Consider the following 72089-nt stretch of genomic DNA (forward strand, 5'->3'; position numbering starts at 1 on the left):
TGGCCCAAAACAAAATAATACTTCAGAACCTAGAACGGACAAGATTGATGCTAACCTCACATAACACGTAACTTTCAACCTTGCCCTAAAATCGACACACAAAGTAGAACAACCCATTCCCATAACCACACCATTCGACCTAGTTAAGACCCACCCTGAATTTCATGAACTATTACCTACCCATGACCCTCCCATTAACCATTATGTTAACTCCACACCCCACCTGGATGAGAAAATTCTTGAAGATGACTCTTTAGGACTTGTTTTGGATGACCACTCAAATTTGATAGATGCCTTCGAGGAACCTCCCACTGATCCATCTGAATATGAATATAATAATGACACATTAGAAGATATTTATAAAGATGTGACGGAGGAAGAATTTGACAACTATTGGCATTCTCTTAATATGGACCCTCCTGTTGAGCATGTCTAGGCTTTTGAGTTTGCTAACCGCACTCGGCTGGATGATTCCTCAACACATTCGAATGATGCCATTGAGGATACTTATAGTGTTTTAGAAGAAGAGGGTAAGGATATAGAGATTAACAATTCTAATCTAAGGAATGAACAAGTTAATGTGCAAGAAAAAGAGGAAGTAACTTCTTTAGCGCAATGTGAATCTCAATTTAGTTTGCCAACGAAGGAAATAACAATGGAAGGAATAGATGACTTTCTTAAAGATAAAGCCACGAACCACAACCTTGTGGATTCAGCCAAGCCAAATGTAGAGTTCTTAAGAGCGTGTGAGGATCCAACAACTGATGAACCACCAACTGACCACCAACCACCTGAGTTACCACCTCCTAAAATCCAACCATCTACCAACACTAAACCATCCATTCACCCACCATTTCAGAGGAACCTCGAATTTGCACTTGAGCCTATTGCCTCAGAGACCGTCTATAATTTTTTCAACCCTCACAATGATGAGTGTTTGTATAGCACACACTCCTATGAGTACACCATTCCGGTAATTGAGAGCCAAACTTTGACCGAGTGTAGTGAGAAACCTAGTTTGTCTTATTTTTCCTTATATGAGCTTCATGAAAGACATCATGATCCACACTTCATTCCCTTCACACCTAAAGTATCGCTAATTCATCTTTTGGGTCATTCCAACTATTTAAAACAACTACAACATGATGGGTTGCATATGTTCTTTGATAGGATGCATAAATTTTCATTCCTTCGCTTACATGTTTGCTTCCAATTATACAACGTCATTCTGTTTGAGGGTGTTGTTAGTATCATGTTTTTATGGCTAGACCCCCAACTCTTTCGACTATTTGTTTATAGTTGACCACGCATCATCCATTTTGTGCCACCCCAGTTTCTTGTTTGTTGGCACAGTGTAGGGGAATCTGACTTAAAACGACCCCATATTAAGTCTTGGGAATTCGACTTTAAAAGACCCACATTTTAAAACAAATTTTCAAAAACCTGTTTTCAAAAATTTGTTTGGGGGTGGGGTGTTTGGTTTTTCCATTCTTGATCACTAAACTTCCTATTCTTATCCCTTCCCCATCTCGTAGCTAGATTTCTTGTTGTTTGTTGTTTTGATGTTGTTTTTATTGTTTTTAGTAGTTTGGATATTAAGTTGTTAAATTCAGTAGTTAAATTTGAATTCGTTAGTTAATTGTAATTGAATTTCATTTTTTTAAAGTTAAGTGGTTCTTTTCAAATTATGCATTGTTTTTATCGTTAATCCCACCTTCCCGAATTGTTTGGGGGTGGTATTATTTAGCCTAGCATAATTCGTTATATGATCATCTATTGTATACTTTGTTTTGGAGTGAGGATTGAGAATATTGCCGATATGGGCATCACTATGAATAGATATTGTGGAAGGATGAAATCTCAATGAGTTAGGTAGTTTCTATCCTAAATTCAACATAAAAGATATTAGGGTTGTTTTAGAATCAAGAATATGAGTTGTTTCCGATTTCGGTTTTGGAAATTTTATTATTTCCGGCAATTGCCTTAAAGCTTTTTGGCAACTTTCCGATTCGTCGTAGCAATTTACAACCTATAAAAACTGCATTCATTCTACACTCACAACCCCAACTACATCTCACATTCATCTCTCACGTTTCACTCCCACTTTACCTTATTTTTCCTACGCACTTCGGCCTATCAGGTCCCCGAGCGCACCTGCTCCCCCCGAGGAGCCACACCTGCATGCTAAGCAATCAATCAGAGAAATCCTACCCCGAAGCGACTGCGCCCTCTTCAAATTTTCAAACTTGAGCGCCACCTACGCCCAAAAAAACTGGAATTCCAGTTTTCATCCTGAGCGCACCTTGCGCCCATACCAAGCTAAAGGTGAGCGCACCCTACACCCAAGTGCCTGGAACTCGAAATTCACAGGAGCACTCCAAATTTCCAACCCAAGCATAGCCGAGCTTTTGATGCCCTCGCCCCCATCGGGCACCAAAAATTTCCAGTTTTCTAAGGGTTGTTCCAGGATAGTTGCAGCTGTTCTAGAGAGTAGTTTTGTGATGACATCCCCTCGTATCATACAGGAGCAGTCTTTTGAAAACTTGTTCCAAAGTCACACCTATGGTGCTTGGTTTCGCGAGGTGATCATATAAGCAGGTTGGGAACCACTAATGCTAAGTCCTGATGAACTTTATTCTCCTGCACTTACATCTTATTTTTATGATAATTGTAAGTTCTTTGATAGACTGGGCTCCATCACCGTTGAGGATGAAACGATGGAAATTACTAGGTTCTTCTTAGCCTTTGCTCTCGGACTTGCTATGCCCTCTGAAATACAAGACTCATTAGCCTATTTGGTAGATAATACGTACCTCTATAACTATGAGGATTTGCATGAGCATTATGGGGCAGGAATCTTTAGGATAGAGGACCAAAGGGAATATAACATCGCCCTTGGTAGCCTGTCCATGAACGTGGGCACAGTGATGTTCTTTATAATGCTAAACATATTAGGGGAGTGGCATTTTTCTTCTGTGAATGACGCCACTTGTGACATTTTCCTTGCTCTAGCTGAGGGACGTCTGCTATATGACATTCCCAAGACATTAATGTCTAGTTTAGCACGAGCCCAGAACATGACGCATAAGTATCTTCTTATGCCTGTTTTAGTTTGCCGTATTATGTTATGTTTCTTCCCTGTTTTTTGTGCCCGTTACACGGATCGGATTGGGGTCGACACTGTGAGACCCACCAACTCTATTATTCAATCCATCCGTGCAATGACTTGACCGGGATGGCAGGTGCAACCTTATTTGGTTGCCCCCTACACCTTATCCGACCAAGTGGCGCTAAACAGGTTAGTGATTGTAGATGATACATGGCGTGAAGCCTGGCAAGTTATCATGGCATGGCAGGATGCGAAAGAACCTCATCTTTTTAAAGATGAGTCTGATGAGGAGGAAGAGTAAGCGGGAGTGCATGTAAGTTTTTAGTTTCAGTTAGTGTATGCTTATGTCCCAAGCAAGTAATTTCTTATTACCCCATAACGGGTGGAACTCCTATAGAGTTATGTCAGTTTTTATTTTCTATATTAGTATGTTATAACTTTGTTTTACAGATGTTCTAGAATTTCACGCATTTCCATGGTATCTTTCTACCCTTTTTAATTAAATACTTTGAGGACAAAGCATACTTCTTGTTTGGGGGCATATAAACACGTGTAATTAAGACATCTGTTAGGATATAGATATGTATAATATGCACTTGTTTTCTAATAAAATTTCAAAAATTTTAAAAAAATAAAAATAAAAAGTTATGCTATACACTTAGGAATATTGGTATTGTTTTCTTTCTCTATGCTCTTAATAATCTAGAAGTCTCACGTAGCTTTTGCATTAGAATAATCTTTAGAAACTTAGGTTAATATGTAGGTAATAATCTTTGCATCTATCAATAAATATATTACATGAGTATCTATGATTGTTAGCGATGAAGTTTCAAACCTAGGCTAGAGTACTTATTCTACAAATCCTGTGAGAATATAGCTTAAAGTCTTATATGAGCGAAACATTTGAGAAATGACACAAGGGAGAAGTAAAATCCGGATAGAGGAATCACACGTCTACTTGCTTGATCACTATACCATATCCTAAGCGAGAATTTAGGCCCTCTTTGGATCGATATAGCCAGAAATTCAACCCTTATGAAATTATTTTTCGCTAGTCGCCCCTCTGAGCGTTTGCTTAGCCTTTCATAAACCGCAAATCCTTTAACCTGTTACAAAAACAAATAAAAAATAAAAATAAAAATCAACCTACCCATTCTTCAAATAAGTCTGAGAATAGAGATGAAGAATAGAAAAAAGAAAGACCGTTGAAATCGAGAATTTGTCAGTCGCTTCAAATAAGAAAAGGAAGTTTCCATCCAAAAAAAAAAAAAAAAAAAGAAAGAAAAGAAACAAATAAAAGAAAATAAAGAGTTAGAACTCCAAAAAAAAAAATAGAATCAAAGGAGTCAAAAGCCAAAGAAAAAGAAAAATATGGCTAAGGATGGAAACAAAGTGTAGAAGCGAAAGTAAGGAACAAAGTCTTATCTAGTTATACAATACGAAGACTATATTATCTCAGACTTGTTCTTTCTGAATATCCATTTCCTTCCTTCTTAAACCATCTCCTAATCCCCGCAACACCTAATAAAGACCTCTAGCTCAATTAGGAATAGGCTAGTGTGATAGTAAGTGGCAGATGTGTTTGATCGACTCCGGCTTTCTTGTGTGTCATTGAGATTGTAAGGTAAAGTGTGCCCACTGCACACTGGAGTAGAGAAACTTGAGCGGAAAAATTAGAGTGGTTTTTGTCTTGACATTTATGTGAGGACCTACTTAAGGACGCTATTCCGAGTTTTCAGAAACGGACCTGCTAGTGCATTTCTTAGTATTACTCATTGTATTTATGTTTATTATAGATGATTGATTATTATGCATATATTAGCTTAGGTTTTGACTTGATTATTCTGTATTCATTGCTAGTGAGATGTATAGTTAATTTAAAGCATGAATAAGGAAGCAATAGTTTTATTTCTTAGTCGTTGTAGTATAGATGAAGTTTGTGAGTACTTTCACTGGAAAACTCTCACGAGCCTATAACTCCTCCACTAGGGAATTCCTAGTGGTTTAAGGCCTTGTTGCATATGGTAAATGCAATCGCACTCAGTGAAACGAGAGTAGTTAGAACTCCATTTTTGGTCACTTATTCTAATTTCTCATATTTGCTTGAGGACAAGCAAAATGCTGTTTGGGGGTGGTTTGATAAGAGCCCAAAACTGTAGTTTTAACCCCTTAATAATCATACTTTTAGACCAATTATGTGAGTAATAAATAAGAGTTAATGCTGATTACGTGTTTTTATGTATTTCAGGCAGTAAAGTCAATTATGTGCATAAATGTGCCACTTTGGCGAGATAAAGGAGCAAGAGTTGGTTGCTAAGAAGTTCTGTGATAAAGGTCGAGATTCAAGGAGACAAAGCCTTTGTAAATCCTGGTCAAAAGCTGAAAAGTCAACACGGGCAGAAACAGTGCACAAGTTGGTAGAACTTCCAAAGACCATATCTTTGGACTCAAACCTCGAAATTGGGCTTACCTTATGTCAAAACGACCGGCTCAGAAAGAGCTTTCCAATAGTCCAAGACTTAGCCTAATCAGAGGAGCAGAAGTTGATGAATAGTCTATTGAAGCCATATGCAGCTGAAAAGCCCTTTTTAGACTGAAAGAATTGGGTTTTGGGCCCGATTTTCCGGCCCAAAACATGGCTCCAAGCCCATACACGATTTTTGGATCTGAAGCATATAAAAACAAAAGCTTAGCTCTTTGTTAATGGTAGATAGTTAGACCTAGATTAGAAATTAGATTAGTTAGCCTCCATTAATTAGTTTTAGAACTTAGTTTTAGAATTTCAATTAGTTAATTAATTAGTTTTTTCATATCTTGTTTTAGATCTAGTTTCATGTTTAATTAATTACTTTAGAACAAAGTAGATTATTAATTTAAATTCATTTTGAACCATTGTTCTTATTGTTATATTAGATTTGTAAAGTTAATTTCTTATTCAAATCATTACTCTCACCATTGTTCTTTGTGTTTGTTCAATTGAATTTGTTTAAGTCTTGAGAGTTAAGAGTGGAACGATTCCGTACTCGTTATATTGCATGAATATATAAGTGAGAGTAGGAAATAAATAGTTGATACTGTAAGAATAAGATTAGAGTAATCTAATTGAGTTTTTACGGGTTATCAATAGCTAAAGTTTATAAACATAACATAATTTCGGCAAAGTGCAAATATTATTGCCAAGTTCTTCATTTTTGAAGTATAGGACTCGCATTTTACCAGGTATTTCAAATTTTGCTTATACTATACTGCAGTGAGTTAATCATATTGCAGGAATTTATATACTGGTGTGTTGAATTAATACATCCAGTTGCAGAACACTACATATCATCGCTTTGTCAGTCTTCCGTTGGTTAATCCCAGATTATTCATGCATTTTTAGAAGTCTAGTGCTTTTGGAGTTCCCATTTCGCAAAGTATTACGATATCGATACCCCAATGGCATAATTATGGATTATGAACTTTTAACCTCTCAATGGCTTTCGAGCCACTTGTGCTCTTGAAGAAAATGATAGTAGACCTGGAAACCGAAGTGGCTTCACTTGAAGCCTGGAAGGCGAGCAACCATGATAAGTTATGAAGACAGTTATAAACATGTTAGTCGAAAGTTAGAAAACGCACTGGAACCGAGGTCAACTAAAGGAAAAAGCAAATACGGGTTACCCACCGTTACATCTTTCAGAAGTATGACATTCTGCAACATGTCATGTCAATCTTAAAATAAGACAACATGCATATCTGTTTTGTTTTGTTCTCTTTTGGTTTTTCTATATCATCATGACTTGGTGTATCCTTACCTCATCCTTGGTATGTCAAGAGTTCAAGACTTGATGTTTAGTTGCTCTTTCAAATAATATTACTACAGTTCACTCGATTTACAAAAAACATATTATCGCAAGTTTCATTATCACTAGTTAGAGTTTAGTGGGTGTATGGTGAAGGGCAAGAGAAAGTTGCAATAGGTTACTTTGATGTAGTTTTGGGGTCTGCCCAACACAAAACATGATTTTTAGGATAATGGCAAATTTGTAATTTTTTTAGGGTCTCCCAACACAAAATGGGTTGTGCCCATAGCGAGTACCCTATTTGATTGTTTTGGAATATTTATTTATAAAAAATATTAATTAGGTTAAATCTAGGATGTATGGGTGCATTTTGGTGACCGGGTGAGAAAGTTTTAGTAAAAGGAACAGTAAAGGGTAATAACGTAACAACACATCTCACATCTCTTTCGCTCTAGTCCATTTTCTCTACGGCCTTCTTCCCTATTTTCTCTCCTTCTCTCTCTCACTTCATTTGTCTTCTCTAATTTCTCATCTCATATTTGACTTCGCTTTCTCGTTTACAACCCACGTTCGGTGTTTTTTGTTTCATTACCCCATTCTTTATTTAGTTTTGGCTTGAACAAGTGTTGGTTATGGATTAAATATGAAATCAATAAAGACGACTAATGTTTGGATTGGAAATCATAAAAATCACTCAACCATGCTCTACTGTCCATGCCCATGTTTGCTCCATATGAAGGTTTTTTTACGGTGATTGGTAATGGGTGTCTTCATTTGCAAATTCGCCATATACTTTAGTCAATTTACTCAATGGGAAAAGACACATGTTAAAAACCATTCACAAAGTAGACAGTGATGTCTCCATGACTTCATTAGTCAGTGTGTTTGTATTGCTTCAAGTTCGATAAAGCCTTCCCCACCATGTTAAAAGTGGACAGTTGTGCGTAATTTTCTTGTTTTTTTTTCGGTTGGTAAGCGAGGTTGTTAACGAGGTCCCCTACCCCTCTTATTAAAAAAATAATAGATTGTTCTTTACATTCTCATATACTCTCTCCCTTGTGCAGTTTCATATGCAATCTTTTTAATATCCTCTGCAAAGGAACTAGATACAATTTCTATATAACTTACATTAGGGCACTTTGCCGCTAGTGCATCTGCTAACTTATTTACTTCTCTAAAAATAAACTTTAAAGAGAAAAAAATAAGGTCCGCCTTCATGTCTTGTATTCTTCCATACAATCTCTTTGCTCGTCATGGGTATTTCTTGTTTCTGATAAAGCCTACTACATTTTGAGAATCTGTTTGGGCTTCTATTCTTTTTATGTTGTGCTTTAGTGCAAGCCTAATCTCTTGCTCAAGTCCTTCTAGCTCGACCAAAGCTATTGTGTTGTACTGCGAGACTCCATGCGCTGCTGCCTTTACTTCTCCCATATTATCACGAATCACTGTTGCCCATTGCCCTCACTCTCCTTGTACACTTCCATCCGTGTTCAATGAATGGTTTCCTTGCGCTGCTTTTTCCCATTTGCACTTGATTTGCTTTTCGGCCTCTGATTGTGGGCTTTTATTCCACAGCTGCTGAAACCTCTCTTTATCTACTCATTCTTCCATCTTGACTGTAATTGCACTCATCTTTGTTTTCACATCCTTCACTATCAGTTCTTTTACTTGCTCTGCATCTGCATACTTATGATCGAAACATCTCGAGTTCCTCTCTTTCCATGTCCAGTAGAAGAACCCTGTAAACAATAACCTCAGTGCATCATGAAACCCTCCCTTTCCTGAAGATTTAGCTTGAATCCACTCTATTTCTTGCTGCCACGTCTGTTTCCTTGTTCTCCTGTAACCTCCTTTCTTTAGTAACCCTCTCCATATTTCTTGACTATATGTACAATGAAAGAATAAATTCTCTTTCGTTTCAACTCCACTGTTACATAACACACAAGTATCGATGGTGACCACATTCCACTCCTTTAATCTCTGTAAAGTTTTCTGTCCATCACTCAACACTAACCAAGCTATGAACGAGAATCTTGGTATTCTATTCGCAAACCAGACCATGCCATGCCAATTTGTCTTCTGTTTTGCTTGCCTCATGCTGTGGTAGGTTTCCTTCGGCTGGTACTCCCCTCCTAGTGTTACCGACCAAACCACTTCATCCTTTCCAGAATGCATCTTCACATCATTTTCCATTCCTTGAATCAATTCCGCACAATGAATTCAAAATTGATTAGGTATTTGCCATTGTCCATCCTCTATAATTCTGGCCACTCTTGCTTCTTTGTTGTACACTGAGTCATACTTGAACACTGATGGAAATTTCTCTCGAAGAATCCCTGTAGGATGCCAAGGATCATCCCATAAACTTGTATCCTCTCCATTCCCAATAAGATGAACATCAATACTCTTCACTTCCACTCTGTCTTTCAATATATTCCTCCAACTCCATGAGCAATCATTTGGGATTTTTAGACTCCAAAAATTCCTTCCTTTCATTAAGTTTGTTTCCACCCATTTAACCCACAGTGTATTCTTACCTCTTATGATGTTCCAGATATGTCTTAAATTTGCTGGATGATTTGTTGTTTCCAATCCTCTAATTCCAAGACCACTTTCATCAAATGGGTAGCATATGTTCTCCCAGCTTATAAGGTAATTTTCTTGTTAAGTGTACTTCGGATTCAATTTGGTTCATACTACTGCATTGTTGTTGTAGTTTGTTAATAATGGTAGTCGGGTAGGAAATTAGAAACAGGTCTTGTTAGCAGCTATTGATTTAATCCATAGTTTCAATTGAGGTTTACCATTGGTTATAAAAAAAAATAGTGTTATGTTTGAATTATTACATAATTTATCAACCTCACGATACTTGAACAAGTGGTGCCTGATCAAGTTGATACCTACTGACCTACATATCTTTCACACTGAAAAGTGTCTACTGAATACCAGATGGAAATGGTTCTCAACTACTCGCTAGCTAATTGGTTGAAGGAGAGATCATTTGGTTTTTAATTTGTCAAGGATAATACATTCCAGGTGATTTATAGACTACTTTTCAATTCCTTGTTCATGGTTTTAGTTATTGCACTATCTTGATTGATCATTTGGTACAGCCTGATTCTTTTCTTAGAAAAGGTAAGGCCAGGCCTTTAGGTATTCTGTTCATAGTAAAGATTTTAGGAGATTTTATCATTCTTGCTCATACAAAGCTTGCTTACTTAGGCGTACATTTGCATTTTAATTAAACTTCCTCGACTCCTTTGTTTGCATGGTCTACAGTCAAAGGACACTATTTCCGGACATGTATATCTATATTTTTTAACGTTCAAAAGAAACAACAAAAAAGGGAAAAAACTTGCTCACGCAGGAATAATTTTTGGGCAGATTTATATTGCTCCTCATTTCGTTTATTGTGTGTGGTACTTATGTGTATCTTATGTCCTTGATAAAACTGGGGTTGGTGTTTGTTGTCTTGTTTGGTGAAAGATTATTCAATATACCGAGCAAAAAAAAAAAAAGATTATCAATATTTCTTCTCATATGTAGTTATATATTTTTTTCTTGTTTATTATTGTCACTATAATAAGGATTATTTATGCAAGTGGAAATGCTGAGACGAGTTGAATTATGAAGTGCACAATAGTGTCATCAATTTTTGTTTATTTCTTTGTTCTATTTTCAGTTACTTGTTTGTTATTTTTTTTGGCTCTGATATATTTCTTTGTTCTATTTATGTTGACTTGTTGAGTTAATGCATTTCTAAAAGGCTTATATCTCTGTCAAGTTGTGTGATTCTGTGTAGTTGATTGAAAATATTTCAACATGTCGGGGTTCTATTTTGTGGGCAGTAGATGTTTGATAAATGCTCAGCTGGGGTTTTCATTGACCAATTTGGTTATATCAGAGGCTTACTAGATGAGTGAGTCTGTTGGACAATTCCCCTTGATGTGCATATGCTTAAGATGTTGTAAACCTTTAAGTCTGATGCAGAGAACACCTTTAGTCATGGCTTACTCTTGAAGTGTTTCTAGCATTAGTGTAAACTTGAGGCAGACTGGGTTAAACAACACAGAAATGTTACTAGATCCCAAAATACGTGGGTTGGACCTACTGTGGGTGTAACTAAGCTTAATAAATTAAATAGCCTGTTCATGGAAATTCTAGTATAGTTTGGCTTTTGATTGCCCTGTACATTGCGGTGGGGTATTAAGTTGGAAACCATTGCCCTTTTTTTTTGTAATTGCTATTTTGTTAATACAAGAACACCTCCAGTAACAACCTTAGCTTTGGAATCCGATACCCCTTTATATTGTCTATTGTTGACTCATTTATTGCTCAATTCCTCTAGGTAAAGTTCAATGTGGTGGATGTGCATAGCCATCGGTGTTTTTCATAGTTTTGTCAGATAAAGGATAGATGTTGTAACTTCTAGAGAGGATTAGTGGAGTAATTTTGTTTGTTGCATGCTAGCACACTGCCACATCATATCCCAGCCTCCTTCCATATTGTTATCCTAGTTATGGTTGGCTATATTCATTAACACCTAGTCTTGATTGTTGTAACTGGTTAACTACTTTAATGAAGTGATGTTACCACTTTGAATAAGTTTATAACCACACTTACAATTTTCTGGTATGTTGTGTACTAGCAATAATTATTCTTACAAATGTTGTGTTAGAAACCATCTATTACCTCTTATATATTGGCTGAAAATTTTATGCAAAAATCCCATGAAGAAAACCGAAAATTAAAGTGTCTTCTTTGGCTATTAGAACCATACGCAGCTACATGTTTTATTGGTATGTGTTTAAGGGATCTTTTGTGTGTAACAAAAATCTGGTATGCATTTGAATCCTCAAGTCTCTCTTCTTAATAAGGTTGTGCTCCTAGATAACTTGTGCTCATGCTCATATCTTTTTCAGCTTTCTCTGAATGGTGATTGGCATTCCGTATAAACTATAAAATTGCTCGTATCAAATTTTGGGACTCTGGAGTCTAACTGTTAATAACTTACTGATAAGATTTTGTATTAAACCAATAGAATTATAAAATGCAATATTTTCTACATTTGGAACATTTTTCTGGAAAATAAGTTACTCCACGAGTAGTATGTTTACTATATGTTCGTAGCTATGGTGACACCTGACTACTATAAGTTAATGTACATGTGACGTTAAATTATGTGGAAGGTTGAGTTTAAGAGCTACTAATGCTATTGAATTTTTTTATGATGTCAATAGACTCATTGGTGAGAGAACCTTTTTGATCAATTTCCTGGACTATGAGTTAGTTTTCAGCATATGGTGCTACTAGTTTGTGACTCAAATAAAATGTTAGTTTTCTTGCTAATCAAGAGGATAAATTGATATTCTTTGTTTTAGGTGTTATAGGTAAAGGCGTTTTTGTAGATTGTTACCAAAAAAACAAAGGCGTACTTGTAGATTCGTATACTTGAGGAGGACAATTATTGTACATAGCGACCCTGTTTGCATGTGAAAGGAACCTACCTCTTCTTATGGCGGTCATGGAAGTCCATGCTAACAATGGAAAATACTTGTTTTTCGTACAGGGTAAGGTATTACCAATATTTAACACATAGTGTTGCTATAAGTGCTTGGTGTTTCAATGCTTTAATGTTGTCATCACTTGTTACATTGTGGAGACATAAACTTGAAGGCGTAGTCCTCAAGTTTACACTAATCATTGTGAGACTTATGAATGAGTGAGAAGGTATATCAACAGATTCTCCATTCCGTTTTCAGTGTTGTTTAATCATTTTGTTTGCATATAGTGTTGTTATTTAATTAATCCATTTATTTTTTGTCATTCAATCAGCAAAAGATCCTTGTCTTATGATCAGTAACCAACTATGAATAGCTCTAGTACTCTGGTTTCTTTTCTACTAGATTGTATTCTTTAATTTCGAGTTGCGTTAGATGCCTCTAGTACTTCATTTATTCTTTAATTATGTTATTTCTGAAATTTTAAGTGTATAATGAACTGGTGAGGAAAGGGCTGGTGGTTCTACTTTTGGAGTGGGTGCCTTTTCACTAAGTTGGACATATGATACAGAAAGAAAAGGTGCACAATTGACGTCTAAAATAAAACTTTTTTATTATTAACATCAACTGTTGGATAAATGTGTTTAAGGAGGGGATGTCTGTCATTTTTATTGTCAAAAGGACGTTCGTGAAGCTTTGATCAGTAAAAGATTTGGTTGTTTCTATCGAGACTATATCCTTTGTTAAGATTTTTGAAAAATGAAATTACTTTATCTATTGGTTATTTGATTACTATTTCCGTTTGCTTAACTTGTTGATGCTTTTGTAATTCTAATATTTTATTTCGTTTCTTGTGGTATGAATCTCTGATTTTTAACTTTGTTTTTTGTAGGTAAGCTTAATTAGGTAAGGTTGGATTGAGGAATGAAAGGGTCGGGGATACATTTGCAATCTATGCACCAATCTAATATAATTGTCAGCTTTGAATTACAATTTCTAGCTACTCATTTGATGGGAGCTAAGGGATTTGATGCAGATCTTTTACCGTCCTCACATGTTATTTAGTTAAGTACGCAGGGAAATGCAGTTGTATATGATTTACATGAAGAAATGAAATATATCCATTTTAATCATGTTGTATGAATGAATTTTGGTACGTGATTTGACACACTTTGTTCTTCATATCATGTACATTAAGATTGGAACTTCTAAGCGAACCAAAATTGTATCCTTCGCATAGCATTCTTGTGGTTTCTATATGTAATAGTGCCTTGTGGGTGAACAATGTTATTTTATTAGTATATATTTTATGATGGTTGAGTTGTGTGAATGCATGGAGGTACCACACTTAGTGGATTGCATGGTAAACTCTTATGGTCACAAAAAATACTAGAGTCTCTTTAGTTGGATTGATTAGAAATATTGATTTAGATTTGATTTGAAAAGCATTATGATAGGTTTCACATTTTTTAAAATGCCAATATACATAGAGTCCTCTGTCAAAAATTCGGAAGAAAGGTCTATATAAATACTGCACCTTCTAAAGGGACTCCATTAATAGACTCCCAAACTAACCAAATGATTTGTATTGTGTAGAGATACTATAAGTATAAATACCCATTCTCGTCTCTAAGACTTGTAATCAATATTACACTAAAGAATGAGAATGTGGATTTTGAAAATAGGGTAGGGATGTTCTTCTTCAGTGGACAAGATGTCTATGTATAGTATCCAATTTTTTTGGGGGGAGTGGAATTAATCCAAGGTAGTTTTAGGTATCCTTTTATTGGTGAGATATTGCCTGAGATCCCGTTGTCATAAATGGAAGGCAATAACATGCCAACTCATATATGGAATGTATTTGAATACATTAATGAGTATATTTGTAACGGTTGCATATGATTTAAAGATCCATTGTGCTAGAGAAAGGAGTACAAAGCATGTGCTGGATCTTGTAACAGTTATCTTCTTGATATCGACAATGAACCGTTGTAGACAGTCTAGGATATGAGATGTCATATGATATTGTAGGACGTATATGTATATAAACCGAATGATCATATAGGACGTATGACGTTGAAGTTTTAGTAGTGGTTTGTATACTTCAAAAGAGTTTAGATTAGAAGTTGAGGTTCACCCTAAATTGTTTAGAGTTTGAGTGAGGGAGATGTGAAGAAGAAAGGTAGATTCTTGTAGGATTAGAATGGTTCTAAGCTAATAAAAACTTGAAAGCTTTGATTGTTGTATGGAAGCGAATTGAAAACATGAAGGGGAAGATTGATTAAAACATTGAAATGAAAGCAAACAAACAAGATTGAAGATTAAAACAAATAACAAGTAAATAAGATTGACTGAAATAAAATAAAACAACAAGAAAGTAAAAACATGAATTGAAAAACAAGACAAGAAATTAAACAAACCAAATGGTTTGGATCCTAAGACAATGGATGGTTTCTCTCTCCCTTGCTCTTTGCTTATATACCCCTACTTTTGTTTTTTTACAGATTTGCCCTTATCCATTACAAACTAGACACCTCACACACTTTTGCTTTTGCTTTTGCTTTTGCTTTTTGGTTTCTTCATGACCAAGGTAGGTTTAGGGAGAAAGTCCTCATAATTTGAGATAAGGGCCTCCATCTTTGGTCATCTGATTTGATGGCTTTGACCTCTGACTTTGACTGTTGACTTTGACCGGTTGACTTTGACTTTTTCAGCACTTTTCCATAGCAGCTACTGGTCTTCATAATACGTGTGATTAAGGCTCATTTTGGTACTAAGACACAACTTTTATGATAAGTGGTCTGAAATACTCCTTAACCTGAAAAAGACAATAAAAGCTATGAGTTGTCTTTTCATTAAGCGTAAGAGGGACTGTAATGTAGCAATATATGGGTAATAAAATGCACATTTGGGAGCTTATCACCACCCCCAAATAGCATCTTGCTTGTCCTCAAGCAAGGATGAGAGAAAAAACTAAGATCACAAATGAGTAATTTATTATCAGTTATACTAATCTCGTTGATAACCCGTAAAAGCTCAATTAGATTACTCTAACCTTATTCTTACGGTATCAATTATTTATTTCCTACTCTCACATATATATTCATTCAATATATAGAGTACGGAATCATTCCACTCTTAATCTATCAAGACTAAATAGAATTCAATTAATCAAACACAAGGAAATAATTGTGAGAGTAATGTGTGATGTGAAATTTCTATTCTACGATTATACTATAGATTCAAATAAATCTAAATTAACTAAAGTAATAGAAATAGGGTTTTGATAGAAGAGAAAGTATAGAGAAGAGTAATCAATCCACCTAATAACTAGTTTCATGCAAGAATCGAATTATTCATTGAAAAGAGATCATATTTAGGTTTTCACGCAAAGATTCAACCTAAAGCCTCAATCTTTATCATCCCTAGCAACAACCTACATCTCTATAGTCATTATTACTAGCATGTAAGATTATTACAACTAAGTCTCTCAACTTAATTACAACAATCCCTAGTTTAATTTATTATATGCTTATTTTGGAAGTCATACAATAAACTAAACTCATTGAAACACATATACAATGAAATAATTCTACTAAGCAATATATTCCTCATTCAGTTTCATAATCACTCCCTCTAATGGGGGGGTTAGCCTAATATCATTGGATTAATTAAACTAAAATAATAAAAGGAAAACATAATATAAATTAAACTAAACTTGATTAAACAAATAGAACAAGTCATTATTGAATAAGTATTAAACTCTATTAATCTATTTGAACAATAACAATAATGATTCAAAATGAATTAAAACTGAAATTAAAACTAATGTAGAACTAAGATTACCTTTTATACCTTAGGCTGCCCTATACCTCCTACCTGGATATAATAAGATTCCATAACATAGCTTGGGAAGATGAACTTAATTCACTCAATTTTTCGGGCTTTAATGATAGAGTGATTTATTTGTTAAAGTTTCTTGGTTATCCTTTTGAAAAGCATGTATACTGGGAAAGTGGTTCGGGAGTTTAAAGGTGGTATGTGTATATTAGTTCTTTAGGGAGTGTTTTGCATAGACTACCTGCTAAGTTCCAGAAAGAAGGAATAGTAAACATCAAAGCTTGATGTGTTGCAGCTAGATTGCTATTATCGTTTAGATTTTTCACTGAATTCAGACTAACGACACCATTGGGATTTATTGCATGCTTTCTTGCTGATATTTTTTTTTTTTTTTTTTTCTGAACTAGGGGACAAGACCCTTTTTATTGCAGTAAGGACATAGCTATTGATAGTTGATAAGCCATAGACAATTTTTAAGTTAAATGTGCGCTTCATAGGACAATAACCTATTATTACCTATCACCGTGTATATTTCTGCATGCATATATAGCAAGGTGAGATTTTGTAAGTACTTGTACAATACAAGCTATAATACTTTCAAGTTATTGTGACAAGTTCTTTCCAAGGATAGGCACTAGCAACGGGACATAGCAGGCTATGAGGACTAACATTTTAGCTAGAATCTTCCTCTGTGACATGCTTTTCTCAGTTTTGGGCATTCTCTTCAAGCTTCTACTTTAACTGTTTTTTATTTTATTTTTTCTTTCCAACCTTAACTAGTAACTTCGGTTTCTTATGGAAACCTGTTATGACTTTGGTAGTGTATGGAGGGGTGGAGAGTCTCATGTCCTTCAAGAACGAGATCTCACCACATCTCGGTCTTCTAGAAAGCTTGATCTTAAGGGATTATCTTGAGAAATGGTTCCCTAGCTTTCTCATATTAACTGTAGAACATGAACGTTTGAAAACCCAATATGGAACCGGAACTTCGATAATGAAATGGAAAATTCCTAACATAAAACTTTCAATGCAAAGCAAATAATTTCCTAAAAGTTCAATTTTTAACCTTCATGCTACTTTGATATGTCCATGTTTAGGATTTCGCAGAAGAAGAGTTGCGTCCATTTTTTTTTTTTTTTTGGGTACATATTTCTAGGCATCTTACCTGGTTAGCAAATCATAAAATCAGGTTTTCATCTAACTAATATACCTGGTGGCTTGTGCAGGCTCTTCTAACATCTAGGAATTCTGGGACAGTTATTTTCATTGGGACTTTTAGTGCACTTGCGTAAGTTTTTCAAAGGGAGTCATGAAGACTAGAAACAATTCAATGAAAAATGATGTAACTATAACCTAGCTTCCCATACCTTTTCCACCGCTAATATAACAAAAAAGGAAAAGATCCTCCAGAGGGAAGTAGGGCTCCTACTACAACTCCGATTCTGGAACCACCTGACTTGCCTAACCAGAGGTCAACACAGAGCCTGAAAGGGGGCCGATCAAAGAGTTTTCCTTCTGCGCCTGGTCACCATCACTGGTACTTTGACTAGACTGCTGAACCGAAGCCATCTTTTCTAGCATTGCCAGACCCAGGCGAAAAGGTCTACATCCCAGGAACAAAGGAATGAATCGAGTCAGATCTTTAACTCTCTTATCTGACTTCCTTTTCATAGTTAGCCCAGTAAACCAGACAACCTGGAAATCCTTCTTACTTATTTTCCAAAATCCTTCATGTTCCCTTACGGTGAAAGTTCTTCTCGAGCTCATTCGGAACATGGGTAGGTCAACCTAAACAACATGCCTTACACAAAACAGTGCTATTGAACTCCCTATCAATACTGAAAAAAATAATAGAGCTATTACTAAACAAAACAAAGCTGTTGAATTCATCTATTAAATTAAATGTACGAGACCACATTGACTTCTCGAAATAACGATTGTCGCAATCCTCAATTACAAATTGGTACCCAAAATAATATCTAAGCAAACTGCCTAATACAAAATGCCTAAGACAACTTGCTATCAAAAATTCTACACCAATGTCATTCTTCTAGAAATCTGCCACCAAAAAATCTACTGCCACAAAGTCACTCCTAAGAAATCTGCTCCAAAAGCTTGCCGACATAGTGACGCCATCTTAATTCAAAGCACCACTACCTGCTATTAAGCACATATTAAATAATAGTGATGACAAAAGGAACTTTAAAAAAAAATGAAAGAAAGAAAGGTTCTTACTTTGTTCTATAACTTCAGTTAAACATTTGTTTTTCTTATATGGATTCTGTGGACAATTCCTTTTGTCATGGGTTGTTTTCTGCTTGCATTGTCCACATGTCCTCAAACTTTTCTCCTGAGATATCTCGATTGGCTTTTTATGTCTACATGTATCTTTCTTCCTCCCTTTTCTTTGTGAAATATTTGGGTTTAAAAGCAATAGTTGGGAGACATCAATCGGAGGCTCTTGTTCTTCATTAGCTTCAATTGGTGAAGGCACTTGCACCTTTCTAGTTGCATCGAGCATAGCATAACTTTCAATCAGTGCGGTCATGGCATCAATGAACATTTTAAACTTTTCATTATCTCTCGCTACTTCATAAACTACTTGATTGGCCACAAAGAAACCGTGTGTAAGTCTTAACACCTCTGATTCTTGTGCACTACTCACTATTGCGCTCCCATTGAAGACTCTATAACAGTTTGCTCCTTTCATCCATCTTCTCAAAATAAAGTGTTCTGGTATTTCATCAACGTCGTAGTGGATAAGCAACTTCAAAAGATGTTGGCAGGGAATTCCCATGAATTCAAAAAACTTGCATTCACATGTGCCCATTTTAGTTTCTCGATTAAAGTTAACGTTCCAAACTCTCTGGCCTTTATACCTTCTTGACGTCATGGTGTAAGACTTGAAGTTGATATCGGGTTTTTCTGTTAGAAGTTTGTAGTCTTGGGCTTTAGACCATTCTTCTTTAAACTTCATATACACACTTCTTGTGAACACCTTTGCTACATTCTTTAGGAGATATTCCTGCCTGCCCACAATGCGGTCTTTATGTTCAATTTCATAGTCTTCTTCTCTTTCTCTTTGTGCAATTCTTCGCAGACACCTCTCATTCTGGTAAACAAATTTCTGGAGATTAGTGTCTACTGTAAAATATTCTTTGTAAAAAGAATTCATAGATTCGCTGCGCCCCGTGGTATTCATTCCTGCATAAAAAGTGTTTAAGTGATATACTGGAACCCATTTTGCTCGAATTGCATACATTGTTTGTAGCCACTTATTTTCCACCAAGTCATTCTTCTGCAACATCTCTTGCCACAACATTTCAAATTCACTTACACTATAAGTCCTTCGAAGACACCGCTGCATTTCATCTTCAAACGTGGTGCTCTTCGCATATGCATGTCCCAAATACTCGGGAAATTTGCTTGTGATGTGCCAAAGACAAAACCGATGTCGTGTATTAGGAAATACCTTGGCAACAGCTGCTGTCATAGCTCTATCTTGATCCGTAATTATAGAAATCGGGTGGCGCCCACCCATAGCCCCAAGCCACGTCTTGAACAACCACAAAAAACTTTCTTCTGTCTCATCAAAAAGCAAAGCACAACCAAATTGAATAGATTGAAGATGGTGATTAATTCCAGTGAAGGGCCCAAAAGGCATCTCATATTGATTTTTCATGTAGGTGGTATCGAAACAAACAACATCTCCAAAATGTTGGTATTGAGCACGTGATCGCCCATCCACCCAAAAAAAATTCACCCCTCTACCCGTGGTATCACACTCTATGGCATAAAAAAATTGGGGGTCTTCTACTTTCTTTTTCTGAAAATACGCATAAGCTGCGCTTGCATCATTTTCCTTCGGTATTTTGTACTTCTTCCATTTGGAGTTCAAGTGATTGTAACAATCTCTGCCACCATACCCCATCGCCTCTCCACCAAGAAGTGCAGGAATTCTTCCTATGGGTAAGTTTAGATCATCAAACCTCTCTACCAAAATCTTAGCCGCTTTAGGCATAATTTTCACTGTTCTCAATTTCACCCTCTTGTTAGGAGTGACCATCTTGTGGCTGTGGGTATCATCAAAATATTTCACCATCCATGACTTATTATCTTGCTTGACTACTCTCATTCGTGCTTTGCATTCACATCTAATTGTTGACGTGCTTCTTCTTTTCACTTTACTCTCCGAGTTGTCTTCTACCTTGTCACGCTTTCCTTCTCGGGCACAAACCATATCACAAACTGTCACCTCATCATCATTACGGTCTCTGGATCTTTTTTGGGTACTACGAACACGAGTTGAGAAACCATTTTGTTTACCATACTCCAAATAATATGATTTTGCTTCCTCTAGACTTTGATAACTCATCCCCACTTTTGGTACATCTAATTTCTCTAACACTTCATTTGGAGTTTCAACGGATAAAGAAGGAAATTCATTGTTGGGAACTACTCCATCATTATACAAAATCATTTCCTCCACTTCTTCACCGGGAGAGAAGTTTGCGACCTCCACTTCCTCGTCCATTCTGAACAAATCAATAATGAAGAGTATAAAAAAAAATCAAATTAATAAAATTCAGCTGCAATAAAAATGTCGGACGACGAAATATAAATGCAATATGTAATTCAATTAAGCATGCTTGAGATGCATTTAGAAAAATTAAATTGAAAGCGTAATAAAAAAATCAATGTGAAAACAAATTTTTAGGCGGGAAAACGTGGTTGCATTGTGAACCAGCAAAATAGTTTTTTTTTTGTATGAAACATAGAACCAATTTGATTGCAGGTCTACAAGTTCCTTAGGGATTCTAATTTCAAACACCACTAATCTAGTCTAGTTATACAAAAAGCTTTAAGAAAAACTCACTTCTGATTTGGTATTTCTTAGTTATAACTAAAGCACAAACTTTTGGGAGAATGAAAACTTGGTGGCGACGAAGAAAATGAGTAAGAGATGGTGGAGCAAACGTTGGCGTGGTATTAAGAAGATGGAGTTAGTGCTCCTCCTCCTTTTGATTCAGAGAAGAGGCACGTTGTGGAGTTGGAAAGACGAAGGGGTCGCGTAAGTTTTTTTTTTCTAATTGTTTAAAAAGAAGTTTGGAAAGACGAAAATACCCCTGCTTATAACTAGCTTAGTAGTTTGAACACATCCATGCGTTGGATAATTTACAATTGGACGGTTAGGATTTGGCGTTAGATTGGAGTCACAGTAGATGGAGTTCGTTTAACCAGCCCCTTATTTAATACAAGTGACTATAGTATAATAAATAGCATCAAATAAGGATGTCCATTTACAACATCAAATTTTAACTTTCTAGTTAAGACCCTTCATTCTCAAGAACCCATTCTCCATTTCATTGTACCTGTTTTGCGGTTTCATCATCCTTTATAAAATATTCTCAAAAAATTCAATCTAATAACTTTAGAGATGGGTTTTTAATGATTGCTTTACACAATAAATTTAAGAATACAATCAAAGTGAGAAGATGGGTTCTCGCAGGTTTGAAACAAGAGATCGACCGTGGAGTTTCTACCTTCAACTATTTCAAATTGTTGGATCCCAAACTTTTGTGAAGAAAAATAATACTATTTTTCATTATGTTCTTCATTTGTCAAGGCTCCTATTCACTTGGAATTCATGGTGTAAAAATCAGAGCTGTTAAGCGGCACTTTTTTGAAAGCGATTTTTCCGAAATCAGCCATTAATCGGAATAAATCGCCCGATTTATTGCTTCCGCTCAGACCTGTATATTTTTGGTAAATTGGATCGGTCAAGTAGTGCATAGCGCCTACTCACCTATTAATCTCCGATTAATCGGCGCTTAAACTGCACAGAATCCGATACTTGTATATGTCTTCCAAAACATAATATTGACTGAACTTCCACAATCCACCAATACCTTTTACACATCATATCCTGATATCTTTAACGTAATCAGCAGAGCATTATCATGAGGTAACATCACCTTTGACAAATCATCTGGAACAAACATAATAGCTCCAGGTATGCTTGCCGCTACTAATGAAGGGTTCACCGGTGTCGGCGCTATGTTCACCTCTAGCACTTCTTTCACTGTTGAGATCTTTCGGATTTTATCCCTTATAATCTTCTTCTGTGGGATAACTCCCTTATATATCATATTGATCACCCCTAAGGGCTTATCATTCACCATAGCTGTTACTTCTGGCCTAGCATCTGCTCTGAACTCTCAAAGCTTCCCATCTCGCATGAATCTATCCACTTCTCTGAGCAGTTGTAAACACTTATTTGTTTCATGATTCTTCACTTTATGGAAATTGCAGAAAGGTTTATTTGCTATTTCTCGAAGTTTGTGAGTCAGATGCTGGAAATAAAGCTCTTTCCCTACCCTCCTTAAAATATCCTCTATTGTAGTATTAATTTAATGGCAATATAATTGCTTGGAACAAACTCTTCTTTCAGCGATCTTTCAAACCTCTTTTTCTGTGACAGTTAGTTTTCAGACTTTGGATAAGAATCTACCGACTTCCTCTTATCGGATTTGCTGTAATTCTCCTCCTTATCATACTTATTTGATTTCAATACCTGTAACATTGGCTGAACCGATGCTGCCATAATCCCTCCTTCTACTTGCACATCTTTTTCCGTTTTATCATGCAACTCTCTCAGAGTTTTGGTATCCTTTCGAAGCATATATTTGTGCATATCGGAACCTGGAATAAGCCCTGTCTGAAATGCTATCACTGCTGTCATTTTCGATTCATCTAAATGCTCTACGAGCTGTGCCTCTGCCTTAAACCGAGATAAGAAAGTTTTCAGAGATTCCTTCTTCCCTTGCTTAACCTAGAACAGTACTGACACTTGCTTCAGTTTTACTCGCTGATGACCATAATTGGCCAAGAACTTCTCCTCAATCTCCCGATAACATGATATCGATCCTTCCGGTAAAGAACAAAACCACTTCAACACCTTCCCCTTCAGACTTGAAGAGAAAGACTTGCATAATAATGAATCAAGATAAGTTGTTCCTTTGTATATCAAAAACTGGTGTTGATACCCGAATATATGGTCCATCGAATCTGACGTCCCATCATATTGAGTGTAATTAGGAAGTTTGAACTTTGGTGGAATAGGCATCATCTCGACACTTTGATGTATCGGATTTTTGCTGACATCATCTACCAGTCTTCTTATCGAAGCAGAAGTTTTTTCGAGAAGCTGGTTTTGCATCATCTCCTGTATCATTTCTTTGGTGATGGGTTGTGGCATCGGAATTTCAAGTATCGACGATGCTTCTGCAGTTCTTTCATGTCTTGGTGATGCCTTTTCCGTAAAATGACTAACTAATTTTGAACTACACCCCTCTTCTTCGTCTCCATGGATATCCTTTACAACCAGACTCGGACTTCCCTTCTTCATCTCTTGATTCTCCTTTAGTAAGATAACATTTTGGTTTTCCACTTCCCTTAACCTTTTCAAGATTTCTTTAAGTGAAGTTTCACCTTCAACGTTCTCCTCCTGGTATCGCTTACTTACCAAAGCTCTTGTATTCCTTGTTTGTGATTGATTATCATTAGCTACTCGTTTACTGTTTGCTTTCTTCTTTGGAGCCATTATAATTCACGTTTCACTTTACTACTAAACTTTTGTCACCTTTTTTTCACTCAAAACTCAGAACAAACTTATGGATTCAAAATCAAAGAAAAAGAAAACTTCAAATTTTCTTGTTCTCGATGCACAGACGGCGTCAATGTGATCGCCAAGAACACCTTTACTTGATTGTTCTAAGATTACACAGATTGTGTAATGGTTTGAATGAATGAATAAGATGAACTAATTTGAAACAAAGGTTTTTATTGATTAGTAATAAAAAAAAAACTTTACAATGGCTCTAGTTCTTTCTTTCTCTCTCCTGTTTTAATGATTTTTGTGAGAATGATTGAATGAATTCTCTTTCTTCTTCATCCAATCTTTATACAATCTCCTCAATTAGCTTTGACCCAATCAACCTATAACACGTGTCTCTTGTTTTTCTCTTTCTTTTCCCGCTCAATATCTGCAAATGTTTAAAATCACCACGAAATATACCGAGATATTGACATTATGTCAATATCTTGAGTTTTAAAATATCAGATAAAAATATTTAAGGGCACAATATTTGCCCACTACACAAATGTAATAAGAACTTCCTTCGTGTTCCAACTTACTTTCTCAAAGACGGCTTAATTTTTCATACGGACTGAATAGTTTGCATTTATGCATATGTTGTCCCAACAAATTCCACTACGTTAAACTATAGAAAATTATTACGCATTGGTGCATTGTTGGATGGAGTTTAGGAGGGGTGATCGGAGTGGAAGAGTAAATAATCCTACACAAAACGAATAATTGGTCAGGGACACGTCCAATAACAAAATAGATACACGCCTGGACAGAATGGATATATTTAAGAGCAAGTCCAAAATTGGGCTGCTAAAAAGTGTCAGTGCCACGGGCTTTTTATCTTGCCCAGCCAAATTTGGCACCCCAAAATCAAAAAACCAATCCAATCGCGCTTTTGCCGTCCATCTATTATTTTGTAACTCTACTATGTTGTCCGTTTCCGAACTTAAACTGCTATCAAATGTCTTTAACTTTGGCTGGGTTTTTTACTCCTTCCAAATTTAAGACCTTTTTAACAGCCCCATTGGAATTGGAATGACATTTTTGTGATTGGGGTGCTATATTTGCCTTTAGCAGCCCATATAGCCCCATTGTAGTTGCTCTAAGTGACTAGAAAGCTGTTACACGTGCAACATTTACAACTAATAATGGTACAAGATACAATGTACATTTACTGGTGATTTCTTGAAATACATTCATCTTGATTGCTTTTACATCTTATGAAACTGACAACCTGAAGTCAAAATATAAAAAGTTTAATAAAATAAAATAAAAAATAATACTGCTTCAATCTTAGTTGCAGTGTCTTTAAAAGTTTAGACTGCTATTCCTTTTCTTGCTCGACGGCTCCACATACTCTGCATGATAAGAAGATTGACTTAGAATATATCATATAAAGGTCACCTTCTTAAAGATAAATAGTGCAGGGCAGAAGGTAAGTACAAGAGGTTCGGCATCAGAGTCTTCATTGTCCGGAGAATTTGCAGAATCTGATTTCTTTTTGCATGTTTTTCTCTGTGTAATGTCTGTCTCATTAACCTCAGGGTGTTTCACCTTGGATTCATCGCGGCCGCTGAACCACTCTACAGTTTCATTAACCCCTCGCTCTTCAGATTTTGATTCCTCTTTGTCACATTCCTGAGCATCAGCACCTGTTCTCTCTGCATTTAGATCATTCCTTTCCAAAGCAGATTCGTGTTTTTTGGATTCCACCGAGATTTGTTTGTTCAACTTCACATTTCCTACTTGTTTCCGCTCTTTTTTGTTGTTGTTGTTTGTGTCAGTTAGGAACTTATCTAATTCTTCCATTTGCTTCCTTTCAGAATCACCTAAGAAAGAACATAACTAATAGTTACGCCAAAAAAATGAGATTACTTCACAGCTTCACCGAGTTTCTGAAATTTGTTGAATAGCACTAGTGTTACTGCACTCGAGAGTTGAGCTCAAAGCTGCAGTATCAGAACTAGCAATCACACATTAATTTCACTTCACCCATACATACTCACAAGATTTCAATTCTTGCTCCAAAACTATTATGATATATATTCCTATTTAGGATATCAGGAAATGCAATATTTGCCAGTATTATATAGAACCACATTTAGTAGGTAGGAATGCTTAGTAAACTCGTTCTGAACCAGTGAACCACTATATGTTGTATATATGTTAGAAGTGTAGTACTGCATCAGACATTAAGTTGGTGACGTGGATCATGATCCAACTGAGTAGTATATATGCTAGATGTTAAATATTTATTTTTTTTGTTTCCTAACCAATATTTAAACCAAAATCTGGGTTTAAGACTTTAAGGATGACGAAGTCTTCCAGATTCTTGTCAATACCTCGTTCAATCAATTATATTTTTGCCTAGCATTTGATTATCAAAAACTAACGAAATCTTGTGCCATGCAGTACCTTTATATGTGCTACCACATGTATTTCAAACACTTCATTTCTAATTTCTACAGCTGTTAGCACGTGTCTCCGGCACATTGTGCCGTAATTATTATCATGTGACCAGTATTAAAGAATAGAAAAGATAAAAAGAATAAGGAAATTAAGAGAAGCAGATGAGAAATTATGGAAAGAACTCAACTTTTCCCATAACCTTACGTATAATACTGTTTACAATCATATTTAACATGACTTGAAGTAAGGTGGAAAGCTGGCAACTAATAGTTAGCACTTAGCAACTAATCTACGCAGAATTAAATACATGTTAAATATATAAGAAAGAAACGATAAGGGGTCGGCCATATCATATGACACAACTCCCTCTCAAGTGTGTTAAGATATCTTGGCAAGCCATTTGATTAGCCCATCGGCGAATTCGTCTTTGTTAACAAGTACTCAAATTACCAGAGGGTATATATGGGAAGACTGTGAATGTTCAGTCTGCACCTTATGCAGCTTCCAGTATTAATGGCCTAATCCTATCCTAAAGCTAAAAATAAAAACAATTATGAAATAGAATCCAATTATCCATCTAGGTGCGTAAGGATTTAAAATTAAGATGATAATAATTCCAAAACTACAATACAACCCTGAGAAGACTAGTATGAACTATGATGGGCTGGAAACTCTTACCTGAGTTCATATCATCAACTTTTGACACTGCAATGGTATCACAATTTGATAAGTCAGAGATAGCATTACCCTCAGTTTCACAACGTATGGCCATGTCATCTCCTAAATCACTACTTTTAGCACTTCCTTTCCTTCCACCTTTTGATGATGAAGACCTGTTATCAAAATTATTAATTAGTAGTTGGAATGCAAGGTAAAAAAAATGAATAATTATTAAAAATATTATGCTTACTTCTTAGATTTCTTATTGTGTCTCAAGCTAGTAGGTGTCAAGTTATTCTGTATCTGTTCAGTTTCCCTATTTCATAAAACGAGAAATGAGATGAATACAGGAAAAATGAAATGTCAGATCAATAATACAACAGCAAGTCAACCAAAACTGCAGTAAGCCCATTCAAAAACCACATCTCTTTCTAAAGTTTGTTTTTTAGGTCAAGGAATAAATAATCCACAGAGACAGAATAATACTTACACGCCATTAGTAGGGGAATCAATTAGTGACTTTTGTCTCTGCAAACCAGTCAAAAACAGTAGTTTAGATATTTGTCCGATTCATGGTTATGCATAGACACCAAAGAAAAGTAGCTTCATTGTTAAGTGACTCTGGTCTAGGAAAGTAGAAACAAATATGGGACCTTTCTAGGAATGTGATCATTATTAATGAGCTCCCACCGCTCCTTGGCTAAACAAAGGACTTCCATCTCTCCATCATCGTACAAAATCTTCAAACAAGATAAATATATATAGAGATCACTCAGCGCATATGGTCATTGAAGATACAATATTTTTTGGGTGGGTGACGGGGGAAGGTGGAGAATGCGCCTACCTCATGTTTTTTCTTTCCTTGGTCATAAGCTTGCACCAGACCTTCATAAAACCTGTTGATGAAGGCAGCAATTTTCAGTACAAATACAAAGGAAACAAGCATGAACATATACTAAATAACTATCCAAGGAGAGAAGCAATTCTAACTAAAAACATATAATGATCATATGGTTTGAATCCAATCGATATTTTGAACTCCGGATTTAATTGTAAGCAGTAAGCAATATGAGTAGTCCAACAAAAAAAAATTTAAAGCTACCCCAAGCAAACATTTAGATATCTTATTTCTGTAAGAACTATAACTTCTATCATAAGCCCTTCAGTCTCAGGTGTAAATTCTATTCAATCCTTTGTCTGCATGAACAAATTTAGAGGAAACTTACTTCTTATCTAACGGCCACCACACTTTTATTCTAAACCCAACCAAACTTTCGCCTTCCTTCATTGAACACTGCAGAGTAAAACAAGTAGATAATATAGAATTTCTTTCCAAGACTGACAATAGCAATGAAATGGTATTTATATACAAATCTGATTTTCCAATGCAACAGGAAGTATATCCCATAAAGAAAGAAAACATTAAAAGCTTATCCCCTTGAGAAACAAACACTGAAGCATTTTTAGGAAGGGAATGTTACAAGGATCAACCTTTTCCAATCCGGTAACACTTATTCCTTTCTTCTTAATGGAACCAATAGATGATTTGGTATCAGAATCATCCTTATCATCTCCTAATTGGACACTAGGAATCTGCACACAAAGGTTGAGAATGAACTGAACCAATCCAACAAAGATTACTTTAACAATGAAGAATCTTATACATGCAATCAAACTTATGATAAAGAAATTACTTTCAGTTCAGTGCCAGCAGCTTCACCAATTAACTGTGCTGTGTCGTTGTAATTATGACCAGTGCGTTTGGATTTTTGCTTCATTGAGAAGCTTCTACTCATTACATGTGAAGCATGCAAGTCCCTCTCAATAGGTTTAAAATCTTCCTCTATAGAAATTTTATCTGTTGCATCTGCATGGGAGGGTGGCTCCGCATTATGTGGATAACATTTTGAAGCTCTTTTCATACCTTTTATGTAACTACTTGATCTAGATGATTTGTGAATATCTTGGCCAGATGACACTTCTTCATATTTTGATGATGCCAGGGATGTTGATTTACCAGTTTTTCCTACTTTCCTTTTCCGTGATAATAATTTGTTTTCATCAATATGCTGGCCATCTGTTTTTCCACCTACAGTATATTCATGGCCATTTCGGGATCCCAAAGTATTGGACCCTTCTAGACCATCTAGATTTATTTCTCTCACCATTCCCAAGATATCAAAGTCATTTTCTACATCATTTCTTTTGCTTAACAAAATCTTTTTCTTCCCAGCCTTCTTCGTCTTCGATCCCTGAGATTTAAGTTTTTTTATCATCTGCCCTAAAGGCTCATTTTCATCTCTATCACTATCATCCGGGAGTTGACTGTCTTCAGCAACCTAAATGCATAACAAAGAGGGCAAGATACAGAGATATTAGAAACCATTGCCAATATTCCCTTCAAATGCATACCGAAACATCCTTGGGTGTGAAACATACAGTTGTGTAAGTTTCCAACTTGAGTGCTTCAAAATGGGCCAGGACACTATCACTTGCAAGCCATGTTTGCTCCACATGCGCCTAAAGGAAAATTTTACTGATGTTAGTTGAAGATTATATAAAGTCAAAGAAACTGACTCATAAATCATCATTTTAATATGTAAAAATATTAATGAAAGCAGGTGCCGACTAGCAAAGTCGGTAAAATCTTTGGGTGATGATACCAGCCAGAGGTCTGGGGCTCGAACCCCGCCAACATCAAAGAGTTACTGATCTCATTTAAAACAGGCTTATCAATCAAAAAAAAAATATTAATGAAAAAAGGAGCCTGCTATGTTCGAATGTAAAAAATCTTAACTCTACGATCTAGTAAGTAATAATCTCTTAAGGCAAAAATCGGCTCAAAGCCATGCCATAGGATTCAAGAGACTTCATAATGTTTGCTGAGAAGTTTAGTCCCACATGAGATATGTTAAGCCACGCATAAAAATATATAAGTCGTGGGGCCTCTCCACTTGTCACAAATTGGTTTTAAGTTAGATGCTCATCTTCAATATGATATCGGGCTATTGTGTTTGGCCCACAGGGCTTGTTGTTTACTCCACGTAACCCAAATTTGATTGAGGGAAAGTGTTGAGAAGTTTAGTCCCACATGGGATATGTTAAGCCACGTATAAAAATATATAAGTCATGGGGCCTCTCCACTTGACTAATTGGTTATAAGATGGATGCTCATCTTCAATAGAGTCGGTGAGAAAAACTCACTGAAAAATATAGAAACGGAATTACGTACTTTATTCTTCTTTTATGAAGTATACGGTAATGCAATATGTGTGTCGTGTGCCAAACATGTGTTACATACAAGACACTGACAAAAGTATACAATAAGTACTGGTTAACCCACCCCCGCCGAGAACTCGGCACCCTTGGATTCATGAGCTTGCAGCCTGAGTCTAAAATGCAATTGCTTATGAAGCCTTTTAGTTGTCAACGCCATGTAGGTGGTGTCACTATCTTAACAATAGACAGTGCTAGGCCTCGGGATAGGGAGTTGCAAATCCAAGAGTACATGAACAACCATAATTGTTTACACACAGACATTAGCGAGAGGGTATTCCGACGCAGCACTGGTCATGAACCATTGGGTTGTTTCTTCGAAATCCAACAAGTCATATTACGATCCAAGAACATGAAAAACCAACCAAACCACTTTGGAGAAAGCATCAAGTCTGAGGCACCAGGAAATTGGTGAAAGACCAAACCAAACTCCAGATTTCCACTAAGAAAATGTTAATATGCGAGCAGTCATGATATGAATAGTGCGTGCAGCACCGATGAAATGAGTAACCTGATTCACAACAAGCTGTTTGGCAAGTAAAGGTCATATCTGCGAGCAGCCAAGTGGCCACACTCAGTCACTCGGATGTATTTCCAGATGAGAGGGTTTCAAATTTTTTGCATTTTGTTTTTGGGAGAATGGTATGAGTTGGGGTGAGAGTGCATGCAGTTTTTGGATAGTCTATATATATGACATATCCGTCCCCTATGGTAGAATGATTCAATAACAGTACAGTAGGCAGGTTACAATGAGCATGTTCATGCATTAGCAAATTTTTTTGACCAAGTAAAAATTTCCATCCATGGGGTCTACAACTTTTCTTTGTTCTTTTGTAGTTGATTGTGCATGTTTTCTTGTTAATTGATCTCCCATAGATTTTTGTGATACAGGCAAAGTAAAAAGAAAAACACCCTTGAGGCATGTCACCCAAGGCAATGCGTCTGAAGGCATATAACCCGATTAATAGTTTCAAACATCATTTCGACTGTTAATTCTTATTTACTGTTAATTCTTATTTTCTAGAAAATGATGAGACCATAAATCACAATGAGCAAACGAAGCTACACAAAAAACCAAACACGGAAAATGATATTATGACAGGTAGCATTTACCACTGAATTATCCTCTTCCTTCTTCTCACGTTGTTTATAGAGTGTTAAAGGGAGTGGAACTAGTGATGTCAGACCGATTGAATCCACCTGCTTTTGAGATAAATGCTTGGCAATTGACAGTCCAAGGTCACAGATTGCATGTGAATTCTGTAAATTTCAATGGCCATGTCATGAACGAATTAGTATTAATAAATATATGACCATAAAATAAATCAGTAAGACCCTTGATTACACTAATAATTGATTACCAACCTTTGACTTCATTACATCCACTATATCTTCTGAGCATTTGATACTTTGAAAGATGGAAACTATTGCAGACACAATCTCCATTTCCTTCTTGTTACCAACCTCTGGCTTTACATCTTCATTTACATGCACCAGAGAATAAAGAAATAGATGCAATTGCCTGGAAAAGCATAAAGAAGAATTTAAGTATAGCGAATAGTACACCCCTTTCTGGTACCCAAGCTGAATCTACACTTCTTTAAACATTCAACAGTTAATGTAGCTAAAATCACTCGAGGGGGTTTGCCGATCCGTTCTCTAAACACCACAGACCAACACTAAAATTGGTCAACTCATCTCTGACGAATTGAAGCAGGATAAGCAGTGGTACCAAAACCCTGATTTTGCTATCATGACCTTGGTCTCATTTAAAGATAGCACAGGCTTTAACACTCATTTAATATATAAAGGTTTCACCATATACAACCACTCCAGAAAACACTAAAAAATAAAACATACCTGTATATTGTTTCAAAAGCTCCAACATCCGTGCACTTATCAATATTAGGACATGAAGAATGATGTGCAAGAGCATGAACCAAGTAAGGGAGGATGAATTCAGGGTAAGTCATCAGCAGATTTGCTTCACAGTACATAGGAAGTTGCCGTGTCTTCGCTTGGTAACACATTTGAATTACATCAACAAGGTTATGCTTGTACTGCCAGAATAAACATAAATGAGAAATGATATTAGAAACAAAGTAAAATATAATAAATGATGCTTCAATGTATCAAAATGTATACCTAATGCATAAAGAGCAAAGGAAGAGAAATACGACAATGATACGAATGTATTTTATAATTTACGACAAAAACTACCTCATCAAACTCTGGCGGTTGGGTTCCATTTGTGGTAAACAAGAAAGCACATGCATACTTCACATCAAGGAGTCTATCCTTCATATATTGATGCACTTTGCCAAGGAATTCTTTCCTAGCTTCAGGGTAAATAACCTATTAGACAAAGGAGCAAGTTTTGAATAATCACGAACGTCCACTAGCACAATTTAAGCTAATGTAAGAACTCAAATGGTTAGCGACAAAAGGAACAACCTCGGATATTCTCAAGGTTAGGTGGAAAACTTCGACGGGTATCTTATGATCCCAGAGTTTTGACAGGCGTAAAACTGCTTTCCCTGAAGCTAGTTTCATATAGGCCTTATCCACAGCACTGCAAAATATATAAGCAAATATATCAAAGTGGGTATGCTCAGAAACTTGACAGCTTAGTTTACATTAGTACACCAAGTTAGCATAAGTAAAGAGCTATTCCTTGTCCAAGGAGTATCTCAAAGTGCCTTTTATTTCGTAATGTACCTTGACTCTACATGGTCTGCAACCTCTCCAATTGAAAGAATGTTTTTTATGATTCTTAAGAAGTTCTCAAACCCAACACGAAGATGAGCATCTTTAACAGGCAAGTAGCTCTTCACCAAAGTTTTCATAGCAAATATCTGTAGTGCACCAACAAAAGACAAGTGTTTACTGTAGATACATATACTAGAAGATACTGTTTCTAGAGTTGGGAAATAAAAAATCTTAAAATGCACGCCTCATCGTTAACAACTGGAAAACACTGACTGACCTTCAATAAACATAGTTCACTTCTTTCATCCCAACCAGTTTTACTATTATCTTCTGCTTTCTGAAATGGTGAAGATTATGTTTAGTAACAAAATAAATGACCTACATAGAAATTATAGAATGATAGCATAGCAAAGTTTTAGTGATTTTGAAAAAACACACATTACTAGAGTGCAGAATGTTGCTTGTTATGAAGTCTGCAATTTCATTCTCCCTAGTTTCAAAAATTGACATTGCAATTTGTGCTATACACCCCAGTGATTGTAGTATGGAAGGCAAATGTGTCTTTTCCACTAGCATATCCACGAGCCTCTGCAAAGCAATGGGGGAACATCAGATTGTGTTCATACTAATATCTTCACGAAACATTTATACCAGCAGACACAAGGAATTAAGTTGATCAAGCAGTGATGGATAAGTATTGAACAAACAAACCTTGTATAACACAGAGAGTGACTTTAGTCCGTCGTCTTTTGTTACAGCAGCAAGTGCCTGTACAGCATACTTGGCCTGCTTTCTGCTACCCTCTACACATAACCTCTCCAATATAAGATCCACCGAACTGCAATAAAAAATGCATATGAAAAGTACGTAAACCATGATATGCAGAACCCAGCTTCTATGAAATGAAGGTCTCGAGGTATTACCTAGATGCCGTTGCCAATTGTTCCCGAATAGTTCCACCAGCCCTTGCCAGAATTTGCAGTGCACCTTCCTTCAGTATGTTATCATCTTCTTTAAGAAATTTTACCAGTTCTGCTTCAGTCCCAAGTAGTAGAATTGGAGAGAAACGTGCAATAATCTGAAAATTGATCTCAAGAGTTTCAGAATAGGTGACAATTAGAATTGTCATGAAAAAAAAAATAAGTAGAAGTAAACTAACAATAACCCATAGTAGCCAGTTTTCAAAAGTTTATAATAATAGAAAGGGTTAACTAGTATTACCCCACTAGATAGGGAAATTAGGGTCTCTCCCCCAAGTACACACCAAAAAAAAAAGTCAACTTGGGTTGACCGTGTTTTTTTTGTGTGTATTGGGGTGGGGGGGGGGGGACCCTAATTGCCCATCTAGTGGGGGGAAGACTAACTAACCCTAATAGAAAAACAAATTGACAAGTCAAGATACTACCTAAAAAAATCAACTCCTAAGGTATTAATATTGCTAAAAAATATAAGGGTATTATTGTAATTGCAAAATTATTAGGGTTTAGTTTAGGTATTTAACTCTAGCTGGGAGTCGTTGGTGGTCTGCCTATATATGGTTGCAACTCTCGTACGAGAGAAAACATTGCATTATGATAACAAAATCACGTTCTTGTTCTCCCCCAATATTTTCCCACTCTTATTAAATAGTCTATGATGCACGGATATGGGTATGGGTACCGATACGGCGATATCGGTACGGGGTACGATACGGCTTTTTTGAAATATTAGAATACGGGTACGGCCTATGGGTACGACTAATTAATATGAATATTTTAAAATATGTGTATTTTGAAAATTATGTTAGCAATTCTTTGAGTAGAGTTAGTCAGGAACAAGTGAAAAATTATTATAATACATGTCAAAGTCAATACAGCTTGAAGCCTCAAGAACAATTTACATTTCAATGGAGTAGAACTATCAGACCAAGTCTATTTCAGGGATTCCAGTATCCGTATCGGTATCGTACCCGACTGATACGGGTGCAATGGTATTTTAGGAGTATCCGTGCATCATAGTAAATAGTTATTTTATGTGTTTCAACTTTTAACTATTAGAGCATCCCCAATGATTCTCAAAAGGTTATTTTAAGTGAGAGGAACCAAAACATACTCCCAATGGTCTACTCAAAATGCTGAATAGCTATCTCAAATACCAAAACCTCTCTCAAATTTGAGGCAAAATGAGATTTCAGTATAAGCTATTTCCACTTGCCATATGGCACGGTCAGTCTTTATCCGCACCGCGCATAACACTTTAATTTTTAGTTTACACTTTACTCCGTAATCCCTTAAATTCCTTTTTTTCCCAGTGACGGGTGGGCATCGAACCTAAAACCTTGAGCCCAACCTCCCAAGTCTTGACCAGTAGGCCACTTAACCTAATCATGTTGCAACTATTATTTAACCGCACCATCAAATTGTTAGAATAAGGTGAGTTTCTGATTACCCACAAACAAAACAAGAGAAAACAGACTAGAGAAGTGTCTTTAACTCTGCTTCTCCAATCAACTTCACTTTATACAAAATGAAAGTACTACATGGTTTATATAAGGCTTAGAAACTGCTAGATACGTAGATAACTGTAAGTGACTAAGACTCTTCGACTAAGACAGAAGAAACACTTTCCCACACCCCCTCTTAAACTAAATACTCTTCCATGAACCACTCCAAGCATGTTCTTCAACTTGTTGAAAATGTCTGAAAATCAATTCCAGTATGTGGTAGTATGTTCTGATTGTCAATCTCTGGTGCAAGCTGTTAACAAAAAATCAAATGATATTTCGTGGCAATTAGAGGGGGTCTTTTGGTGGAGCTAGGCGCTTTGACGAAGTCTTTTGGTTTTTGTCAAGTTGTCTTTTGTCCAAGGGAACTTACCCAAGATGCACGAGCTTGCAGAACTGGGGAAGTATAATATGGATGTTAATTGTTATATGTTAGTTCCTATGTCTGTTAGGTCTTGTCTCTTGAACAGAAACCAGTCCAGCGTCCTTATTTTTCACGTGCTCCCGAATATGCTAAGTTCTTTCATGTAGCACAGGATCCTTTGCCAATGCAATAGAAGACCTACTGCCAACATAGAACTTTGTAGGTTCTTCTTACTGCAGCTGAAGCTTTTTGAAACAATTCCTTAAACACATTGCATGGCATATGGCACTTGATGCAGCTACATACTGGGCTTCACATGTAAAAAAAGTAATAATAGGTTGTTTTTTTGAAAACCAAGTGAAAGCGCTTTCTCCCATGTAGAAAACAAACACTGTAGTGCTCCTTCAATCATCCAAATCGTCACTGTCTGAGAAAGCATGAAGCTGAAAATCGCCATAACTAGAGTATAACATCCCATGACTAAGCGTTCCTTTGATGTATTGAAGGATTCTATTGGCTGCCTGCATATGCGAAAACTTTTGTTCTTCCATATATCAACTGATAAAACCAACTCCATAGAATATATCTAGTCGAGTGCAAGCTAGATAGCTAGGCTTCCAACCAAACTCTTGACCACTTGTGACCACATTCCACAGGAGTAGAAACAGCTTGGCAATTTTCCATCTTAAACTTCTTGAGGACCTCTCTTGCATATACTGTTGAGATTATTCCACCCCAATTTCTAGGTGTGTCCCGCCTATTTCTCTCCCAAACTTCCTCTCATATTAATAGAATTGGTCCTTCACATAAGTTTGAGCTTACGGAGAAATTGGCAATTTAACATGGTATCAGAGCTTAGGTTTATAAGAGGTATCGGGTTCAAGTCTTGCCAGGTAAAAGTTGCCCAAAAAATAAAAAAGTGCACACCTGTGTTTATTTCCAGGATGTCCCGCTGAGGGGGAGTGCTGAGATTATTTCACCCCAATTTCTAGATGTGTCCCACCTATTTCTCTCCCGAGCCTCTTCTCATATTAATAGAATTACCCATTCACATAAGTTTGAGTTTATGGAGAAATTGGCAATTTAACATATACTTCTTGATAAATAAATATTCCCTGGTCCAACTGCTACACTTCTATCATTCTATGCCAAGGAAATAAGCATATAAATAAATATTCCCTGGCCCATCTGCTTCACTTCTATAATTCTATGCCAAGGAAATAAGACATGAGACCAATGTTTGTCACATCAAACTCACGAACCACGGATTCCTTAAACTCCTTGAACATCATGGGATTGTTTCATGTAATGATTTAGTCATCCACATGCAAGTAAGCAAACAAACAGAATATCTCTATTGTTATTCCTCTTCGAATAAAGAGTATGTTCATACGGACATTTAACAAAACCATTGTCCTCAAAATATTGATTGATTCTGCTATTCCATGTTCAATTTCAGTACCTTGTCTCGATGACTCTTTCGAATATAACCCATTAGTTACGCCACGTAGACCTCTTCTTCAAGGTAGCCTTTAAGGAAGGGTGGCATCCATCTGTGATATTTTCCATTTGTTTTGAGCTGCCAAAGAAATGATTAACCTTACGGTCTCCAAATGAACAAAGGGAGCAAACACTTCATCATAATCTATTCCATGTCTTTGACTATAGCCTTTCACAACCAATCTTGCTTTGTATAACTAAACTTGCCCACTAGCCTTCTTTTTTGCTTTGAACACTCATTTAACTCCAATTGCATTTTGTCCTCTTGGAAGCTAAGCTAGTGTTTATATGCAATTCTTCTCGATTGAATTGATTTCTTCATCCATGGCTCATTTACATCAAAAGTAATTGGAGCATCTTTATTTCAAAAGTAATTATTTCACTATCTGCGAACAGACATAATAGTGTGTAAACTAATTCTCATCAGTCACTTAGGTCTCCACGTAAAGATCTTGTAGATTTTTTATGCACGTTGGTCCCACACTTGAGCTGGATTCCCCTTGAGAAAGGGGAGGCTGTGACTCTTGGACTTTTTGGCCAACTTGCAGTCCTCCACTTCACCTTCAAAGAAGGGGTAAAATCATACTTCTCTTCTTTTGGAACATTCCAGTCCCATGAAGCTGCTTCATCAAAATTGGATCATGTAGATTGTAGCTTTTAGTTTGAGAGCCATAGCCAATGAAAACGTACTTGGCACTTTTGTCATCAAGCTTGGTCCCTTTCTGATCTGGTATACGTCCGTATGCAATGCATCCGAAAACTCGTAAAAGATGGCTGGGCTTCATTCCACTCCATTCTCTTGCACTCTAACATACTCCGGGTCATGTTCATTATGGTTCGATTTCTTCTTTCAGCCACACTATTTTGTAGTGGTGTGTATGAAGCCGTCCAAGGGCATCGAATGCCATTTTCTTCACAGAATTCTTCGAATGCTTTCGAAGTGAATTCACCACCTCGATCTTGATCTTAAAGAAATGAGGTCATCTCCACTAACTTTTTCAACAAACAAGTCGAACCTTTTAAATTTGAGATACACCTCTGATTTTTCTTTCAAGAATTATGTCCCCACATCTTTCAGGTAAAGTCATCAAATGAACACAAGAAAATACCTATTCTGACCAAGTGAGGAGTTAATTGGCCCACAAACATCAGTATAGCACGTGACGGAACGGAATGAATCAAAAGCGAAAGAGTAAAAAATTGAATTACTAGCTACAACATATTCGAATGGAACTGATCCCATAAAGGATTGCCACAAGGCTCCGATTCCAAGGGATTCCTTGCTATATGTAGCATCTGGAAAACATCCACTTACCAAGCAAACACCCTTCAAGCCTTAAAAATTTATATGTACATACCTCATATGCCACAACCATGATGTGTTTTTTGCGTCGGACGTCGGCCTTCAAGCATCTCACAACCTCAGCTTGAATGTGCAATTGAAACATTCGGTTCCTTGTCATAGGAACTTGGAAGATTAACATTCTGTTTTGATCTCTCATTGAGAAATTGCCAACTTTCAAATGAATATCATACCCCTTTTCAAGGAGTTGTCCCAAACTTAGGATATCACTTTTCATGGTGGGAACATAATAAACATCAGAAATGAATTGTTGATATCCATTCTTAAAGCGAATTGGATTTTTCCTTTGCCTTTAACTGGGACTTTTGAGCCACTCCCAAATGTGACCGACCCCACACACAGACTCATTGAGCTCCACAAACAGGTTCTTCTTTCCAGTTATGTGATTGCCTGCTGCCATATCAAGATACCAATTACCTGGTTCATTGCTTCTCTCTCCCTGGTAGGTAGATAACAAAGTGTGTTCAACCTCCAAATTCTTCTCAACAAAATTAGCCTTCTCTTCAACATTGCCATTGCTTCTACACTCCAATGCTTAATGACCATACTCGTCACAATTGTAGCACTGGATATGAGCCTTACACTCATTGGCTTCATGTCCAAACTTGTTAAAGGTGTACTGTTGCTTCTGTGAACTGTCTCAAGGCCTTTGAAATTGCCGCTACCACGTCCTCTTGTGTTATAACTGTCCTGGTTCTTTTCATCATGACCAGAGCTGTTAAAACCTCTTCCTCTTCCACAACCTCCTCTTGGCCATGTCCACTTCCACATCCTCTGCCTCTGACTTTGATTGCTAGATCCATCATGCTCATTTGACAATGCTAGATCCATCATGCTCATTTGACAATGAGAGCTTTGATTGCATCACTTGTTCAATAGAATAGTCACACTCTTTCTTAAGAATTCTTTCTCCATTAACTTTCAAAGGTCCAATCAACTCATCAATTGTCCTAGTATCCAGATCTTTGGATTCTTCTAGGGCCACTACAATATAATCAAAGTATCAAACTTCAAATCAAGAGATAGAAGTACCTTTCAAACCACTGGAACATCTTCCATTTTTTCACCATTTCTTCGTAATTGATTCACCGCAACTTGAACTCTTGAAAAATAAAAAGGTTCAGATTCCTTCATAAGCAAAGACTCAAACTCTCCTCAAAGAGTTTGTAAATGCACCTTTTTCACCTTCACAGCTCTTTTGTATGAATTATGTAAGGTGTCCCATGCTTCCGTTAAATTGACCGCACTTGAAATCTTCTAAAAGGCAGATTCATCCACTGATTGATAGATGACAGACAATGCATTCCTGTCTTTCTGGAATCTTTTAAAAGAATGATCTCATTCGGCTGTAGACTTGCTTCGTTTTCTGGTTCATTATAACATTTTTCAACTACATCCCACACGTCTTGAGATCCCAGCAACGTCTTCATCTGGATGCTCCAGTTCTCATAGTTCTCCTTTGTGAGATGGGGAAATTGAAATGGCATCATCCCATTAGCCATCTTTTTAATCGTGGCTCTAAAACCACTATGTTAGAATAAGGTGAGTTTCGGATTACCCACAAACAAAACAAGAGTGTGACTCTAATACCACTATGTTAGAGTAAGGTGAGTTTCTGATTACCCACAAACAAAACAAGAGTAGTCAGACAAGAGAAGTGTCTTTAACTCCACTTATATTACCAACTTCACTCTATATTAATGACTAGGACTCTTAGAGTACTTACATATATGTACACACAGTTAATAAGTTCTAGAAACATCAACACACTGTATTTGGTTTACTTTCCAACACAAATAACAGCTGCAAATGCTTTGGAATCATCAAAATTCAAAACACCGGATCACATGCCAAGTAATCACAAAATAAACATAAAACCAAATACAAACTCTAGATAAAGAGTCGGGATTGGAGAACTCTTGTATGTCACATGATTGTCAAGTAGCAAAGATGTTGAAAAACAGAAACTTAACAAAAGAAAATGCACAAACAAACAATACAAAAAACAATAGACAACATGAATTTACCACTAGTAGATTCAAGGATGATAGAACAAATTGTGTATCTCCTGTAGATTTTTGTGCGGCGACCTCCAAAAGCATTTCTTTCACACACTCCTTGTCGAATAGTAAATAAGAGCACTTCATAGAGAGTATACCCAGAAAATCAAAAAGCGGGTGCTGCTCACCAACAATCTTAAGCAAATCTTCCTGTACAAAAAGTAGAGAATGATGCTCCAACAACTTCTCAAGGAATTGAGTGCCAATACGAAGGATGTAATCATTGACAAAAGATAAATAGACAAGCATATACTTATCATGCAAAGAAAGTATTGCTCGAACATAATACCCGGCATGTCCAAGCTTGAAGGAAGTTAGTGTTAGGATCCAGTAATTTTGTTAAAATTTTCCAGACATTGGCATCCTTTAGGTGATCAAGAATCTGAAAATTCTCCTCGGCCTTTTCAGGGTCTAAAAAACAGCGAGACATGATCCGGAAGCTATGCATAATTTTCTTTTGGAAGTCAGAGGCTTCACCTTCCTGCATAATGACGTTGAATTGCTATCACTATTTGAAAGTGAATAACGTTCCACTTCAATATCAAAACTTGCAAACCTGGTGCATCGGTCTAAGTGAAAGGTATTTCTGCATTTCCAACTGTAACCTGCAATCCAAGAGGAAATCCCCTGAAAATCCGTGAAAAGCTATCAAATACAGGAAAAGAAGAAAGCTATGTAATACAGCACGCCGAAGTGCATGATGCTTAAATCAAGCATCTGAAACAAACCTTTGCTTTTGCTCCAATATTTTTTCAAGAGCCTTAACCTCAACTTTATCACACCCAGAGAAGATTGTAACCCAATGTTTCACCTTATCAATTATTCTGGACTCCATGGGGAACAAAGAACTACACAGCATAACCTCAATAGTCTCTGATCTGTTAAAAGTAAGTATTCATTAGAAGATACTACGAAGACAACAGTGATGTCACTACCATTGCAAAATAAGTTGTTAGATTAATGATAGACAACGGGGGAATGCTTTGGCTATCTCTCCTTTTTAATTTGTGGTATGCCAAGTTCTAAACAAACTACTTATACGGTTTGAGATGGCATCGATTTTGAGAATCTACTTATATGGTTTGAGATGACATTGATTTTGAGAATTCACTAAATTTATTTCAGATGCAACACGAAAATGGTATTAATGGAAATTGTTTTCTTTTTTCTTTTCTTTTTTATCGGTAAAATTCAATTTCATTCATTCAATTTTGAACCAATATACATATACATATTACAAATTACATAAGTGATTGCTAGGTAGCAAGAAGCTACTAGTTCCTACACGTATACCCATACAACCACGAAGTACAAGAGAGTCCCAATTGCAAATAAAATCATAGTAACCCTAATGTAGATTGAAGTGACGGAAGCAACACTTAATCAAAATTTACACTTTATAGAACCCTAAAAATCTCACCTTTTATTGAATCTCACTCAATAATTCATAAACACAAAACACAACTAAACAATTCCCCGGAACCCTAAAAGTCTCACCTTTATTGATAATCTCTCAATAATTCATAAACACAACTAAAACCGCCTGAAACAACACAACTAAACAATTCCCCGGAACCCTAAAAGTCTCACCTTTATTGATAATCTCTCAATAATTCATAAACACAACTAAAACCGCCTAAAACCCTAACCATAAGCCCTTATTTATACTAACCCTAAAAATAACTAAAGGACTCCTAATTGCACACACAAAACACGACCATGGGCTTGGACTTGAGATATACGCATACGCCTATAATATGTGAAGGAAACATGGGCGCCCACCGATGTTTTCACAGCAACTAACTCATGTTCTACATCATTCTCTCCGTGTTGAAGAAGCTTGTCCACAAGCTTGTTGACATGAAAATCCACCAATATGCAAAAACTCTTCATTCTGGTATACGTCAAACCCACTCCTTGAAAGCTTAGAGACGCACTTGCCCGATCAAGGAACACTTCTTTGACCTCTTCCACTATCTTGTGAAGTTCCGTCTCCTTATGCTCGAAGATCCTCAAGTTATTTACTTATTTTCCTTCCATAAACACCACATATCGCGCTTGGAATATGATCCACTAGCCATTTAGCTTTACTAGATAATGGACACACAACCAACTCGTTCACCAAGGCTTCTTTCATGTTTAATGTGGATCCCACAGTCTATTGAATGAGAAGAAGCATAGATTCCGAACATCAATTGCTAGAGGGCAATTCACAAAAAGGCGATCAATGCTTTCCTCTATCCCTAGGCAAAGTTGGCAAAGATTTTGTAGATTCATACCCTTTTTGTTAAGATTATCAATCGTTTTGATCTTCCCAAATAAGCAAGCCAACAAAAGAAAGCTACTTAGAATGGGATAGAGGTTCTCCATATCCTTCTGTGTGGAAAGTTTGCAATTCTCTCTGTAGCCTCAAGATTTAATAAGGCAAATTTCTTAACTAAGACCAAATAAAATTTCACGACGAACTCATCTTTAGTTGGTTAAAAGCCCTCATTTTTGTTGATTGACTCAGTAAAGGCACAAGCAAAATATCATATAAACCACATCCTTAAGGAGAATTTTTGGTTGAGGTGGAATCCTTGCGTGGAAAGAGTTATCTAAAATGGGTCCTTTGGCGATATGTGGGTGTTTGGGTTATTTTGGACTATTTATTAATATGCAATCCCCCACGGGCTAGTCTGGCGGTTCTGCAATGGCAGCATGATGCAGGAGCATAGATAATAAATCATATTCTATCGAATTAGTAACTCAAAATTAAGTTAGAACTAGTGGAATTTTGCAATATGTTATTTAGTAACTTTTATTTTGGTTTCTTAACCACAATTACGTCTATTTGGATCCAATTAGATATAGTTGTTGTTTTACCATTTGAAGACTTAGAAATCTAAGCCTTTATTGTTATTTGGTTATTACTGACTACTAATTTTGGGAAAAAAATTCTTGTTGGAGTTCCTTTAATTATGGAACATTTCCCGAGGACATTTAAGTTGACCCAGGCTGACCCAAACTTTTTGGGATGATTTTCCTATGTAAACCATATTATTTTCACATACAACAATTAAGGCCACAAACACATTGCGGCCTTAATGTCATATTATAATATGTAAGCCCTATTATTTATAATGCGAGAGAGAACGACTAATTACCGAATTTTCTTTTCCCTTTCTCCATATTTTCGTTTTTCTATCTTCTCAATGACAAAAACATAATTTAACTGTTCTAGACCAAACCATAGTCTCTCATGTCTTTGACGTGGGCTACTATAGGTTGTTTATGGAAGACGATATTGTCTTGTTTGAGCCCAATGCATAATTTGACTATGGACACCTATGAAGCACGGATACGTTTGTATGGGTGAAGTATCGGTGTCCGATACGTATCCGACACGGATACGCCCCGATACGCGTCGGATACGTGTCGGATACGCGATTTGGAGTATCCGATTTTAAAATTAATTTTTTAATTTCCGACACGCGGGAATAGTAATCTCACAAAATATGTTTTTGGAACTTCAACAAAAAAAAACAAGTGAAATAAAATCCAAGATTATAATATTGCCATTTTAATAAAATTGGTCATTTTATGAAGTAGAATTGCCATTTTAATTTAAATTTGGTTAAAAATGCTCAATTATATAATATTTATATATATATATTATTCAAACGTATCCATGACGTATCCGTATCCTATATTTTTGAAAAATGTCGTGTCCGCGTATCCGTGTCGCGTGTCCGTATCTGTGTATCTATGCTTCCTAGATGGACACCAACCACAAGATCCAATCCATCGTGGTACCAAAAAGATTTTGATTTTGATTTTATTAAATTAATTGGTGTTCTTCATCGTTGTTTGCTTCCGCCAATGATACTACATCACACTATGAAATGAAATGTTGCACTCGACTTTCATTGTAACCATTTGCGGTGCAACGTGAATGTTGACCTAAACTTCTATAGTGCTGGGGTGATTGATGTGGACACACGGAAATCTATTATTTTAGACAAATTAGGCAAAAAGATAATTGGGAGGGGGGAGGAAGGCATCTACAAAATCCTCCGAATGGTAATTGAGTCTCCGTGACCATATTAGACTCCTAGAGTTTACTTTAATTTGAAGATTTACTTTCTTCCTTTTCTTTTGCAAGTAAAGTACATATTTTTTTTCTATTAATAAATAAAGTTCATAATATTGATAAAGGCAAAAAGCCTTACTAAGGTAGGAATGTAGGATTTAGACTATCCAAGATGGCACAACCCCGTAAAAAAAAAGGAACAAAGACAAACATAAATAAATATATAATAATAATAAAATAATAAAATATATACAAAGAAGCCCATACAAAGAAAAAGGTAAAAAAACAAAACTATGACATCAGCCTAAGATAATCAACCAAAACAAGCTATATATACACACCACCTAGGCTCCCACTAATACAAAGCAGACCCTGCCACCACCCCTTTCCTATTACTCCCTCAAACTCTTCCTCGGAACAACTTAATATAAGATAGTCAACTTCTTCCAGGTCATTGTCCGAATCCCCATCGAAATCTTCAAAGTCATTGATATTATCTGTGTATGCTAGATTCTTCTATTCTTCCTTCTAGATTCATGTGCTACATTAGTTTAAAAATAATCTGTCATATACGTATTCACGTGTCCATGTCGGACACATATTGTACGTGATATACCTCAATTTTTTATATTTTACCAAGTCAGACATTTCATATCCGTGTCAATGCAAGTTATTAGTTGGATTCATTATCATCAATGAACTAAAGATTTACTAGTATGGAGTTATCTTATGAGATATTATTTAAGATGATGCTATGCATTGTACTCTGACAGTTAAATGTGTGAGTACTTAAACAAGCTTGGAAAGTTCCCAGTGCTTTGTACTAGTTCTGTCTCTTAATTTCCAGTTGCACAGCCATGGTTTTGTATATTGACTTGTAGAGTGGATGGTGTCTTGGAGTGATGGTCCTGCCGTCTGGCTGGCAATACTGTATGGAAGTCGGGCGACACACAGACACTGATGCAGAATCGTTTTTCTTTTTATTTCTTTTTTCCCCCTACATTGGTAATACAGAAATTCCCCATCTCAACATCCACAGGATGAAGCAGTAGTTATATCCAAAAGTAGAAGTCAAATTCAAACCTGAAGTCTTTGTCATATAAACATCTTAATATCTTCGCAGGAATCCATTCAAATCCACTAGGGCTGATTGAGCCATCAGAACCCCTCAAGCAATAAAGCCTGTATATTTCAGCAATCCTCTCCATGGTATATCTTTTAACAAGGACCTGGAAATTGTGAAAGAAATCACAAAATTTTAACATGACAAGTATAAATGCTAAATAAATGAGAGAGAGAGAGAGAGAGAGAGAGAGAGAGAGAGAGTGTACAGATTTGTCTCGAAGGCGCTCTGCTACTAGTTTTAAAGTATCCACACCAATAGATTTCAAACTAGAACATACAACATCGCATAGAGCAGCAACAACAAGTTTCCGAACATTTTCATTGTAATCCAACAATCGGTCACAGAGGGAAGCTGAAAATTCATTTACCAGAAGGTCAAATATTTGTAGCAATATGTCTCCCAACACACAAAAGACCAATCTCTGTGACTGAAACTATGTAAGAACTAAAAAGACTCTGACGCACGGATGGCCTGACATGAGCATAATAAATCACAAAACAGTTTTAAAGAGTTCCAGCATGTATTTAATGGGTTACAAGCTTCAGATGAAGCAATTGTCCTCTCTTTTTTTATCAGTCAAATAATAAAATTCAGAAGGTAATGAAATTCAGTACTACTGACCAATAATTTGAGGCGCTTCTACTCTGCAGGGATCTGATATTAGACAGGTCTTCATGTGATCAACGACAGACATACGAACTTCTACTACCCTATCTGTTAATCTCTTTAGAAGTTCAGAGAAGATTGGCTGAAATGCTTCTATGATCGGGTCGGGTAGAGCAAAAAGATTACCGAGTAATTTAACTGCCTTTAGACGTGTATCCAACTGATCTGCCTGCAAAAGTAGGATATTGAAAAATCTTACACATCAGACATTTAAAAAACTACAACCATGGTAAGATGTAAGACAGTCTTTTTTTGTGTTAGAGAATATATGAAATACACCAGTTGACTTGGGAAAGAATGTTGGAACAAGGACTGAAGGTTTTGGAAGTGCAATAAAAGTGCTTTAACATTGCCACATAGACATGAGTTCCACAAATATACTCTCCAAGCACATACGAAGGAAATGAATTTGTATACCGCGATACGGTGGGAGCCGAACAAAGAAGAGGAAAGGGGAAAACGAAATTTATGGTGTGGAGACTGGAGAGAGAGAGAGAGAGAGAGTTTTAGTGTTCAGCGAAGAAGAAAAAAAGAGGTGTTTGTGATGCAGCAGACAGACGGACAAGTGGGTTTTGGCTTCCCTGGTTCGCGATTATAAATTTACTGAACTACTAATAGGAAACTTTGACTAACAGATACAAATAGATATAAAAACAAGGAAAAGCAGTCAGGAACAATTACCAACAATTCTCCAGTAAGATAAGGGAGGACTCCAGAGAGGATCTGAGGAGCGCAACGATAAGTGTTATAGATAACTTCATGATAGTCAAGTTTACTGTTCAAATACTTGTTATCTCCTGACATTGACGATATAAGATACTGCTTTATGTAAGATTCAAGTTTTCCTGCACATTGTGCTATCACATTCATTGCAAGCCTCCGTGCAGCTACAGAAACATCCTAGTGGCACAAAACTTGAGAAAATGAATACCAAAAACTGCAGAATACTGAAGTAAAACGTGACACAAACGTCATAACATTTAAATTCTAAGCAACTAAGAAACAACTAAACAAAGGTGTAGCAAGTGGACAAGGGCCTCACACTTTCTGTGCCACCTAAGACAGTCAATAAAATGAGTAGCAAATTCTCCAGTATGTCCTCACTCTCTTCTAAAAGAAGTACCATTATTGTCTGCATTGATGTTAGCACAGTTTCTGGGTGATCGACACTGCAAAACAATAAATAAGAACACTGAAGGACCTCAATAACGCGTATGTCTTGTGCACAGAACAAAGCTTTGACAGAAACTTCTTCCATATTCTATTTTCTTAGCATATTAATCTTATCTACAGTTAGATAGTCAAGTTTGTGATTCTTGCTCAAGAGCTAGCACAGTAAGTCCAACAGGCCATAACATACCACTCCAACAATATATTAAAGTATGAATGACAAGTACAATGTCTGAGTATGATAAACACACTAATCAAGCAGCTTCAAAAGAAGTTCATGAAGCTTCTTCGCTTGCAAAGTTAGTCGAACAGGCTATTACAATTTACAAGCTAGTCCAAGCACATTCAAAATAAAAGTAGTGACCACGGTATGCATGAGAAGTACAGTTTCTGATTTTGATAGACACATTAATAATAAGTTTATACAAAAAGCGCTTCTCTTTCCCTTCTTTTTTCTATAGATGTTCCATTTTAGAGCTCAACACAAATTATATTGATAGGATAGGAGGTTCATATGGAGCAAAAACGACAAACGTTCAGAAATGCAAGAAAAGTAGTAAAGCATTCCACTTTCGAGAAAACAAAATACAGAAAATAGTTACATAAAATTGAAAACTTTCACAGCTGACATGTGCTATGTTTAAATGAAATTGATGCATGAAAACATGGTATTCATTCTCGTCAACAACAGTAGTCTACTTATGTACAGAACTCCATAAATATGGACAAAAAATAAAGCGAATTAAATTACAAAAAAGGTGCACAATAGTAAATATTTTGATAGTGTTAATGTGCATTTGCAGTCAGAGTTCCTGATATTAGCAGAAGTATGTTGCTTAAATCAAAGTGTTAGACTACTTTTTTCCTTCACAAAACAGAAATACCTGGCAACAGCAAAAAAAGTACTAAACATTTCATTCACTAGATCATCGCATTCAAGATCCAACATCACAATACATGATCTATATCTTGCAAGAGTCTCCAAGATAACAACTCTCCTTCCAAATGATGGACTTGTGGTATCACCTAATCCACAAAAGGTACCTACAATCAAGTGAAAAATATCCTGCAGAAAAGAACAGTCTTTAATCAAGTATAGGAAAACAAAACATAGGCTGCAGAACAATCAAGCGAATGCTAATAAGTAAAAATGATGGAATATATACCCTCAGAACATCATCACTATATGGAGCTTCCGGTGCAGTAATTCGGGTTATCTCACAAATGCAGGTTGCCGCAAGAAGTTTGACATCCCTATCTTGATGCTTCAGCAATTCTGGATTCACGATAGCATTAAGAAAAGGTTGCATGGACCCTAACATTGATGGCGAGGGTGACTGATCCAAATCAGAAAGACAAGTTGCTGCTTGCTGCATGTCCAAGGGGAATATAAACAATTTAAGTTAGGACCCATTATGAACCAATACCAGTCCATTTTCTATGTAAATTGGGCCTCATCTTATTTACAGTTTCATACAAATTTATTCAATCTCTTAGACTATCAGTTTTGAAATATAATTCACATAGATATATACCTAAGTTACATTTGACACGGATACGTGAGTCCGCATTGGACATGGGGTCAAAGTGTCTGACACGGCGAAGTAATCACACACAATATGTGCGCGTGACATATCCGACACGGATACGTGTCCGACACAGATTGATTTTGAAACATGGCATGTCCTTGTGTGTTTGTGTATATATATATATATATATGGTTTCTACATCTAAACAACTTCATATACACTGGCTTCCGGGCTCTACATGCTTAACAAAAGAACTCTTAACTCTAGTGAAGTGTCCAAGATCTTGTGAAATCTTCAATAAAGCACAACTGGGCAACTGGCTTCACAAAAAAACATTATATATATATATATATATATATATATATATATATGGAGCCACTCCATCGACGTACAAATTGAATTAAGACCTGATTTGTTGTGGATGTGATCTTCTCACAATGGATAGCATGCCCCAAAAAATACATCCTATTTGGATATGTCTAACCTTGCGAAAACTGGTGTTCAGTTTTGAACGTTTATCTAACGGTCCAAAAAATTTCGATTTCATAATAACATTTGATTAGGTTAGACATATTTGAATGAGCTGAAATTTTGTGGGCATTTTTCATAGTGGAGAGATCATATCTACAAAATATCAGCCCTTAATTCAACCAATAGGATGAGATATGGCTTTGTACGTTTTGGGAGTGACTCGGGAGTGGCTCTATATATAGGAGAGTGATCTATATGCAACACTTTTTATACAACAGTTTATACAACTCTCTTTTATAAGTTGAACTAAGATCAAATACTTTGTGGGTATGATTTTACCACTATAGAGAGATCATATCCACAAAATTTCATATCATTCCAAAATCTCCAACCCTTTCAAATCTTGATTTGAAAATATGATTTATTTTAATAGTCAGGATTTACAATTTTGCAACCCTTTTTTAGCATCTTTAGAAATTTCCAATGAGCCCAATTTTTGCAAGAATGTTCTCTATGGTGATAACATCCACAAAAAAATCAAGTCGTAAGTAAATTTGTGGAGTGAGATGGAGGCCATTATATAAACTATTGTAAAAAAGTGTTGTATATTGATCCTAACCCATATAGCTATACGCTATGCTACCTTGACATCTTATTTTGACACCTTATTTTCACCTTATTTACATATTGAGCTAAGGGCTGATTTTTGGTACATAAGATCTCCTTACCATGGATAGCATCTTCACCAAAACTCGTCCCAATTAGATATGTCTAGCCTTATCAAAAAGAGTGCTAAAATTGTGGACCGTTGGACAAAAATCGAACTTGAACACAACTTTTGACAAGGTTAGGCATGTTCAAATGTGCTGATATTTTGTGGAGATGATCTCCATTGTACTGTATGGGGGAACATATTTACAAAAAATCAGCATTTAGTTCATTGTGTAGGTTGTGGATGTCAAGGTAGCCTGCCCTATATTCTTCTATCTATGGGTACATTGAAAAGGCAGGTGACAAGATAATCCAAAGTAAACATTTTGCAAATGAGGATCATACCCTTCTTAGCACCAACATAATATGAGAAAAACCCCAGAGCTCTCATGAGTGGTTAAGTACAGACAGTGTCGGAAGTCTGAGTAGGGGGGTCATTAATTACTTTAATTATAAATGGGCGTTTAAAATCAGTTCTTTTACATCCAAAGATGAGATAATTCCTAAGTAATATTATTACAGATTTAACATCCAAACTGTTCGTATCTTAATTTTTTTTGAATATATAAGAAGAATTAAATTGATATATCATAGTACAACTACACCTCCCAGCAGCTAAATCCTAGGACCACTCCCAGGCACATTGTTTGAGCTCAAATTAAGTATTATTCCAGCTAAGACTCGACTAAAATGGGTCAAAAGACAAGAATTAGGGTTCAAATTTGAGCTATTAACTAAACTAATACAATTAGGGTTTAAATTTGGACAAAGAAAAGAGGAGAGAGAAAGATGTAACCTTTAAAAGCTTAAGAAGAGAGTCTTTCGAAGTTGGAAGCTTTTCGAGCTTCGTTCCAATATCTCGCAGCTCCTTTCGAAGCTTCTGCGCTTTTTGAGCCATTCTTGATTGATTCGTTAACTCAAAAGGGAAGCTCACCAGAAACAGTTATTAGTTAGAAGAGAGAGAGAACATTAGACAGAATATGAGGACTTTCCTAAAATTCAACTTTATATATATATGTGAAGTCTTCCAGAGTGTAAGATCCAGATGAGGCGAGAGTTTCAAGTACGGAGATTTCTGAGGGTTTGGTTCGGTTTTTTTTAGTTCGTGCTCACTTCTTTTAATTTTTGTCGGGATTGGACAGGTCAACTAGTGTTGCAACTGAATTGACGTTGTATCATTTGGAGCTCGTTAGTGGCATTTACGTCAAATTAACTTATTTATGGGTTATTTAGCTTTTGGTACGGTCCTTCTAATAAATACAGCGAGTGAGTCTAAAGGACAAAACCCCCTAAATAATCAACCGCAGAACCATTTTTTTTAATAATAAGCCCGAATAAGGGTGGAATTTGAGCTGAGTGCTCGGAGCTCGGCTTAGGCTTGGCTCGTTTAAGTTTGGCTCGAGTTCACTCGTTTAACTATATGAGCCGAGCTCGAGCTCAAATGAAAGCTCGTGTAACAAATGAGTTTGATGAAGCTCAGCTCGTTTAGCTCAAATAACATATTTATAATGTAAAATAACCAAGCGGCTCGGGCTTGGCTCGTTTAATCTCGGCTCGGACTTGGCTCGTTTAAGCTCGGCTCGGGCTCGGCTCGGGCTTGGCTCGTTTACTATATGAGCCGAGCGCGAGCTCAATTTAAAGCTTGTGTAATTAGCGAGCCGAGCTTGAGCATGGTAAAGCTCGACTTGTTTAGCTCGAATTCCACCCTTAAACCCGAAAGACCGGGTGTATGAAATCTCCGGTCTACCCCTAAAACTTAAAAAGCCAACTTAACCACCCACCATCCTTCATCTATTCTTCAAAACCCCCAAAATTGTGCGCATAACCCAAAACACTAAGAACTCCAAAGAAACTAAGGCGCAATCAACCAATCATTCTAAAGTATTCAAATAACCACATGTGGCTATGCTAACCACTAGGAATTCAATTAATCCTAAAATTGAGAATTTTTGTTGATTTTTCGTTATTATATCACTCGTCGGAGCCGTATTTGCAATTTGCAAGTACAACCATCACAACTTTTGGGGAACCAGAATTTTATATTTGAGGGGAGGCTTTTTTACAGTTGTAGAGATGATCTTATAGTGTGAGCAAATATTTTCTTTTCTATAGAGGAGGGAGTTAGTGGCGTTTCCTCGCTTAAGGCAAGAAGAAAAAAGAATACACGTTGTTTACTTCAATTTGAACAGAATACATTTCTAAAAACCTTGTAATATGCTCACCATCTATTTGGACTATGAACAATGGTTGTTCACACTGAACAATCATTGCTCATACCCCTAGTGGACACTTAACAATCATTGTCCATAACCCTAGTAGACTATGAACAATCATTATTCATAAGCCTAGTGGACTATGAGCAATCATTGTTCACAGTGAACAATCATTGCTTCATACCCGTAGTGGACTATAAACAATCATTGTTCATACCCCTAGTGGATCGACTATAAACAATGATTGTTCAAACCCCTAGTGGATTATGAACAATCATCGTTCATACCTATTGCATTATGAACAATCATTGTTCATGAACAATCATTGTTCATACCCGTAGTGGATCGACTATGAACAATCATTGTTCATACCCCTAGGGAACTATGAACAATCGTTGTTCATACTATAAACAATCGTTGTTCACATTGAACAATGATTGTTCATAGTCGATCCACTAGGAGTATGAAATTGTTCATACCCCTAGTGGATCGACTATGAATAGGGGGTATGAACAATGATTGTTCATATCATACCCCTAGTGGATCGACTATAAACAATTATTGTTCATACTTATACCTATTTGACTATGGACAATGATTGTTCACATTGACAATGATTGTTTATACTTATACCTATTGGACTATGAACAATGATTGTCACTCAACAATCATTGTTCATACCCCTAGTGGATCGACTATGAACAATGATTGTTCATACTTATACCTATTGGACTATGAACAATCATTGTTAACACTGAACAATCATTGTTCATACCCCTAGTGGATCGACTTTGAACAATCATTGTTCATACCCCTAGTGATTGTTCATATCTCAACAGCATGATAAATGATCAGTGAGAACACTATTGGACTATGAACAATTATTGTTCATACCCATATTGGACTGTGAACAATAATTGTTCATACCTCAATAACATGAGGAATAATCAGTGAGAACACTATTAGATTATGAACAATCATTGTTCATACCCAGCAATTCGAAGTGGGGTACGTGCTTTTGTGCTTTTGTACTTTTGTTAGAACGTAAAGAATTTATAATGTGTTGCTTCAAGTTTATGTTATCAAAAGATCTTGGTGGATTCAAACCGCCATTTTCTGGAAATCATCTTCCAGGTACTTTACCCTTTAAGCTAAAGACCCATTATTGGTGTGTGTTTTTTTACTAACTAACAATTGAAATAAACACGCAAAGAATGTACATTTTGAGAAGTATAATACAACAACAAATAATAAGCTATTAAGAATTAGTCAATCAATAAAAAACAATATGATTTATCCAAAAACCACTAATGCTAAATTTTCTACATTGCTTTGGGGAGTGGAGACCCATCAGGTAGGCATTTATGGTATTTTTACTAGGCAGGCCTTTAGCATATAAGGTTTCAACTGATTGAGCTAAAACTCAAGTCATACAAGGACGGTCTACTATACTATTGGGCACAAGCATCCACTAAAACAAGCCTATAATACCCCGTGTTTTTATCTAAACATTTCAGCAGGTAAAATGGGTAAGCATAATAATGGTATTCTTCGATGTTTTAATTTATTTAACAATTTCTTTTTGAGAAAATCCCTTTCTTGGAGGTTCCCCTTTCTTTTTCCCCATCTTTAATTTATAACATAGAACTATAAGGCATCAGCACTCTGTTATATCATTGTAACGAACCCTCCACCAATCATACCGTTCTAAGTGTTCTTGACCTCTCGACAGGACTAGTAAGAAACTAAGGACTAGTAACATGCCAATGCAAATTCATTGCAACTATTTCATGACAATAGTAATTAACTAATAGAGAGAAAACCTAGTTAATCACAACAGTTGTAAAGTAACAAATTAATACTTACCGGGTATATGGTAAGAAAGATATTGTACAGCTACCCAAATGGAAATCAACCCCACGCCATTGGGAACGTGTAGTTCACCACCAGCTTCCCATCAATCCCAAAATTCTGTAGGTGTTAAATAGAAGATGCTAAAAGAATTTGGGTATATCCAGTCACAAATTCATGCATAATACAAGAACTTACATTGTATAAATCGGTAACTAATTCATCAGGGTTTGGTGAAAAGGCACTATTTACGTACACAAACTGTAAATAAAACCAGAACAAAGTTAAATAAATAACAAATCGTACGTACACTTAATAAGTATGAAAAAATGCAACAGAAAATAAATACCAATGTGTCTCTGTGAAGTTATAACAATATGATTTATAACATGATCCATAAGTCCATTTACTCCGGCTAAAGCAATGGCATCCAAATTGGGTGTCTTAGCAAACGATACCCAAATCTCGGCAATAACACATTGCCCAAGCCATCAATCAGCACAAACGCTACTCGTTCTTTGGGATGCTCGCCGGTTCCCTCTCTCTTACTCACTTTGAAGAAAAGAAGACGAAGGGTTCCTTATAAAACAAATGGAAGATTGAAAGTGGTATTTAAAAATAAAAATACAGGGCCAAGTTATTTTGTCCTTGAGGGTTATTAAAATAAAAAAATTGGGTTCGTAAGTTGTTTCTATGATGTAAATGGTTTTGAGAGTGATTATCAAAAAACCTTGTCCTCTAGATGGAGTTGTTTTGAATTGAATCTTGTTAATAATAATGGTCCAGACTTAATTGTTTATTAGAGCCCTGGATCATTCCAACAATTATTTCTATTTTTAAATGACCAGTTTTAAATTTTTTTAAAGGGGGCGTCTAGGGTGCACCCAAATTTCGTATGCGCAGGATTTTGAACCACACATTTTGAAGGTCAAAACTAAAATAACCTGGTGAAGAAGTTTCCATTGCGGTGACTTGGGGGTGTTTGGGTAATAAGCTAAAAAGTAAAAAAGATAAAGAACATTAACACAATTGAAACCAAGTTAGAGGAGGAAGATGATGGATGTAACCGGACTAATCCGGGCTTTTGTCTTTAGGAGAAGCTCTTAACGGGAAGCTATATCCAATGACTTATCAAAAAGCAGGAATCCAATTTTCGAAAAACTCTATAGGGAAGGAGTTTGAGCGGAATTCAAACTCTCTATCCAGATATTAAATCTCGCCACGTAGTCTAAAACAACTTTCTCCTTCTAAGCTTTTTAGCTTATTACCCAAACGAGGTCTAAACCTGGTGAAGAAGCAAATACCAATAAACTTGGGATTGACTCTGATTACATCGCTCCTTCTCCTAACGACCATATGGGAATCCATAGGTAATAAACTAGAAACCCTATCCCCGTTCTAATGGTTTTTTTTTATCTATATTTTGGTAACCCTTTCGAATTCGCCAACTAGTCTTTCTTTGTCATATTCTCTCCTTATTGTTCTGAATTTCAGATCAAACAGTTAAGGAGTTTCTTCAAATTATTATGTTTTTAAAAGGAAGTTCTTCATTTAGAATAAATTAATAAATAATAAAAGAAAGTCATTCAATTGTCCTTCTTCCAATGATTAGGCTGCTTTCATTATCACTTCTTTCTTTCCTTTAGTGTTTCAATTTCATTTTATGTTTTTGTTTTTTGAATTTATGACCAATCACTCTATTTGAGTAATTCATGTTTTTTATTGGATGCATTTTCAATAAAAGTGGTTCATAAGAACTTTCGATTCGTATGAACTACTTTATAATATCCAATTTTTTAGATGCTACATATTTATCTCTCTTGAATGGTCTAATTGCATGAGTGTTTGTTTTAATCTTTTGTGAAAGTTTATTTCTTAGATGGATTCAATTGGTTGTAAGGCAATCGCTTGACATAACTACATGAACAAGTTGTTGATATGATAGGTACAAGTCTTCAACCATAAGTGTATTCAAATATTTTCGTTTGACAATTGACGTATTTTTTCTTTGGCAATGGTGTTATTTGCTAAGGTTCAGGACGCGCTATAATGCCTAGCTTGATCACAATGTGTGGTTAGGATTTAATTAGGAGTCATAATTGCTAATTATGAAAACCTACAAACCTTTCGAACTATGTATAAATCAAGGGTTGGGACACGCACTGACCCGGTGTGAGAGCGATTAGGATTAGGAAGCAATATTCCTGCTGATGCAAGGGTCTTATTATTTGGTTTTGTATTTCTTTTCTTCTATTTTTTTGATTTAATTTATATAATGAATTTTCACTTTATAGCTTTTTTTTAGTGCAACAGGGGCAAGGTGTCATCCATAGTAACATCAACTAGATCACAAGATTAAAGTCTATTTCTGGGAGGTAATTCTGCTTATGTGCTTCCATTATGAAAGCATCATCTTTATGTTGATTTTGATGCTTTTTTTAGCCTGTTAGTGCTTATTAGAATGGAATTCACTCTTAGAAATATGGCTCTTGCTATGCTTATTGTTGAGGTTTGGTTTTAATTCCTTTTTCTTTTTTGTTTCTTTTAATAATTACATGTTTACAAGTCTTTGGGTGAAGTCCGGGGTGAGGGGTGGTATAATGAGCGTGAGGCTAGGAATGATGATTGTGAGATAGATCTTGACTAATATGTTTAGAAATGAGGAGTTATCTAACACAAATTCTTGGTGTTTGAAAGGACATAACAAATACATGAATGCTTTAGTCGCTTCCATATTGGAAGTACAAAGGCCAAGAAATATGGAGTTGTTTATATTTTATTGTTATGTTAAACTATGGGTGTGCGATTTAAGACGGGAAAAACACCCTGGGAAAGCTGCTTTCAAGTCCCAAGTTTCTTGAATAATTAGCATCGAAGTGGTCAATGAACTCTTGAAATGAATTTTCAATATAGTTGGAGTTTTTAAATTTTATTTTTTTCATGTGTAATTTGTTGCAACACTCTTTTACATGATGTATTCAATGGTGTGGATGGATGAGTGCCTCTCTTATTAGCGTCAAGATCGACAATTGCTAGTAAGTCACAATCATATCTTAAATGACTTTGCATTGTAAGTTTGTAAGATCATTCTGTACATAAATAGGATATGAGATGAATTGTCATAGCAATACATGCATGTATATGTTTTTTTTAAATAAAATATATCTTACACAGGACTTTGCATGCAATGAATCCCCAGTACATCCACATTACTTTGTTAATAATAAATAATTGCATGTGTGCCAACTTGGCCACCTACAGTAGCAGTGCAGTTCTACAACGAAAATGGAAAGATTATTATTGAGTGATAAAGATTGTTGTGGAAATGGGTGTTGCGAAATGGCCTCTATTGGTTCAAGCGTACATGGTTACTTGGAAACAAGTGAAAAGATAGCAGAGATAGTGACTAATTGGGTATATCAGAAGAAGCAAGAGAGTGGAGGATGAATGTATCTCATCGAACCGTGTATGAAGTGTTAAAGTTCTCTATCTTTTTTTTTCGGTTTTTTTTTTGGTGAATTATTTATTTATTTTTCGTGAGACTGTAATGTAAAGAACAACTACTACCATATGTATAGAAACATGATCATACTCCTATTTTCAATCCAAGGGGTTGTGATACTAGATTTCAAGTGATGTCTATTTCTTCTAAGCAGGTTCGATTGTTCATACTAGATTGTTCGCATGTTCTATTGCACTAAACAACATAACTACAGTACACTAAACGACTATACGTAGCATATAATTTAATATCCAACAACAAATGAAATATTGTACAACAAAAATGAACTCAATTAGTAATGCAAGTTGTTTGTGATAGCATTAGGTTGGTAATAGTGTACTACGCACAAGTGCTTGTTATTTACCATTTTATTGTAGTAGAACATTTAAGTGCTACAAAACTGGTGTTGAGATTAATAAGCAATCACTTAAAAGAAGTTTAATCATATGATAAAAGTCTATGTATTAGTAAGTAATAATGTTGTTTGTTTTGTGTCGTAGTGAGATTGGATAAATAAACACCGGGATCTCAAAGGTACAAGTGTAGCAACTGCCAATCTACGGAGCACGCAAAGTCTAAGTGTCCACATCCGCATGCATAAACACAATGGTGAGTGATAAGCACCCAAAAATATAGTTTAAACCCCTTAATAGTATTACATTTAGGCCAATTATGTTTATAATAAATAAGAGTTAGTACTGTTTACGTGTTTTGTGTATTTTAGGTCTTGAAGCTGTTTATGTGCTTAAAGACGTCATTTTGCATGGAAAACGAGTCAAGATGATTGCTAGAAGAGTTCTATGTTTAAAGCCCAAGAATCAAGAAGAAAAAGCTTTTTCAAGCCCAGTCAAAGCTGGGAAGTCAAAGTCAATTCGGGTAAAAAAAAAGACAAAAAACTATCAAAACTTTAAAAGGGTGTATCTTTGGACTCGGATCTCAAAATTGGGCCTACTTTATGTCAAAACAACCGTCTCTGAATAAAATTTCCAATGGACCTGGACTTGCCCTAATCAGAGCTGTAAAAGTTGACAAAATAGCACTAAAGTAATTTCCAACAGAATTGACCCTTTTAGACTTGACCTAATGGATTTTGGGCTCACATTAGAGGCCCAAAGTCTAGCCTCTAGGCCTATGCATGAAAATATAACCCTAATCCTCTCTTAAATAAAGAGGATTAAAGCTAAACCTAACTAGGCTACTCCCCCATTAGTTTAGTAGTAATTAGGGCTCTCTCTCTCTCCCCTTTCTTTACTTTAGGTTTAGTTAGAATTATGTTTATAATTGTAGCCTCCATTAGAACCTTTCAATAAAAGTTTTAGTTATATTCAATTTTTATTTACATTATGTCTTTACTTTATTGTTTTAGTTTAATTAATCCGATGACACAAGGCTAAAACCTCCATTATAGGGGGTTAATGAAGCCACGTGAGGATGATAGCTAATTAGTATAGTTATTGTTTTGTATAGCGTTTCAAGTTTGATTTTTATGATTGTTTAGAGATAAAAATCATAAGAGTTGAACTAGAGATTGAAAACCCCATCAAAGAGATTTGTGGGGGGTGCTAATCTCTCATACTAGTGAAGCCATGATCAGAGATGACTTGGTATTCACTAGGGATCAAGAAAAGCGATTCGATGACCAAACTAATAGCCAGTCGAATCGCGTGGTGGATTAACCTTCTCTATATCTTTCTTTTATCAATTTAATTCACTATTTTAGCATCATAATTTACTGTTTTCCTAGCATATTACTCTCATAATTAGTGATTAGTTATTTTCTATGTTTATTCGTTAAGTGTTTGAGAAGCAAGAGTGGAACGACCTCGTGACTCATCTATGCTATAGATTATGTTATGAGAGTATATTAGAATTAAGTATTGATAACATTAGAAGCAGTAGTAAAACTATTGTTTTTAGTAAGATCAGTGAGCAAGGTACGACACATGTTTTGGTTTCGTACTTATTTAACTTATATGGTGATAACGTTATAGTACGTGTAAACTTAGAGTGTACTGTTGGCTCAACTATTTATTTTTATTTTTATTTTCTATTGAACTTACATGATTTTTTGGTGGTGATGCTCCTAGTGGTGAAGTTGGTCATGTTCCTGGCCGGTGGTGATGTTCCAGGTTGTGATATTGGGTACAACACTCCAAAAAAAGTTCAATGTTGACAAGTTTTGTAGTGAGGATGGGCGGGTGTTTTTCCGCATGACCGATATTTGATGTAAGGGAAAAAGATGTGCAACTAAACAATGTAGAGTATTTGTGTTATTTGAAGCACTTGTTGCTAACCTTCTCATAAGATTTAGCGATTGTTTTGCTTTTAATAGTTAGAACAGTTGTTACAACGATATTCATTTGTAACATAATCTAGCATCTGTGGTTTTATTTTGGCTTCATGAATCGGATATGATTTGTTTATTATAGTCCAGGAACTTCATTGATGTTGGAACTGATAGGGTTATATACTAAAAGCATTACTTTTGTATTAACTCTAATTCTTTATTTTTTGAATGAGAATCATATGGGCAAACACTACACCAAAAAGGGGGTTTGGTAACGGTAATAATTGTTACTAATATTTTTACTAACGCTTATATCCGTTACATCTGGGGTGTTACAGTCACTTACATAAATATTTGTAACGGATATATTCGTTACTAAAATTAATTTAAGTAACGCTTATATCCGTTAGTGTTCCAATTTGTAACACTTACCTTGCGAGTGAATTTTGTTCATTTCATGACATTCGTCACACTTATGATCGTTACTAATGTCATTGACCAAATAGTCAATATTTATTTGTAACAAATTTGTAACGGATATATCCGTTAGTGTATGGGGACTGTTTTGAAAAAAAAATATAATATATATTTTAGCCGGTTGTTTTGGATATGGACTACCTGCTCCTGCTCCTACACCCACACCCACACCCACACACCCAAGCTTGCAGTAGCACCCCCCCCCAAAAAAAACTCCATTCAAGTCATATAACCATGTAAAGAAACACAAAATACTTCTACCATTCCAAACACAATTTATACCAACTCTACCATTCAAGTCAAACAAATATATTTTATTGATCATAAATACTAAGTCTTGACATAAAAAATATGGTACTAAATGGGTGAATGATTTCTTACCAACAAAATTTACCATACACATTTAATTCATTAATTACAAGTACACCTAATATGTCCAACTCAAAACTTCATTTCTTTCTTTGACATGCACTTCTATAAGAAAGGCTTTGCTTTTACAACGCTGCACACTAGCAAATGGTTAAAAAAAAATTATTAGAAATGACATTACCATAATGTATTAAAAATAAGTCAAGCTACTAGAAAATGAAAAAATTATTACTGAAACACGATGCATATAGACGGTGGCAACCTACGTTCATACATGAAATATATTATATGCAAAGTGTAGGAAGTTACCATGAACTTAATTGGTGTCTAGTTCAATAAAGGAAAAATAATCAAAGGCGAGATTGCTCGTGTTGTTCCCAAACATACATAGTGGGGTCCATACCCGTACATAGCGGTGTTCTTTTTTAATGGTACATATCTACAAGACTACAACTACCTTCATTTCTTCCTTTCTTTTACTAATTATCTGACTGAGTGTACCATGGAGGAAAGTAAAAAAAAGGTAAAATAAAGCCAATTACACGAAGGATAGACAACCAACACAATAGAATTTTTTTTTTTTTTATTCGGATCAAAAGATAGACAACCAAAGTAGCAAAACATAAAGTAGATCACTAAAACCCTATGGACAAGAACAACAGTTATCTATACCAATGCAAAACATTTGACCCCACTACTGATCCATAACATATAGTTTGACCCCTAAAAACCAGTAGAACCAAGTGCTGAAAACCCATGGTTCAAATTGGATTAACAGAAAAGGGAAGAAGCTTTTTGTTAGTCTTAAACTAGTAATCTAGTATTATAAATTTCTAAATGTGCTTTGTTGGAAAGCCTAATGACTTTCAGAGAGGAAAACATACATACCTCTCAAAGCAAAAATGATTGTATCGTCGGACATGGCAACCACTACCTTGAACAACTTGTGAAACCATACCCATTGGACCAATAACACTCCCCCCTTTATAAACCACATTAAATTTCCTCGTCACCTACATCCAGCAAAGCAAACTCAAGTCAAACATGAATCGGTTCAGTCTGAAATGTAATAAAAGAACCCATTTCACAAAACAAAAGGATTGTTCAGAAACATACTATGCATTTACTTCACTAAAAAAAGGCATCTTTGGATAACTCTGTTAACACTATGGAAAGATAAACACCGCAACTGAGCAAATTAACTAGAAGTGTTCCAAAAACAACCAAAGAGAAAAGACAATTCAATAAATTCATGTTATGCGAGACCTAGCTTGGTATATTGGAGCTGAATCAGATTCAACAAACAAGAGCGATACCGATAGTCTGATCAATACATTTCTATGGTGCCCAAGGCAGGTTTGTGATGTGAGTTCTAATTTGCACAAGGGTGGGTAGACATGTCTAATGAAAACAATATTTTCAAAGGTGAGCTGATGTTTCTAATGTATCTTAGAGCAATATTGTTGAACCTATATTTGGACCAAGACGCTAATATAAATTAAACACGAATAAAGTTGAGTGGTGTGCTATTCAACTTCAAATTTTGTAAACCTCAGAAGCATCAAACCAGAACGTTGGTACTAACATAGAAAAAATGAAGAACTTGAATAAAAATAGCTAAAAGAAGGGGTCTGCTCGCTCATCCTAATGGCATCCTCAATGTCAACAAACTCACAAATCAAAATAGCTAGAAGAACTATTTTCCTTCAAACAACAATGTGTCAGGCAAAAGGACATGCATTTAGATTTTTCCTTACGCCCTTTTGAACAGAAACTTAACTATTCAAGTGTTGGTGACCAGCAAACTAATCAGAGTTCTAAATCATGCAACCCTCCAAATGACTTTCCTAAACTTTGTAAGTAAGCTAAAATGGATGGAAAAGTCCAATAAAATCAGCACAATAGAAGGCGTAAGGAACAATCTAAATGCAAGCCAATAGTGGGATACAACCCTTAATAAAATCAGCATAATAGATGGCGTAAGGAGCAATCTGAATGCAAGCAACCAGTGGGATACAACCCTTAATAAAATCAGCACAATGGATACGACCCTTAATAATATCAGCACAATAGATGCAAGACAATTCAACATTATCCAAAGAAACACCACCATAAGTTGTTTCCTCGCAATTCTATAAGTTGTTCCCTTTATGTATGATTTACCTAGTCATGGGGTTAATTACTAATAAAGTTTACCTTTGAAAATAAAGGAACAAAAAATACTTGTATGAAGTTACACATGGCTTGTTCCGACCCAAAACCCGAGTGATACATACGCACAAAACAAACAAACATAGAAATAAAAGAGAAGGTAGTAAAAACAAAGATGAGCAATGAATACTTCTTCAAGGTAATGGATGCAACAACAAATGATGAACATCCAAAAGAAGTGATTCCTCAACCCCAACCATATTGACAAGCCTGATTGATGCTAATTCTAATTGATAAAGTCGAGACAATAAAACAATGAAAACAAAGAAGATGAAGAAAAAAAAAAACTAACCAGAATATTAAACATCAGACTAGTCAAATGCATTCAAAAGCTTGACGTCTTCATATATTAAAGATCAATGGCACCCTTCCATCCAAGAATCAAAGAAGAAGCTCTTTTATAAGACCATGAAGAGTTATCTAATTACAAGCATAAAAACACATACAATCTTTATAGTATGAACAAAAACAAATCGATGAATACACTTTCTACAACATAGATGTACTAGAAAGAGGAAGAAAAATGTGATATAACTTACAAGTTTGTGTCACATGAAAAATTATCGACCTTCCCAATCATAACAGACTCCAAAGATTTGTTCTCATCAATTTGAGAATGTCGTTGCATGTTCCATAACAATACAACAATCTTGTAAAAGGTTCAATGTGCGAAGCTTTTCACTTGACAAAAACAAAATGAACAAGGAATAAACCAACCCATTATCGAAGATTGATTTCACTAGAAAAAAAAAAAAAAAAACTAGTAAAAAAAATAATAAGTAACAAAAATTCTATAACTTGCACGTGTCCGTGAGAGAAAAAAAGCTATGTAGCACAACCTAGGAAATCAAACGAAAAGCGAAAACAGGTTTATAAGGAAAACTAAATCTTAGATAAACATAAGCTATTTAATTAATACCGAAATTCCTTAGATTTCTTATTAGCCAACCAAGCCCAAACCAACGAAATATCCCAATTGATGATCGAGAAGCGTAAATTTAGAGTCCAATCTTGCGGTTTCAATACAAAGCTTAATTTCCACAAATTTATCGAAAATCAACCAAATAAACCTAACTTGAACAAGATGCGATCATGGAGCACAATTAAAAAAAAAAAAATTAGAAATTAAGCTAGATGAGGTTTGGGTAGAAGAAAAGAGAAAAGTGTACTGGTTTATTTCCTTCTTCATTGGCTAGGGTTGGACAGAGGAGACGGGGAAGTGTTCGATGGAGGCTTGAAGAGAGAGAGACGAAAATGGGAAATCATCGGCACAATTTTTCTCTATTTAATTTAATGTTATCCTGTTAGTTCGAATATACCCTTCTGTTCATTATTTTAGTTGTTTGCTATGAACACAATTGTTACCAAACATTATTTTAGTTGTTTGCTAAGCCCAAGTGTATTGTCCACATTGTTGTAATGTTGGTCTAAGACACAAGACAAATAAATAAGATAAACTATTGCCACTACTTAAAAATGGAAAACAATTCAAAGTCATTTGTATGTAAATCTGGATTTAAAACCATAGAATGGTTGCAAGCATTTGTTAACAAACTTAAGTACTCAATAACATAAAATTATATCTACTTCACAAGTAGCATAGTTAAAAGACAGATTTTGGAACCTACCTTAGTTTTGCATTGCATACTACAATTGCAAGGATCAAAAACAGAATTGAGGCAACACTGATGGAGCAGGGGCTACTCGTTTGTGAGCCTAAAAATAAGGGAAAAAAAAATGAAACAAAATGACACTTGATTAGTACAAAATGTCAAGGCAAACAAGCAATGAAACTTAGAAGTAGTTACTCGCCTTATATAATCCAACGATAAAAACATAAAAACCATGCTATCTAACCATGATAAAAACATAAAACCGTACTTATTATTCAAGTAATAAGTATAAGAATAAGAATAAGAAAACTTACATATCATGCGAACCTTCTTAATGAGAGCCATATATAACAATACAATATAACAACACACACATGGTGAAGAACGTTGAAAAATAAAATATAAGATATGGAAATGAAATCTACCTTTTCATCAACACATTTGAAGTGAAACGGATACCACGGAACCTATTATTCTCCACTTTAGCGGGGAGTGATTTGGTTTTCTCTAATAGTGCTTTATAAACCTGTAATTTTTGTCAAAAGCCAAACAACATTAACTTCATAGTTTTATATAACTTTTATTACAACTAGTACAACTCTTATTTTACCATTATTAATCCAACACCCAAAAACGAATAAAGAAGAATCAGCATTTACCACTACTTTCCAATTATATTGAGGGCAATAAAATTATGTAAAGCTTCATAAAGGTCTCTTGGGTTTCTATTAGTAGGGTTTTGGTATGAAGCACCCCGGATGCTTCACTATAGTTAAATTTTTTTAAAAATAATAATAAATAAATAATATTAACAATATGAAAAATATTAATAAACTACATGCCAAAATATTATAAATATTAAAATGACAGTTAAATTTAAACAAAAATGCATGCACCTTAGTTATAAGAAACACTAGAAGACAAACACCAAACTTACGATTTGGAAACATAAACCGACTTTAATCGTGAAAAATGATTACACGAGTTTTATGATTTCCATTCCCTTTTCAAACTTTTCCTTGACACACTAGTATGTAATGGCCCTAACAAATACCCTTCTCTAATGGATCCCCCATTTGAACTTGCTTGTAAACCCCAATTAGTTGTTCCAGTACACTTTGATATATACTTTCATGGAGCTGCATGTAAAGAATATTTCAAATTGTATCAACAAAACATCATTAAAAATCAAGAAAATGGAATTTATGGCAAACATATCCCCTCCCTAATGTAATAGCATAAGTTTGGGGAGGAACTTACTTTACAAAGTACATCCCTGCGTACACCAATTAGGATCATGCTAAATCTCCACGTTATTTGATCCCTGTGGCTCGGATTTTCGGTGCACCAAGTCACAATGCAACATTGATGTCACACCGCAAAAACAACCGGATTGAATTTTAAAATTGCATAATTAAAATGCCAAAATACCCCCAAAACTCCCATATGGTCACGCATTACTGTTTCCAAATACCTTTGCCACCGCGGAATACGTCAATTAAAAATTCTCCACAAGGATTTGATTTGTAAAATTAGTGTTGTTTCCTATTTGAGTAAACTACAAAACAAAGGCTCTATGCCCAATTCCGTGAAAAAAACAATCTTAAACGCTTTGACTAATGTTATCATTTCAGGACTCTAATGATAAAAGCGAAACTAAATTACCAGCCCTCGACATGTTGTGCGGTGTGACCAGCCGATACCAACAAAGACAAATAACCACGAGCGGACTGACTAAGCGGGATGTACGCATCATCCATGACAATTATGGCATTGTTCCCACTTAATTCCAAGTAAGCATTTGCCAAACCTCTCACTCACTTGTATTTTAAACCTTAGGCCCACCTGGAATTGCGAATGTGTAAGAAATGGTTTCTGCAACCAAATGAAATGATCTAAGATTCTCGGTCACCAGAAGCACACAAGACCATCCGTCTATTAGGCCATGAAACGAAAAGGAAACGAATTAATTTATCGCCAATGAAACGAAGTCCCAATATTAGGCCATGAGCAAAATGTGAGTAATAAAACAGTGATAGATTACAAACCGAGAGAACAAGTAGCTGCAAACCCCACACTACTAACTTGTGCACCATCAATATTTGCTATAGAACATCTTTGGTTTCACGCGGCACATATTGCATGCCATATATCGATTGGAGATTGCTGGTTTTAACATAGAAATGTAATAAATATTAAAACATAGAGAAAAAAAATAATATAATATAAGTTTATTATATGTATCAACCTCAATGTAGTCTCCTTTCTTACATATTTGTATTGGACTACTTGTCGTCCCGAAGCTTCCCGGTTTAGATCAAACAAACCTACTTGTTAACAAAAGTAAAAGCGTTTATTTGTTTATTAATTTGATGAAATGGAAAATGAATGTTACTTGCACAATGAATGTTACCATCGATGAATCCAGTTGTGAAAGTAGCAAAGCCCTAGTTTCTTTTTCCCAACCAAACCCAAAAAAAAAAAAAAAAAAAACGAAATTTTCCCAATTGGGAGCATAAATTTAGAGTCCAGTGTTACAGTTCCCACACAAAACATAATTTCCCCAAATTTATCAACAAGAAAATCAAATAAACCTAACTTGCACAGTCCAAGGAGCACAATTAAAACAAAAAAAATTAGAAATTCGCTAGCTAGGGTTTGGGGTAGAAGGAGAGATAAATCATATCAGGAAAGTGAGAGAGAGAAAGCGTACTTGGTTCTGAGTTGACAAAGGAGATAGTGTTTGATGGAGGCTTGAAGACTTGAGAGAGACGAGCGTAGGAGATATCGGCCATAACCAGTTTTATTTAATTGTAGTCTCTTCCGTTAGTTCCGTATATACCCTTTTATACTTTGTGTGAGTTGTTTTTTATTTGTTCCTAACGGACACAGTTGTTACCAAACAATAAAATGATGTTTTAATAGTAATTGGAAAAATAAATTGAGATATACTAACGGATACAAGAGAACCTAACAGTTATATCCGTTAGGAAGGCAGTGACGGATATATGTGTTACAAATGAAAATTTTGTAGCATTACAAAATGGCCATTGTGGTGTAGTGAAATGTTATGCATATTATATATGTTATTCGTTATATGCATGCGTCTAATACTTTATGTTGTAGATGATATGGTGTGTGGTGGTGACACACAGAAGATCATATCATCAGTACCTTATAAAGTATAAGTAAACATTCACAACCTAGATGGATTTGGACAAACCATTGGTATGGTTGTAGTATAATATAGTATTAGTCTATCTTGACTATATGATTACACTAGTACACTTTGTGTGTATTGAACAGGACCGGTGAGGTTGTTTTTCTTTATACTGACTATATAAGAAAACAAACACCTCTGTTATTATGAATGTTTGTCCTCTTAATCCGGATATAATAACGGGCACTTACATGCATTGTATATTGATTTAAATCATCAATGAGTGAGATTCATTTGTGAATCAACAAACTCAATGGATTGGGTAATGCCATTATATATAAGGTGTGCTGTTGATTATAGAAGGAATCCGTGACCCACAGGAAGTCGGGTTGATGATGTCCCCTTGAGGAGCTCATAAGGATTGTCATGTAAACCTTGCAGGTGGATTTAATCCGACATGACAATGAGGTTGAGTGGTACTTCCTAAGGACATAAGAAGTTGATTAATGTAGTTGTTAGTAACTTGACTTAATCAACGGGCATTCGATATCTTAACATGGGGAGATCAACAAACATATAATATAGAGCCCATAAACGTAATACACGTAATTTGGGATTAAGGCGGTAGTGCAACAGTGACCTTTAGTGGAATAAGCCATTTGTTGACGGACTTGGGCCGTATGTTCTGGGCGAACATGGGAAGCCCAAGCCCATCAGGAGACCTAACCCTAATTTCTCCTCATGGTCCCTGTTGTAGCCTATATAAAGAAACCCTTTTCTCTTGACCGAAATTACTGAGTGATTGCTCAAGAGAGGCAAATAGAAAAAGAAAGGGCTGGTAGATCGTTGCCCACACAACATCCATTCTAAGGATAGGAATACAACAGAAAATCAAAGAGGTTACTGATTCGTAGAGTTTGGATTTTCAGAGTTATCACAGCTGATCAAAGGTATGATTCTAAACCAAAATCGTGAACACCCTTATTCCACTGCATATGGGTTTTCATGGTTTGTAGTCGATGACATGAAACCATAACGATTCCTACAGGAACTTGTCAGTGCATGATTCTTTTGATATGATAAAAGTTCTGCATACCACACTTTATATGGTATAATGTTTGGGGAGGGATACACCCACTCTCACTCTGTCCACTCCCAACCCACTCAAAATCTTGCACACACACTCTGATAAGCACCCAAAAGAGTAGTTTAAACCCTTTAATAATATTCTATTTAGGCCAATTATGTTTATAATAAATAAGAGTTAGTAATATTTACGTGTTTTTGTGTATTTCAGGTCTTGAAGCTGTTTATGTGCTTAAAGACGTAATTTTGTATGAAAAACGAATCAAGATGATTGCCAGAAGAGTTCTATGTTTAAAGCCCAAGAATCAACAAGAAAAAGTTTTTTCAAGCCTAGTCAAAGTTGGGAAGTTAAAGTCAATTCGGATAGAAAAGGGACAAAAAGCTAATATAACTTTAAAAAAACGTATCTTTGGACTCGGGATTCAGAATTGGGCCTACTTTATGTCAAAATGATCGGCTCAGAATAAGCTTTCCAATGGACCCATCCTTGCCCCAATAAAAGCTGTAAACGTGGATAGAAATGACACTGAAGTAATTTTTAGCAGCTATGGCCTCTTTAGACTTAACCTAATGGACTTTGGGCTTACATTCATGGCCCAAAATCCCCCTTTTTATCCCATGCACGAAAATGTAACCTTAACCCTCTCCTATATAAAGAGGGTTAAGGCTAAACAAAACTTGGCTATTTCCCTTTTTAGTTTAGTTGTAAATTAGGGTTCTTTCTATCTTTCTATCTCTCTTTAGTTTAGTTTAGGTTTAATTAATTAATTAGTTTATAATGTAGCCTCCATTAATTCCCCATCAATAGTTACGTATTGCTTGTTTAGATTATAAAAACTGTTTTCACTATTCACTAACCAAAACACTGTTCATAATTTATTAGTTGTAAATTATTTCTATCTCTCTATTGCTCTTTAGTTTAGTTTAGGTTTAATTAATTAATTAGTTTATAATGTAGCCTCCATTAATTCCCCATCAATAGTTACGTATTGCTTGTTTAGATTATAAAAACTGTTTTCACTATTCACTAACCAAAACACTGTTCATAATTTATTCAAATTTTTCTGCTATTGCCTGAGTGCATACGAGTTGTGATTCCAACTCCCTGCACTCCCATGACCTGACCCTAAAAATTTCAAACCCTAGTTTTAACTCATGAGCGCGCGCGCCCTAGATTTGCCTTTACACACCTGCGCACCCAGCAAGATACACCTAAAGGCGACTTCACCAATTTTTACCTATTATGAAGCGCGCCTTGTGCTCCTTTAAATTTACGAAAAAAAGGTACCAAAGTACGACCCGCGTCCAATTTAGCCTATTTTTTGCGCACGCACACCCTAGGTTAATTAGATTAAATTAATTTTTTATATACTAACTGCAATATTACGTTATGTGTACATTACAATACTCGTATGCCCAACCACTCCAGTAATTGCATAAATTTTTTTTCATACTTAACGGTGTTTAGGAAACTCAAAGAATTGGGGAATTAAGGAATGTGCACGCATGGACAACCTCCCTCAATTCTTAAGTGGCCTGGCTGTTGGTTTGAAAAGTTTTTAGTAGACGTGCTTCAAGGCTGTTTAAGACGCTATTTATACGTATAGCAAGGACGCTATAGGTAACACCTCTATACATCCTCGAATCTACTGTAAGAGGATTCTATTTTTAGTAATAATCAGGCTAATTTTATCATGCTCATTTGGAATTACCTATTAGATTTAAAACTTGCATGAGATTAAGATCTAGTACGCATAAACCTGCCATATTAGTTTCTCATAAACGCATAAATAATCGCCTATCTAGAAATTTCTAGTTAGAGTTTTTGTATATTAATTAACATAGAATATATATTTAAAACCAATATGGCCTATCAATTAATATATAGACTAACGTACAATCATGTTGTTATTATGCAAACCCTTCACCATGTTCATGCTGTGGTAGTCCTTACCATTGGGCTTTTCAGTGCCCATCATACTAAGAGTTTGGGCCTACTATATGATATAATTATAATTATGAGCCTCAATTTTCAAACTTTCATAATAAGCCATACAATCAAGAGTTTTCTAGTCATCCAAACTATTCATGGAGTTCCACAAATAACAATCAACCAGCCATTCAACCTCAACCTAACCCAGCACAGTACGAAATCAACCAGAGTCACTCGAACGCCAATAATTATGACTATCAAACACCATACCAACCAGAACCACACCACCAAGCTTCCCCTTTGCTAACAACATATGAGGAAATAATGGGCCAAAACAAAATAATACTTAAGAACCTAGAATGGACAAGATTGATGCTAACCTCACCTACGCCAGACCTTTCCACTATGATAGAAATCAACCACCCATCTAGTTCGCCACCCTTCCCAGACCGAATTTCCGAACTAGTAGCCGACTCAACAAAAATATTTAGGAAACAAAAGACTGACTCAGAAAAAACATTTAATGAACAAATAGCTGACTCAATTAGGGAACAAAATGCCATCACCAAAACTATGCTTCAGAATCTAGCCCAGATGATTTCCATGATCCACTCACCTAACCCAGAACTTTCAACCTTGCTAGAGATTAACACACAAGTAGAACAACCTATTCCCATAACCAAACCATTGGACCTAGTTGAAACCTACCCTGAATTTCATGCACCATTACCTTCCCATAACCCTCCCATTAACCATTGTATTGACTCCACACCTTACCTGGATAAGGAAATTCTTGAAGACGACTCTTTAGGACTTGTTTTGGATGACCACTCAATAAATTCAAACGATGCCATTGAGGAACCTTATATTGTTTTAGAAGACGAGAGTGAGAAAATAGAAATCAACAATTATAATAAAGGCATGAAAAATTTAATG

General features: G+C 35.8%; 3 protein-coding genes and 1 long non-coding RNA gene across 5 annotated transcripts; all 4 read right to left on the reverse strand.

Moving 5' to 3' along the window:
* Positions 1-8490: 8490 nt before the first annotated feature.
* LOC147475030 (uncharacterized) lies at positions 8491-9084 on the reverse strand. Its single transcript, XM_086585246.1, has one exon. The coding sequence runs from the start codon at positions 9082-9084 to the stop codon at positions 8491-8493; it is 594 nt and encodes a 197-aa protein (XP_086441372.1).
* A 9026-nt stretch (positions 9085-18110) lies between these two features.
* On the reverse strand, positions 18111-20863 carry LOC147475031 (protein FAR1-RELATED SEQUENCE 5-like). Its single transcript, XM_086583254.1, has 2 exons — positions 18468-20863; positions 18111-18389 (listed from the first exon to the last, which is right to left on the reverse strand). Exons 1-2 carry the CDS (start codon positions 20764-20766, stop codon positions 18370-18372), a joined length of 2319 nt encoding a protein of 772 aa, XP_086439380.1. The 5' UTR covers positions 20767-20863; the 3' UTR covers positions 18111-18369.
* Positions 20864-25004: 4141 nt separating this feature from the next.
* LOC147475032 (binding protein) lies at positions 25005-51593 on the reverse strand. 2 transcript variants are annotated; one of them, XM_086584931.1, is made up of 33 exons: positions 51248-51593; positions 48907-49110; positions 48625-48806; positions 47613-47739; positions 47252-47470; positions 46526-46739; positions 46110-46255; positions 45862-46007; positions 41435-41584; positions 41263-41311; positions 40996-41187; positions 40674-40856; positions 33861-34015; positions 33649-33775; positions 33376-33525; positions 33215-33274; positions 32947-33083; positions 32683-32800; positions 32449-32583; positions 32089-32288; positions 31594-31750; positions 31342-31488; positions 29392-29472; positions 28647-29291; positions 28444-28545; positions 28179-28246; positions 27797-27848; positions 27606-27692; positions 27443-27480; positions 27203-27268; positions 26971-27125; positions 25327-25712; positions 25005-25241 (listed from the first exon to the last, which is right to left on the reverse strand). In XM_086584931.1, exons 1-33 carry the CDS (start codon positions 51347-51349, stop codon positions 25200-25202), a joined length of 5022 nt encoding a protein of 1673 aa, XP_086441057.1. In that variant the 5' UTR covers positions 51350-51593; the 3' UTR covers positions 25005-25199. The 2 variants fall into 2 exon arrangements, with proteins under 2 accessions (XP_086441057.1, XP_086441056.1); XM_086584930.1 differs by having other exon boundaries at positions 32680-32800.
* A 10273-nt stretch (positions 51594-61866) lies between these two features.
* LOC147475033 (uncharacterized) lies at positions 61867-63984 on the reverse strand. Its single transcript, XR_015208688.1, has 3 exons — positions 63901-63984; positions 63654-63781; positions 61867-62163 (listed from the first exon to the last, which is right to left on the reverse strand). It is a non-coding gene; the product is annotated as an uncharacterized LOC147475033 (long non-coding RNA).
* Positions 63985-72089: the final 8105 nt, after the last annotated feature.

Source organism: Coptis chinensis, chromosome 9, assembly GCF_015680905.1.
Source record: "Coptis chinensis isolate HL-2020 chromosome 9, ASM1568090v1, whole genome shotgun sequence".
Lineage (NCBI taxonomy): Eukaryota > Viridiplantae > Streptophyta > Magnoliopsida > Ranunculales > Ranunculaceae > Coptis > Coptis chinensis.

Bases quoted from the DNA above. Each gene is read 5' to 3' on its own strand.
- LOC147475030 (XM_086585246.1), bottom strand. From the start codon at position 9,084: ATGGAAAATGATGTGAAGATGCATTCTGGAAAGGATGAAGTGGTTTGG.
- LOC147475031 (XM_086583254.1), bottom strand. From the start codon at position 20,766: ATGGACGAGGAAGTGGAGGTCGCAAACTTCTCTCCCGGTGAAGAAGTG. The intron at 18,390-18,467 runs GTAAGAACCTTT...GCTTAATAGCAG, and splicing joins AACTGAAGTTATAGAACAAA to GTAGTGGTGCTTTGAATTAA.
- LOC147475032 (XM_086584930.1), bottom strand. From the start codon at position 51,349: ATGGCTCAAAAAGCGCAGAAGCTTCGAAAGGAGCTGCGAGATATTGGA. The intron at 27,849-28,178 runs GTAAGTTTCCTC...CTTCATCAACAG, and splicing joins TGGTGGCCGTTAGATAAGAA to GTTTTATGAAGGTCTGGTGC. The intron at 27,126-27,202 runs GTAAGCATAATA...TTTTGATAACAG, and splicing joins CACAATAAGAAATCTAAGAA to GTCTTCATCATCAAAAGGTG.